This window comes from Perca fluviatilis, chromosome 1, assembly GCF_010015445.1.
Source record: "Perca fluviatilis chromosome 1, GENO_Pfluv_1.0, whole genome shotgun sequence".
NCBI lineage: Eukaryota > Metazoa > Chordata > Actinopteri > Perciformes > Percidae > Perca > Perca fluviatilis.
The window spans coordinates 27,106,695-27,178,783 of record NC_053112.1 but is presented as its reverse complement, the minus strand read 5'-3'; the positions used below and the strand labels follow the sequence as shown (position 1 = coordinate 27,178,783).

The 72,089-nt window shown below is 40.4% G+C and overlaps 3 protein-coding genes across 5 annotated transcripts in view; 1 reads left to right on the top strand and 2 right to left on the bottom strand.

Moving 5' to 3' along the window:
- The window catches only part of cdk2ap2 (cyclin-dependent kinase 2 associated protein 2), a 6,688-nt gene extending 4,911 nt beyond the window's left edge, over positions 1-1,777 (bottom strand). The window contains exons 1-2 of the mRNA XM_039802773.1: positions 1,699-1,777; positions 291-446 (exon numbers count right to left, since the gene is read on the bottom strand). Of these exons, the coding sequence (XP_039658707.1) occupies positions 291-345 (55 nt within the window). The 5' untranslated portion in view covers positions 346-446; positions 1,699-1,777. The remainder of the gene's footprint in view (positions 1-290; positions 447-1,698) is intronic.
- A 27,246-nt stretch (positions 1,778-29,023) lies between these two features.
- gpr83 (G protein-coupled receptor 83) lies at positions 29,024-46,300 on the bottom strand. Its single transcript, XM_039816587.1, has 4 exons — positions 45,851-46,300; positions 40,300-40,425; positions 30,551-30,684; positions 29,024-29,816 (listed from the first exon to the last, which is right to left on the bottom strand). Exons 1-4 carry the CDS (start codon positions 46,298-46,300, stop codon positions 29,114-29,116), a joined length of 1,413 nt encoding a protein of 470 aa, XP_039672521.1. The 3' UTR covers positions 29,024-29,113.
- Positions 46,301-50,597: 4,297 nt separating this feature from the next.
- Positions 50,598-62,744, top strand: ankrd49 (ankyrin repeat domain 49). Of its 3 annotated transcripts, none has more exons than XM_039816608.1 (3): positions 50,598-50,648; positions 54,262-54,486; positions 62,115-62,744. In XM_039816608.1, exons 1-3 carry the CDS (start codon positions 50,613-50,615, stop codon positions 62,589-62,591), a joined length of 738 nt encoding a protein of 245 aa, XP_039672542.1. In that variant the 5' UTR covers positions 50,598-50,612; the 3' UTR covers positions 62,592-62,744. The 3 variants fall into 3 exon arrangements, with proteins under 3 accessions (XP_039672542.1, XP_039672549.1, XP_039672532.1); XM_039816615.1 differs by lacking the exon at positions 50,598-50,648 and adding an exon at positions 53,327-53,333; XM_039816598.1 differs by lacking the exon at positions 50,598-50,648 and adding an exon at positions 53,327-53,380.
- Positions 62,745-72,089: the final 9,345 nt, after the last annotated feature.

The window sequence follows — 72,089 nt, the reverse complement described above, 5'->3', positions numbered from 1 at the left end:
GGTGGGAAATTTGTAGCAGGAAAAGTTAACCCTCTCCTTGATTTCATGTTGTTTATGGAGAAGGAGAACCAGGAAATGAGTAGGGGGAAATGCAACACTACAAAGCCACGGCTGCAACGTGCAGTTACATTTTTCGAGAGGTGCACGTCAGGCTACGGCGTAGGGTACGTGTTGAGCAGAAATACGTCAATTGGCCATGGTGTGAAATGTTTTATATCTGTAATGCAAAAAAAAAAAAAAGGCAACCGGCCAGTTTGCATGTCCAAGATTAAGGCTGTATGGGGTTAGACCTGGAGGTGTGTGGTTGGAGCCAGATGGCGCAGGAGCAATGGGTTTGTAACTCATGGCGATTTCAGCAGGCAGCTCCCCGTACGACGCGCCACTTCCTTCGGTCCCGTCAACCCGGTGCTTATACAGCTTTACTGGTGGTGATGAGCTCCTAAGAGCTGATGCAAAGAAAACAAACACATGCACAGAAACACAAATAAAAGATCAAATGTGTATTCATCCTTTGAATAACAAAAGGCAGCTAAGGTGTGAAGTTATCAAAAGCTGTGACTATTCATTTCATGTCCAATTCAAGCACATCTGCTCAATTTCTTTTCTCAAGATTGTTTACCACTTTGTAGGTTTAACAACAATCTGAAAAAGGTGGCTCAACAGCAAACAGCAATGGCCAACCCCATGGGTGTAACTACAAGTATTTTGCCAAAACCATGGCTTCATCGGTCAACTTTGCCTTGCTTATAGGCATGCATTCATCACAGAACAAGACTGATGAATCATTATTGCATAAAGTTTCAGCCAGTTTAATTATTGGTTTGTCTTTTCCCACCAAAAGAGATATTTATATGGGTCAATGTTTAGGATTAGTAATTTGTGTGGCGGTGTTGTGCCTTTATAACAGACAGCAGAGAGATGACCTCCTCAAACACGGGACGTTGGTGCCTTAACCCTTAGCAAAGAGGCCACCTATACAGTTCAATTTTAACATTTGAACTTAATACTTATGCTTTGAAGTGAGATAAGCTTGCGCCTTGTAGCTGCCCTTCAGACAGAGTCATGCAACACCAGCCGCAAGTAGTTAATTATAATTCATGATAGCAAATACTGTATTTAACATTGTTTATGCATTATGTAAAAGCACTTTGACCTTCCCTAGCCTAAAGAAAACCAGAGGATTCTTTGCTACCTTATATTATTATTGTGAACAGCAGAGTGAGCGATAACCGCTAACGTTACAGTTTAGCTAGCTCTCCTACTTTAAATGAAGACAGTGTTCACTTGTCATTCAAATCTGGGAGATATCATATTTGATAACTAGCTATAGGAGTATTACTTTGTCACTTTCGTCTGGGATTTTCGGGTAAAAAAAAACAACAACAAAAAAAAAAAAACTTTGAAAGCGAGGATCATATGTGATCGGTCAGTACAGACCAGAGCCAGAGGTGCCGAAGAAAAAGCTGACGTTAGCTTAAGGAAGGAGCAAAGCTACCATGAACCTACTACTGGTTATGTTAGCTAGATTAGCTAGCTAGCTGTCGCCGGTTAGCATAACAACATAAGTAGGACGCAGGAAAATAGTCGTGATGACGCGCTGATATTCTACATACAGACACTAAACGATATGAAGGTTTTCTACACTTGCGATTATTGAGACGACTACAAACGATTCAAAAGAGTAATTTTTTCTATTACCTTTATAAGTAGACTTGAAAATCCTCCGTGGGAAGCGAGACCTGCTGGCTCTTCCCGTGTGTGAGTCTGCGCAGTAGAGAAGTGTAGTGTATTGATGTTTTTTGTCTTTATTTATACAACATTCAAAGACAGGCAGCAGAACGGTCAGAAGAACAATACTACACTGTAAGTGTTTAGCTAAATAATCTTAGTGTCACAGTTATATTACATAAAAGAGAACGTTGTAAAGTAGGCTAAATTTACCATGAGTTACCGTTTAAACTATCTGTAACTTTGTGGTAGACCATGTAACGTCATTTGGTTTTAAAACTAGTTCTGCAAATCAAAGTTTACTTATCGACAGTGTCAGCTAAATGCAAAACGTGGATTGTCCATGTCGTTAATTAACGTTATCTTATAGAAACTTTAATGTAGGTTAGACTTTAATAACCATAGAACAATAATCATAGAAATATTAAAGGTCCCATGACATGGTGCTCTGGTTGCTTTTATATAGCGTTAGGCCTTAGTGGTCCCCTAATACTGTATCTGAAGTCTCTTTCCCATAATTCAGCCTTGGTGCAGAATTACCATTGACATATATATAAAGAATTACAGCTGTCGGTACACGATCCGTTCGCGATATTACGAATCCCACTATGGCCACGCCAAGACCCGCCCTTCAATAGCGTTCACACACTACTATTGGCCAGGCGTCCATGCTTACATGTACAGGTCCTATCCCCTGACCAATCCCCTAACCCTAACCTTAACCGCTCGAGGTGAAATGCCTAACCCCAACCAATCGAGCTGCTTCGTAGGGCGGGTCTTGGCATGGCCATATTGGGATTTGTAATTTTGCGATCCGTTGTGCCTGCACGATCCGTTCTGCACATGCGCAAAACGTCCGCGCATGCGCTGTTGTACGAGGATTTACGACACTGCACGATCTGTTCCAAGCTAGCGTGGAACAGATCGTGCAGGTCGTATCCTAGGTAAAACAGTATTATCTTGCGCATGTGCAGAATGGATCGTGCAGGCAGAACGGATCGTGTACCTACAACAGCCACTAGAGCCAGTCCCACAATGAGCTTTCCTTAGTATGTGCAATTTCGGTGTCTGTAGCTATTGAGGAGGAGAGAGAGAAGGGAAGGGGCAGGTGGAGGGTGGGGGTGTGGCCTTGACTAACTGCCACTTTGCTCGTTTGAAAGCTGTCGGTACACGATCCGTTCTGCCTGCATGATCCGTTCTGCACATGCGCAAAATGTTCGCGCATGCGCTGTTGTACTAGGATTTACGACACGTACGATCTGTTCCACGCTTCCGGTCGACAGCCAAGCTAACGTTAGTTTAACTAACAGCTAATTCGGCTAACCGCTAGCTGAGACAGCAATAACTTTAAAAGACCCTCAAAATAAAACTTGAAAATAAACGTTAACATATAACAGCTGTTACGTCAGTTCTACTTTACTTGTGCTCATTTAAAATACAATCACTCAATATTTGTCTTTATTATTATTACTGTAAAGTCTTAATTTAGCTGTAGCCTGCTTTTCCCATTAAGTTTGACTTAACGTTATTTTAGACTGAATCTAGCAGTCAGCTAGTGGTTAGCCGAATTAGCTGTTAGCTAAACTAACGTTAGCTTCCCGGTGGAGGCTAGCCATTTTGCCTTCACATTTCTGTTCAAGAGCCAGCAAATGGAAATTAGCTCTACATTTCACCACAGAATTTATTTCATATTCGCCAATTCTTTGTTTGACGATGGGATTGAGATTTTTAGGCATCGTTCTCAAATGATTGATAACTGTTTTTGTGTTATGTTATTCACCCATAGGCGTACGCATACCTATCCAATTTCGTCATGAGTCATTTTGTACCCACCACTTTTTTTGAAAACTTCGAGCTCAATTTAGTTAAAAGAATTAAAGTTCATAACACATATAGCTAATTCTTGAGCGACAGATGCCAACAAATCCACCAAAATATCCCCACAGGGCAGGCACAGACACCCATTCTGCTGCTGTGCTTGCTACTCGCTTCTCTGTTCACAACACTGCCTGTCGGGACATTCTAAAACGCTTAACGTGAACAAGCTTAACGTGGTTTAATGTACCTAAACAACGATCAATGATCACCAAATTTCTCATGGCCATATCTTGTTATGAACACTTAAGCCTGTCAAAAAAAAAAAAAAAAAAATCCAACGATTATAGAAGTTATCTCACATTAATGTTTTCTTCTTCATTGGCGCCTATGGCGAGGAAAAAGCTTAACGTGGTTTAATGTACCTAAACAATGATCAATGATGATCAAATTTCTCTCTCATATTGGTCCTCATAGCCACTGAAAACTGTTGTTGTTTAGGTACATTAAACCACTGCTGAAAATGTGAAGCAGAAATGCTTAATGTCAAATAACGTCCATAATAATTGGACTTTGGGTTAGATTTTTTGACAGTTTTCAGTGGTGAGTCGGTTCATTCTCCCGGTTCAGTGACACTACTCAACCTCCTCTAACTTAGCTACAGCCAGTCAAAAGATAGCATGGTAACTGTGATGCAGGAGACCCATCAACAGATTGAGCCCCCTCCTCTTTCACTAAAGTCGCCGGTGTGAAAGTATTTTGAATTTGTTTGTGAGTTATGTTGACAACGTTCGCGTTGTTGACAAAAAAGCCACAGTTTGCAAGCTCTGCTATGTGCGTGTACCATATTCTTCCACTGGCAGCACGACTAACATGGCAGTTAAAAGACTAAAGACTGTTTTATTATTTTTTGTTTGTTGTGAACTTGAATGTCATCTTCTGTGAAGAAGACTGCCGTTACAAAAGAGAAACTAGATGGCAGGTTATAGATATGTTATTGTTACATTATGTTGTTAATAAATTGGACAATGTAGTGTGGTACATTGCGAACAAAGGTCAGATATTATATTGCATAAAAGTCTAAAAATGGCATAGCAACCTGTGCTTTAAAAAAAAAAAAGAAAGTAAAAATCGAGAATCGAAACCTTAGAATCGAAAATGTAATCGAATCGAGGATTTGGAGAATCGTGACACCCCTATCGTTTAGGTACATTAAACCACGTTAAGCTTTTTCACGTTAAACGTTTTAGAATGTCCCCATTTTTCTCAGTACAAAGTCCTTCTATATAGTTGCTGTCAGTACCCACAGGCAACAGACTGTACAGAGGCAGCGACAGCAGAGCAAAGATAGTTACTAATAGTAGGTGCATCTCACATCTTTTATTTGTTAGCTTCTTGCTAGGGCTGGGCGATATGGAGAAAATCAAATATCACGGTATTTTTGACCAAATACCTGAATATCGATACCGCAACGATATTGTAGTGCTGACTATTGGTGCTTTCACAAAATATTTACACAATGAGATTTTTGATAAATAATCATCAGTAATGTGGATATAGTGACTAAGTGGGTAAAGGCAATAATAGAACAGTTACAACAGTCTGGTAAGTTCAGAAAATAACATCACTTTACTGTAATGCAGCCTTTAAAACCAGGAAAAGACAACACTTATGCCATATTACGATATCCAAAATCTAAGACGATATCTAGTCTCATATCACGATATCAATATAATATCTATATAATATCGCTCCCCGTTTGAACTGAAGTTTTTCTGGCCCTCTTTTGTGAAGGCCGTCCCAAAGCTCTTTTTCCTGCCCCGAGAAGCGAGCATCGAGGAGGGATCTCAGAGGAGCTATAGGCGATGATACACGAGAGCAGCCTTCCCGGGAAGCTTTGCAGCTGAAAGCTGTTGCTAACTCCGTCCATACAGCTGACGAATTCACCTGCCGTTTTAGAGGAAAGGAGCTCTCATCCGTCTAAAAACACATTTTCTCGTTTCCTCCTCCCTCCCCGTCTCTCGCGTGCTTCCTTGGTGGGAAGGACTAAGACGCGAGAAGGGAAGCAAGTGGACGAGCCAGGTATCCAATTTAAGGGAAATCCGATGCACCTGAGGAGACTCCGGAGATACGGAAAGACATTTTTCGGAAGGGGGCTTAAAGAGACAGGCGCTCCAACAGAGCGTCTCAGAAAGGGTGAATATAGGTACAGCAGCCATGGGCAGTGTGAGAAAAATTAAGTGTTTTTTTTAACATAAAAGCATGTCAACATGTTCTGATAAAAACACAAAATACAAGTATAAACCTGAAAATGGTATATAACAGGTCTCCTTTACTTGCTTTTGTTGGCTGTGTGTGGCTTTCTCTCATAATTGGCGTTCAGAAATATGAACTTAACAATGTGCTCCTACATGCTTCAAATGATGTGTCTTGCAGGAACTCTTGTTTGAGAAAAGCTTTCAGCTGGATTTGACGGCAAAGGTAGATCTGAGGCGATCTGTTGCCAGCAATAGACCGCAGCTCTGCACTTATGCCAGCATGTCATTTATTGAAATTAATTTTTTTTCTTTGTAGAGCAGGACTACGTCTAACATATTTCCCTATGAATACGAACTCAGCTAACCGTTTTTTATGTAATATTCAGTAGTGCTAAATGTATAGGCAGAAACATAATGTGTGAGAGGAGGGGGAAGAAAGTGCTTGAGATTTTTTCTTATGAAGTCTTGTCTCATGCCTTCCAGTTAAAACAATTACCATGATGTTGTGACTCATAGGTTACCATTTTCGTTGGACCTTGCAAAGTCGAGATTACTTTAGTTAATGTGCCGAGGTCTGCTTTGTTCGTCAGTCTACAAAAGAAATATGTTCAGTTTACTTTATACTATTGGTCCTTATCTTGTCATCTGAAGTAAACAAAAATGTGCTAAGATAATAAGATAATTGAACTAAAGTCATGAGAAAAATACTTTATTGTTCCGAGATAAAGAGAAAATTAACCTGTGGTCTCAAAATAATGGAATAATAATAAAAAAACTAATAATAATTTGATTTGAGTTTAACTATCGTTGTGGCATGTACAATAAGCTTGAAGACATCCAATGCTGACAACGTACGGGCTGAATGTATGTGGGATGGAATCAATGGCCTTACAGGTTAATGGTTAGCAATGAAAAAACAAACATACAGTACATGTACATGGGCAGGTAGGGAAGAAACTGTATAAGGTCGTCTGAAGAAGAGGGAATCTTGTAGGCAGATGGGGAAAGACTGAATCTGGAAAATGACAGAAAAGATGCCCAATGTTGGCTGAGTTGAGTTAGAATTGATCATTTAAATCAAATAATCTGTCTATTATACTAGTGTTATAGTATGTTGTCAGAATTTTGGATTTGATTTATCTGCATTTAGGAGAGAAATCCTTTCGGTACAAACCTTGCTTGATTCCTCGCAGATTCTATGTGGTCGTGATGTGGAGGCTTCTTGTTTTTGATTTCTTACCTTTGAAGAGAGAAGACTCTTCTGTGGCGTCGGGCTATAGGGAAAGGAACAAGGGAGAATGAAGACAAGTTCAAAAGAAAAGTCGGAGAATGAAAAACATGTAATTGTTTTTACATTAGACAAGAATTGAGATACATGGCCAGAGGGAGACCAAATTTGTGTTGCGTTTAAGGTAGATGTTTTTAAATCTATCAGCTTACTTTGTCGTTTTCTTGGGACAGGACTTCAGGTAAGATTCTCTGAAATGGATTGCTTGAATGAGAAACTACAAAAGGCAAAGAAATTGTTCAAGGTAGCAGTAAAAAAAAATATTGAAAAAAATTTATTTTGAGGAAGATAAATTGGAGGGTATCAAGAAAAGATAATTGACAGACCTTTTACAGATCTCAATTTAGATATCGATGTCGCCATGGAAAATGATGATTTCTATTATTATACTGTCCGTTGAAGGTTTCATTTTGATGTTTGATGTTCTACAATGGAGCAGGTGTTATATGTGCAGTACAGGAGACTAAACTAGGAAGAGTTTAAACCCATTTACACTGTCATTTTAGGATGTAGGAAGCATAGTGTAGATCCATCAGGATGTGATGAGTTAAATTGGTGGTATAAACATGAGACTAATTAGTGTGAGTTGTTAAAACAGCAGAGGAACTTGCAGTTTGTCTTAATTGTAGCGGCCCCCTTGGACAAAAGTGGTAGTGTTTTTTACCACACCTGCTGTCCAGTGGCGGCGCCAGAGATGTTCTTTTGCCGGTGCTTTGGAGTTGCTGGACGTTTCGGTGAGGGTGCTCTGAAATTTTGAGTTTCCCTTGACACAAATAGGCTAACGTTACACACACTTGCGCAGATGCCCACCCACCTCCGCCGGCGTTTAGGCCTACTAAGCGAGCGAACGAGAGAGATTGATTTAAAGTTGCCGATACAACAGCGCCATAGAACTCTGATTAGCCCACCAAACATATTTCAAATACCAGCCAACAAGCCGGGTTCAAACAATCATTAGGCTACTGCAGCTCTCATACAGTGGCTCAGAAGAGTAATGCAGCAGGCCAAATACACCACACATAGCCAAGCACACACATAAAAACACACGCGCATGTATCCTCACACAGTTTTCACACTTGCACGTATGGTCAAAATACTGTAGTCATATCTGTAGTGACTTAATAGATCTAAATAAGCCACTGAGGGCGAACACGTTTTCTGGGCTAAAAATAAACCGATTATATACCGATAACTTTAGATTCGATGATCCATTTATTCACATTTCTGTAAAATACATGTTTACTGTATGCTCTTCTACGAGACAGAGATAAGAGTAAAGTTCTTGCATGGACCCCCTATCAGCTGACTCACCCACTGTGGCCTGGCTGTGTCCCCTGGTCTAATGTCATGTATAGCAGGGTGACGTTAAAGTGCCCATATTATGAAAAAATCACTTTTTCTGGGATTTGGGGTGTTCTTTTGTGTCTCTGGTGCTTCCACACACATACAAACTTTGAAAAAAATCCATCCATGCTGTTTTGAGTGTGATACAGTTTCTGAATGTGTCCTGCCTTCAGTCTCCTAGTGAGCTGTTCAAAATCGGCTCGGACTGTGATGTCACAATCCGAAATGAGCTGGCTAACCACAACCGTTAGCTCGTTAGCATGCTAACCGTTAGCATTAGCATGCTAACGCAAGCATGCTACGTCGTTCTCAATAGCAAAGCACTGCTACAACACACACAAGTTCCCCATAATCTACAAAAGAACTACTTACATGTGTGCCCTCATTTAGAAGTCTCCCAGCTAATCCTGCCTTGTAACTGACCAAAGTTGGAGAAACAGCCTTTCTTTTACTGTCTCTGGAGTTAGCTAGCTGACATGCTCTACATCTGAACTACTGAGCATGTGCGAGTGCAGTCAAAGATAGTATAGAAGAAGAAGATGAAAAGAGGTCTCACTCTGTAGCTAAAACAGAAACCAGGTGAAAAGAGGATCTACAGCAGTGAGAGAGAGCTGTGCAGTACAACAAAAAATATGGTGTTTTTTGAAAATTAAACCATGTAAACCTATTCTGGTACAACCTTAAAATACAGTTATGAACCTGAAAATGAGCATAATATGGGCGCTTTAAGCATCCTCAGCAGCAATCACGGCAGCGGTCAGCTCATCTTCCTCCGCCTGCTTTTCTTCGTCCCGCTTGGTGACAAGTTCACCATATCTCTCAGTCTCATTTACAGATTTTGATAAAGTCTCCACACCTTGACGTTGAGGGAGTAAAAAACTATCCATTGCTAGCGACTAACTTCTCTAATCCTAACGGCTCCAAATATTGAGCTCTTCTTCTTCTGTGTGAATACGTTACTGCGGAAGTAAGGTCAAAAGTTCAATGTGTGCTGCACCCGCACCCTTTTGCCGAATTCGATCACCTGTGTTTTTTAGCCTAAAAATAATCGTTTGTTTTATTAATGTATTTTTTCATTTTTCAAATATAAATTATACTATTTACATATTAACGATTTTTTATTAATTTATAAATCAACCACAGCAAATTCTTGGGGGTGCTAAGGGGGTGCTATGGCAAACCTAGGGGTAGCTACAGCACACCCTAGCCCCTCTCTGGCGCCGCTGCTGCTGCTGTTGTAAAGGTCTTTTCACGAGCCAAAACATTAGCAAGAGTATGTTGTAGCAACCAACGTAGAACCGCAAGCATGTTATGAACGGGGTCCAAGCCGACGGATCGCGGAGACGATGCAAGTCGTTTCTATAGAGCCTTTCATGAAGCCCAAGGACAATTTACACAAGTGCAGGGGGACAAACAGAAAATAGTAGGCTAACACAAACACGGACTGAAACGAAATAAAAAACAGGACGCTAAATGCAAAGGGGAACATAATTTAACGTAGGCTACTGACGTACAACTATGCCTTGCACTGTAAAGTTATTACATGAATAAATAAGACATATTAGGCCTACATGCCTGTCTAGGAGGAAGAGGTGTCTCAAGCTGTTGAAAACCCGGCCGAAAAATTTCTTTTTTTCTGTGATGGCCCTGCCCCAGTTTCAGCCATAACTACAACAGATAACTTCTAAAATAGAAAGTAAATTTAAAATACAAGAAATGTCCTGCTATCCTTTACCTGGCTCAGTAACACAGCTTTTCTGCTGTTACAGTAGAAATCTGTCACCCATCAGAATGTGTTACTGTAGAGCCGTTCTACCTGCCATTATCATTTTGTGACTTTGCGGGAAAAATTGGACCCGGAGATGGAAAATTAAACAGTTCCAGATACATTGAAAAGTTTCTTGTAGCTTCTTTAAGGGAAGATTATCACTGTCCAGAGGTTTTTATTGGGATTTTAACACACATAATTTTAGCTGAGGAAGTTGGTCTATTGAAAGATTTGTTATAGTCAACTAATGCTGGTATAATTTATCTTTTTAACTATCAACTCACACTACGCATTGGCTATGTAGAATATTCAAAAAGATTAATTGTTGGCTTTTGTCTCTTTAGGGAATTTGTTGAAAATAAATAAATAATAAAAATAACGCCAGCCTTATCCTTTAATTGTCTTCATCTAAAGCTAGTGCAGAGTGGGACCTTTATAGGTACATGATTGAAAGTGTATTTACTATTTTTTGTTTGCACACAAATAAGGACATAAAAGGTAAAAATTAACAGAAAAATAGCAAAAAAATATTCATTTAGTTCATGAGTTCATCATACTGTCATACAAAAGCTTAATTTTTCTAAAACTACAGAATTGGTTATCTTTGCAATAAGTATCCATTGTTTGTTTTTGCTTGAAGGGCAATAGATTATTTTTCCTGTAGGAAGGTTTTAATGTTTGATTTTGATGGTTCAGAAAAGAAAGACCCTATATACAAAGATGTGGGCACAGAGAGGTAGAGTGAAATAAACTATATTAAATAAGATCTATAGTGGACCAAATTCTTAAGTTAGTTTACTCACCCTCCATGTGTGCTAGGCACAGCATATTACAATGTAAGGTTCTTTTCAGAGTGCACTACACAAACGCTCGGCTGGAGAAGATTTACTCAGGCACCAGTGACAGTTGTAATAGGCGTAAGCAGTCACCTGCTAATCTCACACACATGTTCTGGTCCTGCCCGAACCTCTTTGGCTTCTGGCGCCAAATTTTTTGACACACTTGTATAGATCTTAGTCCTGAGCCCTACACGGCCCTGTTCGGTTCCCCCCCTCTTACAATACCCAATCTTCCTATGACAAAGCGTCGGGTATTGGCCTTTACGACTCTACTGGCCAGTAGACTGGCCACGCCTTATCTTGTTTAAGTGGAAACATGTTCTCCCCCCTTCATACAATAGCCGGCTTAGGGAGGTCCTAACTCATATCAATCTTGAGAAGGTTAGATTCTCACTTGCGGGTTCTGGTTCATAGAATACTTAGACAGAACTACTATTCACCCAGAAAGTGACTAGACTTGACTAACTTTGTCTTTTGTTCACTCTCTCAGCCACATCAGGCTGCACTGAAAAATCCCTGTACACTACCTGCTCAACACCAAAGAGCAGACAGACACAGTTAGCGACTAGCTGTAAAACACAGTGGAGCATTAAGCAGCCAAAGAGCCGGATATTTCCCTCTGAAGAACTAAGATTGCACTTACATTCGCCAGGTGGACAGAAAAACGACTCCAAGTGAATAATAATGTTGCTCCGTAACTGCTGTAAGGCAACTGTTTGATAAAAAGTTTACCATAAACCTAAAAGGTTTCTTTTTCTGAAGACCCCAAGTGGCCAAAACATCAGTTATTGCCGGTTTAAAGGTTTAATTATCTCCCTTTTAACTGGCTCTGTGCCCAGTAAAACATGTAAACATGCTCTTGTCCCACCTTGTCTGAAGAAAACAAATTTAAACCCCACCCTCCCAATGAATTACAGGTATATATTTAAGTGTCCATACTGTTGGAAAAAGTTGTTGCAAAGTAGCTAAAGGTTTTAGAAATTCATAGCCTGTATGACGCCTTAAAATTAGGTAATCGTAAACTTCATTCTACGGAATCGGCTCTGCTTAGAGTCACTAATGACATTACAATAACTGCAGATGATGGATGGGAAATGCTCTTTATTGGTGTCACAGGAACTCAGCTTTGCTTTTGGTACCATGGATCACAAGCGTCTTTTCAACGGGCTAAACCAGTTGGTGGGTATTTCCGTATGTGCCGTGGATTGGTTTCATCCTATCTTGCCGACAGAAGTTCCTTGGTATGGGGTCAGTTTATGTCTGACAAAACACCGTTGTCTTGTGGTGTCCCACAGGATTCAGTTTACCATATGCTGCCTTTTGGACAGATGATTAGCCATTATAGTGGCATATCTTTAGCCTAGAAATCTAGACACACCCTAGTTTGCAGCCAGGGTCAGTCTAGCAACTCTCCGATGGCTTGCGAGCTGGAAAAAAACGAATTCTGGTCAGGCCAATCACATCGTGTATAGAGTTGGTGGACGGGCTTAACGTAAGGACTGCAGAGTTGCGAGTTGTGAATTCCCTGCTACTTAAAAACAAAGAAGATGGGTGCTGCTGCTGGCGAACAGTGGTCTTTCAAATCGGCTTTGGCCGTGACTCTGGAAAACTTGGAGTTAAGCACTGAAGTCATTCTTAAAAAAGGAAGATGTGTTCACAGTTTTGCCGACCAGATACGGCAAAAGTTTAATCTATCAACTAGCGTTGCTCTGGTTGGCTATGAGTGCAGAGGGAATTTGAAAGACAACCGTTTATCCCGTCCCTCGGATTGAGCCCTGCCAATGGTGAGTTCCCAGACCCAACATCTTGATGTGGGTCTGGCTTGTTAGGCTAGCATATTTTATCATTATGCCAATGACATTTTTTTTTTCTCTTTTAAACCCCCTTTAAAAAGTGTCTGTTTTACATTATAATCCTATGGAGTAAACGCCCTATGTCAAACGCTTTTTGACAGCTGACCAATGACAAGCGCAGTAGCCAAACCTGTGATTTTTATAGCAACATGAAAAAAATGGAGTCGGAGCACAGCGAGTTATATGATATGACCGCTGCCAGGGTGCTGCCTGTTCAGGGAACTCGCTTTGTTTTATGTAACGTTAGTAGCACCACTCTCTCTCTCTCTCTCTCTCTCTCTCTCTCTCTCTCTCTCTCTCTCTCTGTTCTTACTCTAGCTCGCTCCACCGATTTGTTTTATCTAATGTTAGCACCGCTCCACATAGCGCTCTAGGGTACTACATAGACAGTTAAAGAAATGGACCAACAGATCCCGTTGCTCTGGACGGAGACCAGTGAAGGATATTAGAAGCACTTTTCCAGTGATAGCTGAGCATTACTGCACAGCCTCCAACTGAGCTTGAAGACGTAGATGTGACTTCACCAACCTGTCTGAAAGTTGGAAGTCTTCTGGTAGCTGTGCCAAGAGAAATCTCAATCATTCCCAATCTTGCAGACACGGAGAGCGTAGGTTTATGTAAGGAGATAACATAGGCACAGGCTAATTATTGCTAACTAAAACGCTAGTTAACATTAGTAATTAAACTTAAACAGCTAATGTAAGTTGAAACTGCCTGCAAGCTTCTCCTGTACTAATAATTCCTCTACTATGCGACAGTAAGTCGCGTGGTTATGACACAATCGTTAGCCTATTGGAATGGAAATTTCTAAGTTACCCCAAACTTTTGACCGGTAGTGTATGTGCTACAGTATGTTGTGCTATTTTGTTCTGTACAGCAGGAATGTGAACTCAAATGTGGTTACAGAAGGCAAAACAGAAAGTTACAGGATATCCTACTCAGAAATGTAGGCAGGCATAAAGTTGCCAGCAGGTTGTCAGTACCATAGACTTTATTACTACACTGCCTGTCTCAATTAATTACCCACATTATATTGGAGTTTTGTACTATATTGACAGTTATGTTTAAACTTTGACCTGATAAGTACCTTCTTCTCTACTTTTTTCTCTACAGTCAATACTTCAACAACCTTGAACAGAAAAGTAATTATTATTCTCATTCTTATTCTTGACAAAGCATCTGCTTTAGTGGTCTTGATGGTTTGTGTGTGCTGAAAGAGAGGCATTAACAGGGAATCTGTATATTTTTAGGCCGCTTCCACACATCTTTGTAGCTTTCAATTTGCTTCTTGTAATTGCCTCAGCAACACGTCTCTTGCATATTTATGAAACCACATAATGTTCCTCTAACTACTACCACTACACATGGTCACAACCCTAAAACAATTACTCAATGCTCTGAAATTAATATTCTGTGACTGAAATGTTTCCACTCCTGGGACAAAGCATGATTGAGATTAAGATGCATACAAAGAGTATCCTTAATTTCAATTTAAAACTAAATTTAAATCAAACTTACAACTGCATTTTATGTCTCTGTCAACCAGTCAAGTTGCAGCTTACCGGTACATCCATGTATTTCCAGAGTCATATAATATATGTAGTGAAGAAAGAAAGAAAAAGGTAGTAATTGATTAAGTCATAATAAGCGTATGAATTCTTGAGTTACGGCCAAAAACGTGTTATGTGACTTCTCAGTGAAATTATAATCACTTCATCCTTGAGTTAAAGTGGACGATTCTGCCAAATTTGAAGAAATTCCCTAAAGGCATTCTGGAGGGATGGACAAACAACCCGAAAACATAATGCCTATGGTTACAGCTGTTGCAGAGGCATAAAAAAAAAAAAAAGTCTTCCTGCTGATCTCTGGAAGCAGAAGAGGTAAAGCAAGAAAAATGTAGATTTAAATGTAGGTTTAAATGCAATAACATTTCGCCAATTTGCAATGGCTTGGATGAAAAAAAGTTATGTTTGAGCAGGTTCAGGAGGAAAGGTTGTCCATCGCCCACATTAAGCTTGTTTTATGTAACTGTGACTTCAGTTAAAAACAGTGGGTGAGCCACACTGCTCACATAACCAGCGTGCAGGTAGAATGTATAATGAAAATGTCGGTCTACTTTGTAACAAAATGAACGAAAGTTAAAATGAGAAATACTTAAGAGAGAAGGGCCAGACAAGAGGAGAAAATATAGAAAAAACTGTTTGAGTTTGTGAGCTGCAAGCTACTAGAAGGCCGCAAAGCAATGACAGTTTGATTTGACTAACACAGAAAATGGTCGGCAATTTGCCAGTCACCCTGATAAGCATTCGACAAGATTATTTAAAAATCAAAATAAAACCGGAAAACAGGAACACAGACAGAAAACATGACATCAACTAAACACAGACACTTGACAAACCACTAGGCAACACAAGGAATAACAGAGAAGACAGGAATGACCGAAACACAATACACAGACCAGAATACATCAACACAACAGGGAACAGAAATGTACAGCAAATGCAGACACAGAAAACATACAGAAACCAATAAGGCAACAGAAATGAACAAACAGGCAACAGAAACGGAACAAAATGCAAAGCAAAACACTGAAACCATAACAGAAACAGAACCAACGCCTATTTTTCACGCGACGAATTGGAAAAATACATGTGTCTAGACAAGGCTAGCAGCAGCAGCACCACGTCAGACACGTTTCTGGTGTGTAAAGACATAGAAAAATCCACGCAGCTGACATACAACAGAAACGCCACGCTCACGCCACGCAGGCAGTGTGTAACTGGCCTAAAGCATAAAATAAAGGTAGAAATCCATCTTACTCCAGCCCCTAAACTGAGAAAGGATTACTATATTTCATAATAAAAAGGCAACTGAATGACACTTCACTGGAGGTGAATTAGTTTCCAACAAGTGCTCGCCCAGTCTGTTGCAATACAGAGGTACTGTAGCATAACTAAACTTTGAACATATCCTATACAAAAAGAAGACAGTAGCCTCAGTGTTTACTGAAATCATGCAGAATTACAACCTGCTATCACTCTCAGACTGAGTGACTGGTCTTACAGTTCTTCTCGATTGCTAAGACACGCTTAATGAAACTGGGATCCACTTGAACATCATCACCTTCACAGCACGGCAGAGGTCTTCTCTTGCAGAAACACTTTGTCATTGGTTTCACACATCTTTTACACCCTTTTTCAAAACAGTTTACACAGATTTCATAGAAAGAGCCAAAATTCTATTGGATTAACTGTGTTAAACCAAAGGAAAACGTTAACATCAACATCAACAAATTTTCAATCAGCCATCAGTCATCTGATGCATTTCAATAAATAAAAAAAAAATCAGACTTTGGGTAAAATTATTTGTTGGTTCTTTTGTGAAAAAAGAATGCAAAAGCAGTACCATAATGCATGTTTGAATTTGTCTAGTCTGGGTGCTTACTGTAGGTGTTATAACAGATTGCTGTAGTGTAGTTAATCACAACCCAACATAATAGAGAAAACATTTGGTCTTCTGAAGCGCCACAATGACATAATGTAAAAAGCAATGGCATTCACAATTTTAATCAAATGATCATTGAATATTTGGCAACAAACTCAAAGTTTGATGTCAGTTGGAGACAATACCAAGCCCCGCTGACTGGGTCAAAAAGGTTCATATTAGAATCCGGAAATTATAATTTTGTCATAATTATTTCAAAATTAGAGGTTAAAAGCACTTGTCCGCCACCACAGAAGCCCAAACAATCCCTGACAGCTGTGTTTGGTTGGATGCAGTTGGCAGTGTTCACAAATTGGAAGTCAGTTAAATTAGTGTCTTCCAGTCATTTTTCAACATTTTTTGTACATCATTACAAAGATATGAAACTTAGTTATGACATTTTCATAATGGCCAAATGTACCACAGGTCAGTGTTTGCACAATCAAATGAAGTCTGACTCATGCTGAGAGCGCAGTGTGCTTCTGTCCCAACATCCCACCTTTAATATGCAACTCCTGGTACAATGGTGTTCTGTAAATGGCATTGTGTTGACAATGCTGGTCAGGATGACCCTTATTGGCTCATAAGCTCTTAGACCACTTATTTTCTATTATGCACATTTCCACTTCTACTCGGGGTCCTCCATCAGTGACACCTTGGTACAATAGTTTAAAGCAGATTGACAGGATGTGTGAGTCCCACTTTCTCACCTGCAGCTCGAATGTAAGAGCAGTTCAGTGAAGTTCTCTGTTTTGTGGAAGTGGGAACATCTCTGTACATAATTGCACATACACATTACACTGTGAACGTTTTCACATTCCTGCACAAAACTGTTCAGTTCTTCATTTTTAAAACAGATATATTGTACATATTCTTTATGAAAATAGTTATATATTTTTTTATTGTTAATTAGATTTATTTTATTTATGCTTCTTGACGGTTTGTGGTACTTATTTTATCTTTTATTTTCTCAACTAAAAAACTACTAAAAAAGATACCTGTTCTTAAATAGCTATCCTCCCTTTCTATCACGATTACTTAATTTGATTACTACACATCCATATAAGTGTTGTCCCATTAGAAATATATTTCTTTCACTGATGTGGAGAAGAAAAGTGGCAGCTTCATTCAGCACAGTCAATTACTAGGACCTGAAAACCTTTTTTTTTAAAGCCACCAATCACAGGACAAAGAAAGACTTGTAACAGAGTAGTTTTACACTGTGGTATATTGCATGCTAATATTCTGAGCAGGTATAATGTTTACTATGTTTGCTACTATGCTGTCATGTTTGTTTAGAATGTTACTAATATTAAGTACAGCTTTGTTGATATGGTCATACAATCAAAGTATTGGACATGTTAAAGGACAATTCCGGCGCAAAACGAACCTAGGGGTTATTAACTGATGTGTACCTACTCTGTCGCTCTCTGGGACATGTTTTCATGCTAATTGAATGAGTTTGGAGCTTTGACGAGGCTACCGTGGACCGCTGGAAGCGGTTTACCAAATGCTAGTATTTGAGGCATGGGGACACCATTTCATCGTTGAATATCATTCACACCTTAACGTTAGCATAATGAGGGTCCCTAAATGTGAACTGAAGCATTGACAACATTGTAAGTGTACAGATAGTTTATTAAAAAAATAGATTATAAAGACAGAACGCTGTGCAACGTGGATCACCATAGACAGTATGGGAATCTCAGACTCATTTGCACGGTGCTCGTTTTTCGACTAGTCATGACTGGTTTCCAAGATGGCTCCCGCAAGTAAACATGAACGCGAACGTCTTTATAATCTATCTTTTTAATAAACTATCTGTACACTTACAATGTTGTCAATGCTTCGGTTCACATTTAGGGACCCTCGTTATGCTAATGTTAAGGTCTGGTGATATTTCGAGCCTTTTTAGTGGTATTAAATAACGATTTAATTTGAGTGTCCCCATGCCCCAAATATTAGCATTGTAAGCTAAACAGCGGTCCGCAGAAGCCTCGTCAAAGCTCCAAACTCATTCGATTAGCATGAAAACATGTCCCAGAGAGCGACAGAGTAGTTACACATCAGTTAATAACCCCTAGGTTCATTTTGCGCCGGAATTGTCCTTTAAGTTGGCTTTCTCATTGTTGTCTTTGGATGTGTGTTTGGACTCACAGACGTGTTGAACTATTGCAAATTGTTTACAAAAGTGGGGAGAGTTTTCAGAGTTGGGTTCTGTGTATATGAGATTAGTATTTAATCCTGACTAAACATGCTGCCGGGATGCTGGAGAATTGCTTTCATTGTGGAATGGTGCTCCTGGAAAAGATTAGGCCAAGCCCCTAGTCTGTTCTAGATATTCCTCCCCTCTTGCTATCTCCACTAATATAACCCCAAAATGTAAAAGCTGATGGCATTGCTAAATGTATGGGTCTGAAAAGATGACAATAATTGAGCCTTCCTCTCTGTTTTATATAGGCCTATGTATCTATACAGCTCTGATGTTGTTATGGTCCGGGGATTAAAGGACCCAAATGCAGGGAGAGGTAGTTAGGCAGGAGAAGGGTTGAACACGAAGATTTATTTTATCAAAATACAAAAACAAGTCCTGCAGCAGGAAAAAAAAAACAATACAAGAAAAAAACCAAGCAGGAAGAAACAGGAAGCATGGAAACTGACAGGAGCTGACACAGACACATACAAACGAACCGGACCAGGGGCCTGTTTCACAAAACCAAAATAAGGGATTAAGCTGGGATTTCCCAGTTATCCTGGATGAATTTAGCTTTGACTCGGTTTCACGAAAGTGGAGGCACATAAATCACCATGGAGATTTATTCTGTACAGCTAGCCTGCTCCCGACCAGGCTAACAGTCAGGATTTATTTAATCCTGGAGCCTTTTCTGATCACCCAGCAGTGGTTTTACCCTATTGTTATTATCAGCCTGGATTAAAATACAACAGGTGTATATTGTTGTTCATTTAAGTACTGATATTATTTAAAGTTGTGACCATTATTTTTTTAATAATTATTCATGTGACAGTCATTGTTACTGTTATATTGCTGTATGAAGACTGCTGTTCACATATTGTTGTTAGAAGTTTGATGAATATGTTAAGACAGTTGTTGAGATAATTAGAAAAGGCTGATAACATTTCAAATGTGTTTTAAATTAAGTCTGTTACTAAGGGCAATACATACAATGCTGTACATTTCTATAGTTGACCAATGCCCTTGAATTATTTTAGTTGATTAATATTTTTTTTATTCTTTAACAATAAGGATAATGTTTGTTCCTCTTCCATGTACATTGTGTTTGGCATTCTTAGCACACAATTTATGTTGTCCAGTAAACTGGGACTATAATTTGGGAGGATTGTACAATTTTAAGAACATATCCTAATTGTACAATCCTCCCAAATTATAGTCTTAGTTCACTGGACCAGTAACTATCTAGTGATGTAGGCTACTGTACATTCATGTAACAACAGGGAGAGGACACCTCAATGGTTTTTGACCTTATATATTGCTGGGGGGAAATAACTGATGAATATCACTCTGTTCCATTCATGTTTACAGTGTGCATGGAATTTATCACTTAATTATCTTTATAGTTTCTAGATTTTAGAGTCCAATTTCTTCAGTGTCTTTATTTTCTATGTCCATACATATGGGGGAGTAAGGCATATAATATGTAGAGAAGGAAACTCTATGTAGAGAAGGACAGACTGAATGATAGTCTAAAAATATACATTTATGAACTACTGCTCTTAACTGAAAGCATTCAATGAGTCACTGTCATTTGCAAAAACGAACAGTTGTACACTTTGCATTAAAAGCGAGCAATGGAAGTTAATATGACTTAGGAAATTTATATTGTAGCCCGTGAGAGAGAGGGAGAGGAACAGAGTGAAAGAGATATTTACGCATCATATTCTAGCGTTATAGAAAATTGATCTTCATGGTAAATTTCCTGAGTAACATTATCTTCTGCTCACTTTTAAGGCAAAGAGTACAACTGTTAATTTGTGCAAATGATTAGTAGCCTAATCCTTGAATGGAATGATTACGACGGCTTCAATTCAGAGCCGTGGTCAGTTAATATATTTAGGCTACAATTACGCATTCAGTCGGTCCGTGATTGTCTGCCTCGCTTTCTCTCGCTGTTTCATTACAGCGGCCGTGTTTCTTTTCTTTTTATACAAATACTGTGTTTCACATCGTCATACTTCCACAAGAAGCTGCTGCTCAATCAATTAATTTTCCATTTTGGCATCAGTAAATCTGTGATCGACCTCGCGGTCTTTTGAGGAAAGCCGTGGACGCACATCTATCTGAATTACTTCAGCCTGGCTCGACCTAGTCGCTCCTCCTCAGCCTGGCTTGGCCTTCGTGAAACGCACCAAGCCAGGATGCACAGATTAGACTAGGCCAAGTCTCGCTTTATCAATTATCCAGGATTTATATATTCTGCTTTTGTGAAACAGGCCCCAGGACACAAACGGACACAAACTAACGGGGAAAGGACACAAAACAATCTGACAAGACACAAGGGAAACACAAGGACTAAATACACAGAGTAACGAGGTAACGAGGGGCAGGTGACACAGCATGTGAAACACATTAGGAGTGGCAGGGTAATCAACAAAGGCGGGAAAACACAGGAAGCAAAACTAAAGACAAGACAGAAAACCACACTATCAAAATAACACAGGAAACAGAAATACACACAACAGGGAACAGAAATATGGAAACGAAATATACACAGGCCACAGAAACAATATACAAAACAGGAAACATACAAAATTATAATAACAGGCAACAGAAATGTCCATAACCACAACAGATGTGTAGCTATATTTTTGTATGCCCGTCAGTATACAGTGTAGATTTACCAATAGAGTTCAAGTGGTTTTTTAATGGATGGAAACAGGCTAATAATAATGTATGTTATATACGGCATTGTTGCCTTGGTTATACAATACAATGAAAATGATGAAAGGGATGCGCTCTTTGCTCACCTGAATACACAAGGCCAAATCATCTTTTTCAGAAACTCAAAATAGTAATAAAAGTGCCTCGCTATTGAGTTATACTACCAGCATGTCTACATTTTTAGTATAACCTCAGACCAAAATCATTTAACAATCATTGAAAGACCCAGCATGCTCACTACATGGAGGCTGATGTATTCTTTCTGTATTTATGGTTTCTGGGACTCTTAACAGTCAAGGTAGCCAATGCACATTTCGAGCTCACTGACAGATTATTATTGAAACTGTATTATTGCAAAACTAAAGCGTAATTTAGTGGTACCTTGGGTGACATATTTTGCCACGACTTTATCATGTAGAGCAGGGGTTCTCAACCTTTTGCAAGCTGGGCCCCCCCAAAACTGGTTCATTGCAGTTGAGCCCCCCCCCCCCTCCAATTTCTTGGCGAAATGTCTGATAAACATAGCCTCAAATCATCCTCGATTTGTGCACGATTGCGGTATTTCGTTTTGAGTGCAGTCATTTCTGAGAATCCTGCCTCACAAAAATATGCCGACGCGAAAGGGAGGAGAATCTGCAAGGTGACATCACAGAGATGAGGGTATTCCTGCATCAATGCTGCCCAGAATGACAAAAGAGAGGAGGTCAGTGGTGTAACTAGCCAACACCGGGCCCCTATGCAGGATTATCAAGGCGGCCCCCCTACTACAGCACGTGATGACAGCGCAATGTCCACGAGTAGGGAACCATAAATAGGACAGGAGAGGATCATAGAGACACAGCATATAAGAGATGGGATGACAAAATCAGGAGTAAGTATGCGCACCACAACAACAACAAAAAACACTGGTGAATGAGCATCATAACACATGATAAAACACACAAGGGCAGTCCCTCCAGGATTTCACGCGCCTTTTTTGAGATTGTTGCGCCCCAAAATGCCTGATTTCACGGGAGCTTTTGTTAAAAATTGCGGATAAAAGTTGTGGTGTCTTTTGTATGTGTGTTGCAATGAAGTTGCAGAAGACAGTGAAAGTTGTTTTATAGTTCTTTAAAAATAAAAAGGAAACTTGTTTTGGGGAGAATAATAATTATTACTATTAATTAATTACTCTGGGCTGAGATTTCCTAGGAACCTTACCAAAAAGGCTCTGGATGCTGCAACTGTTGGTATAATATGAAAATGGCTGGTGGATTTAAGACAAAAAATAATAATTTATTGAATGAATCAAATATGTCAGTGGCTTGTTGATCTTTACATTGTTAGTTAATTTCCTATCCTGGACACACACACATTCATACGGTTTGATAAAAGGCCGTATTGGACTTTAACTTATCATTGCGCGTAACAATAACGAGGCATAGCTGTCCTCCATTTAGGTCATTGTGTCGTCTCATCTGCGTTTTTTCCTGCATTCACCGTGTGTGATTGTGTGTGTGTGTGTGTGTGTGTGTGTTGTGTGTGTGTGTGCGTGCGCGCGTGTCAGTCGCGGGGGAAATAGAGCAGCAGCCCCGCCCGCTGCAGAGAGCAGACAGTAGGGCCTATGAAAACAGCAGCCGCTTCAGTGACTATATAATGAAAAAACGTTACAGCGTACATTGATGTTAAAATGTATACACGTTGGCAGTAGGCTACAGTCTGAAATGTTTTGCGCGGTCTTTCGCTGTACGTTTTGTTGGTAGGCCTAAATGTGAGATGTTCGAGTCACACACACGATCGTCTTCATAACAGAAACAAGGAAATTAATTTGACCCGTTCTCACTCCCGCCTGGTCAATGGCTGCTCTCTCATTGCTGACAGGTGCTCAGACGCTGATTGAAATAGAGAAGAGAAGTCGTGTGACGTGCCTGCATCAGTTATAAAGTCTGCAGGGCTGGGGAACATGCCGCAGTTCCCTCGACTCTGATGCGGCCATGCCAGAGGTCAAGTTTTTGTGTGAAGGCGTCCACTCTGTCTGCAAGGAGCAAAATCTGAGTTTCTATGAGGAGTGGTGTGTGTCTCCTCTCTGCTCTGACTGCAGGCTGGGACTGCTGCGCGAGGCTACTGAGAGACTGACCGCCTCGGAGTGCTTTTGGACGGGGGAGGGGCTCACGGCAGCACCCGCTGCTCGTTGATCACAGTAACTGCAGAGTGATACGTGCTTTCCAGTCTCCAAACACCACAAAAGTCTCCAATAACACCAGTAAAAGTCGCTAGATTAGTTTTTGACAAAAAAGTCGCCAGGAGGATGATTTGTTTGTGTGTTATAGTCCAACCACTTGCATTTCAACATGGGGGAAATTGTTTTTCTGAATATTTTTATTCATTTTTTTCTCCCATCCTGTAGCCTACTCGCGCCCCCCGGAGAGTGTCCGCGCCCCCCCAGGGGGGCGGGCCCCACCGGTTGAGAACCACTGATGTAGAGTATCACCTGCATCGTCTACTTCAAATAATTTAATGCAACTGTTTTCAAACAAGAGAGAAGGTCTGTGATCATTGTAGCAGCTCTAGATTATTCAAGTGATGATACTGTTAATACGCTCTGTCCTCACCAAAACAAAACAAGCATTGATTGTCTGTTCACATGCTTTAAACTGCTAAAGCTATATTTACATATATTTACACTTTTCAGAAATTTGTACACTTTTTTTCTGATTTTTTTACTATATTTTTGCGTTCATTGGACAGTGACATTGTTAGAGACAGACAGGAACCATATTGGAGGGGTTATAATGCATGTGTATAATCTACATATGCATAGATTGCTAACCAGGTTCAGAGATTGCAATTTTTGTCTTGTCTTGTCTATTAAGGTTAGGTTTAGTGTTAAATTAAGTCTTATATTTACTCTCTTATCAGTTCCGTTTTGGTCGCCTCCAGCCCTCTGAGGGAAGAATCTATTTACCTGATGCATGCTCACCAGCTGCTAACTCTGGTTAGGTTTAGCACAAAAACGACTTGATTATGACCTAAGACCTTGATTTTGACCTAACCCAAACCACAAAATTTCCCGAAATCCTCCCTTTGCAGACTTTGTCGATCTACAACAACGTCACCTCACTTCCTTCTTTTGCTCCCATCATAATTACTGTCCTACACTAGCTTTGTCAGTTTAAAGTGAATATATTATACATTTTGAGGCACTTGTTGAAACAACGCTGATGCTGCTTTTCTTCATGGGAAGTCTCTATTTTCACCAGCTAGTCGTTAAATGTGTCTGTCTGCCATTTGACACTGGGCAGATTGTTTACAGTGGGTTTATCAGAGCCTTTTCACTGAAAGTAGCTGTGATGAGGGCAGTGAGAGTAAACCTAAACAGTAAAGTTGCGGCCGAAATACCGAAACAAAAAGCTGGAAACATATTGTGTAACTTTCCGAACTAACCCTTTAAAACACCAAAGTCACACACTAATACAACCAAATCCCGGGGGGGGGGGGGGGGGTGTTTTTTTTTTTTGGGGGGAATTTTTTATTTTTTTTGGAGGGGGGGGGGGGGTTTTGAAAAAAAGAGAAAAGAGCGGTTTTTTTTTTTTTTTAAAGGGGGTGCCCCACCCCTTCCGCTTTCTTTTGTGTCGGCATTCTAAACTCTACGAATGGGTTATGAGGACTATGGTTAAAGTGATGGTTAGGGAGTAATTTCACCCTAGGGTCCTTTGCACCATGACCTCGAGCCAAACACCCCCCCAAGCTTTTTCACCTGGGTCTAACATTGGGAGAGTTAGGTAGAAGTAGCGTTAGCCGCTGAATAGCTTAAGCGCAGAGGCTAATGGATCCGAAGTGTCTCTAAACATTACCCCACTAATAATGCCCGAAATGATACCAAAGGTCTACACTAGTATATATAGGTTGTGACTCACATAAACGATGGATTGTAAAGTTTGTAAGTACACCAGAAGGTTATGTAAATAACACTTGCCTGCTGGCTTCTGCTCTCTGCTGTTGTTGTTGCTGCTGTGAGACGAGTGCTTAGGGACATCTACAAATTACAACACCGAAAGAGATGCAACAAAAATATTTTTATAATAAAACTTATTTTTTAAAGTAAGTGCTGTAGTATAACTAGCAGGAGACAAGTAATAATTTGAGGTAAGTTTAACATTACCTTATTTAATCATTAAATTAATAAATATTTTTGTTGCATCTCTTTCCGGTTGTTGTAATTTGTAGATGCTCCTAACCTCACTTTACCGCCCGTAGTAACAGCAGCAGCAGCAGCAGAGAGCAGAAGCCAGCAGGCAAGTGTTATTTACATAAACTTCTGGTGTACTAAAATTTACAATCCATCGTTTTATACTACTGTAACGTTTACGGTATCATTTCGAGAATAGTAATGAGAGATATCGACTTTCCCTCTATTCAGCAATTCGCCTCTAATAATGTTGTTTGACTTCGAATCATGTTCTAGGAACAAGTCCTATAATCTCTGCAGGGTAAATCCAGACAGCTAACTAGACTAATCTGTCCAATCTGAGTTTTCTGTTGCATGACTAAAACAACTTTTGAACGTACACGTTACACCTAAACAAGTTCCTTCCTGAGGCTATTTTGCAGAGGCGCCGTCATCGTGTCAGTCGCTTAGCACCGCACATGGTAATTGTGATTGGTTTAAAGAAATGCCAATATACCAGTGCACATTTTTCTCCCATCCTGGAATGCTGTGCGGACTCGCCAGACCCTCCTTCGCAGCGCTGTGGAGGAAGGTCTGGCAATGCGAGACTACCATAACCTTAGCAATGCCATGGCAACAGATTTAAAAAAAGATTTATTGAAGTTGTTAAATGGAAAAATGCATGAGTTATTTTGGAAGGTACGGAAAAACAAACCTATTAATGGGGTTCTGTGTTCATAATGGTCTCTCTGGTGCATAACACATTGTACTGCTTCGATCCATCGGATTAGAGTGCTCTCTCCCATCAGCCAATACCACCTCAAGAGAAAAGTATGCCATGTGTCATGACTGTACGGAAACATTTCTTAACAGCAGCTCTCCCGGAACTACTATTCGGTATACACTGTGTACTGTGTTTCTGCTTTTCTTATCATTAGATAAGTATGTCCCATGAAATGTGTATTATATGTACGCCAATTCTCTGAATTCTCTCGAAGGTATTTTGTGGTTGAAATGCTCTTTTTCCCCAGCATTGTTTAGAATTAAAGCGATTATTATTGTTCAATCAGTGCCTTTTGATATTTCCAGAAAAAAAAGTTATAAAAGTCTGAACGTTCAAAGACAATGTTTAGAATCAAGTTTAGTTGCTTTTATTTAATATATCTTAGGGTGTTGTGGTGTCAAACATTCACAAAAACATATTTAAAGACAAAGACACACAGAAAACCACATTATGTTACTAACATTCCTGAACCACTAATTTTGGAAAACTACATTAAGAAGAGACATAAAGTTGCAAAGATTTTACATATTGATCATTACCTCTGTGGCCAATAATCCAACCAACAACAAAAAAGGCAACTGATTCATTAATCACAGAGAGAAAAATCAAGCAATTTTCAGCAGTTTTTCTTTTACATAACTGTGCACATGTACAAATCAAAATGCGCATGCACACACATTTTACTGTTCTCACTTTCTTAGATATAGAACATATTTTGTGTACAACAAACACTGAACACTCACAACAATATATTCTCAACATATTTTCACTGCCATTCATGCTTTTCAAATAAATGTTATGTTAAGTAATGTGAGGGAAAGACAAAAGTCTCCTATTCCATTTTATTTTTTACATTACTGGAACACAAAAATGGCAGACCCTTTAAAGCTGAAAATGTATAACACGTATTTTGAAACCACATAATTGATTTTCAACTGTATAACACAACGACATACTGTAGAAGAAAATACACACTTTTCTATTCCTAATGTCTATTTCTAAAGACGCAGCAACACAAGTTTCTTATTTTTTTAGATAATTTTTTGGGCTTTTCCGCCTTTTATTTGACAGGACAGTTAGATGAGAAAGGGGAAAGAGAGGGGGAAGACATGCAGGAAATCGTCACAGGTCAGATTCAAACCCTGTACTTCTGCATCGAGGCATAAACTCTCAGTATATGTGCGCCTGCTCTACCCACTGACCAACCCGGCCACGCAACACACGTTTTAATAAACAGCTGATGTGATTTTTGGTCAAAAATATGCATTCTTTTCTTAGCTAAATGCTTTTGTTCTATTTTATTCCAGATGTTCTGAAGACAGCTGCAGTCTGGTTTGAATACCATCAAAATTGGGCTTCACTGGGCTTCGTGTTTCTCAGAGCCATAATGTGATGTGATGGAATATGACCTTCCAAAAGGAAAGTGTGCTGTTCCCAGTTACATTTCTTCATGTAAAAATGAGACATGTTAAATATCAGAAAAAGAAATACATTCAAAGATAACCAGCTGGGATAAGCACATCCACATTGCTTCCTTTCATTGGCAGAATAAATTGACCACTTGCACACTATACAGAAGGTGCAAACATGAATCAGGCCTGTGAAGACATGAAAAAGGTGAAAAGGGCAATATGTAATGGTGGGAAAACTGACAAAGTAGAGGCAATTATTCTGTTTGCTTAGCCGCTTGTCTTTGAGTGGAAGCTTCAGAGATTGTTGCTAGCTATGTACCCCTACCTATAATTACCTTTACACAGTGATGAAGAGACTGTAGACCCTGTTGACCTGAGGTATATTTAATAGTTAGAGTAAAGCATACGTTACATATTGATGATTATGTGGATATATGGGCAGCATGAAATAAAGGAAGTGAACAAAAAAAAACTCCACTTAACCAATGACAAATAAACTGGGAGCACCTGCAAGCTAGTGGACAGTGTGGACCTAAATAAAACTGGTCATATTTATCATCGGGTGGTTTGTAGACAGGAGGACTGATGACCAAAAATGTTATGCTTTTCTCACGATTGTCAATTTTCATCTCAGACGGCCCAAAATCACACAGTGTAAAGGGGATTTTAAAGCAATTAAGAGACTAAACAGTCAATTGTTCAGAGTAATACTGTGAGAATATGAAGAGGAAGATAAGTTACATAGACTGCTGTAATAATTTGTTGGTTGTTTGTTGTTTTCTTTCCATGTGAATACGGTCCATGTGTGAACGGAATTTTATTCTCAACACTTTCATATATGCACTGAGATTCTGTCCTTGTAGGCAGAATGGTAAAAAAGTGTAAAGGCAAATACTTGAGCAGTTCTTGTCACAACTGAATGATACATTTTTTTCTCAGTTCCAGAGAGATTGCGGGGATGAATAAATGAATGGTTTGCTGCTATCGATTCAGTCATGCAGACCTGTGAAGGCTGCTGAATGAAAAGACACAGACAAACCTGACAGTAACATCAGAACATCAACATCGTAGTATTACGACTACAAAGTTATTTTTTTTCTTTCATAAGAATATATAGAACAATATTCTGATAAAGAAGTTTTACGTGACATGAAGTTTGCATCACATTGCACCCCTTGCATGTACAGCATGTATTTTATAGTGTCAATGCTGCAACAGTATTAAGACAATTTAAAAAAATTGGACTTGATCTCCAGAACACCTACTGAACCTTGTGGTGAGATTGTTACCAAGCTCAAAACTGAACTTGTAATCTCAACTGTCAAGCAGATATGGAGCAGGAGTCATTAAAGTGCACAGAAAAAATGGAAATTTGAACATGGACAACTGGGCATACTCTTGAACACCCGCTAATTTTTTACGTGCTGAGGAATCTTTAACACCATAATCCCATCACATTGTGGCAGTTATTTCCAGTCAGTTTACAGCCACGATGGGCTCCACTGAGAGGATGTCAGTTCTTCCTGTGAGGACCTGCCTGGCGATGAAGAGCACGTGTGTATCTTTGAGGTTGTGAGACTGACTGGACAAAGCCTGACTCTGCTGTGAGGAGGCATGGCCCATAGCATGCCTTGGCCTCGAGGACTCGTCGTTGTCAGGCCAAGCAGTTCTGTGACAAGGAGCAGCTACAGGGCGGAGCTCTGGCTCCATCCCGACCACCGCCCTCCGTTTCCTCCTGCACATGTCGAAGAGAAGCCTCAGCTCCTGACGGAAGGTGGGGTTCAGACAACAGTAGATGAAAGGGTTGTAGCAGGTGGAGCTCATAGCCAGCCAGTGAAAGCAGAAGTACAGGGCGTTAGAGGAGTGGATAGCCTGGCTGGACAGCAGCACCACGTAGCAGTTAAGTGGGAACCAGCAGACAGCAAACACCCCGACCACCAGGAGCAACATGGCCAACGTTCGCCGCCGCTTTCTTCTGTGGGCGGCATGCTGAGCTGTTGTGGTGTCACCGATGGCATTTTGGCGCCACAGTCGGCAGGCCACTGTGGTGTAGGAGGCGGAGATGATGAGGAGTGGCAGCATGTAAAGTAATATGAAGGTCAGGAGGTCAATATACTGCCAGTAGACATCTGATGGCTCTGGGAAGTCTGGGACACACAGGCTGCGCTCGTTTTCCTTACTGGTGAGGAGAGTCACAGTACAGAGGAAGCAACAACGACAGATTAGTGAACAAGGTGAGCGTTAAGTCACAGGCGAGTGTAGGACTGCAACTAACTATTATTGATTATACTTTTGATGATTTTCTTGACTCATTTTCTTGTCTATAAAATGGCAGAAAATTGTGGCATTTCTCATTATAACTCCCTAGAGCCCAATGAGACACATTCACATAGTTTATTTTGGTCCAATAACCCCAAAATTGCTAATTAATTTCCTGATGATTAAATAATGTTATTATGTGTCTCTAATCTGACATGCTTTGCATATTCAGCAAACCTGCCAACAAAATAACAATCCTAACAGTAATCTATCACGTTTGCCTTCATTTTGGGTGAATTTCTGCTATTTCTCACAACTCTGTCAAAGTCCTTACATTCACAATTCTGATGTCTCCATATTAGTCTACATTAGGCCCCCTGGCAGCCGGAGTAATTATGAATCTTATCCATCGTTGGAGAGTCACAAAGTCTGCAGAGGGAGGAGGTCGGTGTTGATGGGTGGGGTCAACAATACGTTGGACTGACACTGGAGTCAACTGACATTCAACCTCGATGGGTTTTTACTCCATGAAGATGCTTCACATTGATGGAGTCTAATCACCAAAGTGTTCCTCTATTGCCAACCTCATAAAATAATATTACACACTTCCTCTGGATCTATCCTTATTAAAATGTATGAGTGTGTATAATTTACCTGTACGTAAAAGTCAGGAGTTTTTGGTAGATTGCATGAGGCAGGGAGAAGCAGCTGGCCATTATCCAGATAACAGCGACCCAGAAACCGCCTTGTGTCGGGGACATGCGAGGTCTCAAAGGGTGCAAAATCACCTGAAACAAAATTTACCTCCCACAGATCAAAGTCAGTGCAAATACACTCATACCGAATATATGCAACTCCAAGACCCCAGTATGCAGATATATTGAAATACACAATTTTTAGAATAGGTGAGAATAACACACAAAAAATGAAAGAACATGTAAAACGGCATGGATTAGCATAAAGTGGGCATGTCTGAAAAGGGGAGAGTTGTGAGTATCCATAAAGGCCATTTTGATTCAGATATCTTGAGGTTTGAGGTCAAGGGACCCCTTTGAAAATGGCCATGTCAGTTTTTCCTTCGGCAAAATGTAGTCTTAGTTTGGAGCATTATTTAGCCTGTAGCCCTTTATGGCAAGCTAGCCACATTGGTTGGTACCAATGGATTACTTTGATTGTCTAGTTTTATATGATACTGATGATCACCGGCTGCCCTGCGGGTCTCTTCCTAGCAATACAGTATCCTACAGTTCCTGATGTGGTTTTATAATTTAAAATAAATAGACTTACCAAACATGACACAACTGCGCCATACAAATGTAATATAAAGCTTCCATATGTTATTCTTTAAGTTCTTTATTACAAAATTCAAAAAAATAAGCCAAAGGTCCCAACTCTGACCAGGCGGATAGCCAATCAAAAAATTAGGGTAATGGGGTGGCACTTCAGATTTTTGGGGTGGCCCATGCTAACCCAGGCGCCTCCATGGACACGTCCCTTTGTGTCTGTGCATTGACCGTAAATTCTGAAATAGTGGACGGGGCCTCTCTTTTTTACCTCAACTGAAGAAGGTACTAGGCTAGGTATTGTTCGTGGTACTGGTATGGTAAAAATGTTTTGATGTGCTGGTACACCATGGACTGGAAATGCGCTTTACATGAAAGGTAATCAAACGTAATTAAGCCTTAGAGGAAAACATCACAGCAGTGGCAGGCGCTGCAACTTGTCAAGGCCATAAAGTTGAATGCATGTCATTTCATTGCTATTGAAATATATAAAACCCACATCAGGAGGAGGTAGAGAAGGAATGCAAACCAGTGTTGGAGAGGGGCAACCTGTACTTTATCGTGGTCAGCACCTCTCCAACACTGGTTTGCGTTCCTTCTCTACCTCCTCCTGATGTGGGTTTTAGCTTTGAAAAGCTCCACGCTGTTGATGCTGTTTGTGGCAACAACCACCGAGAATATTTCAATAGCAATGGAATGACATTCATTCAACTTTATGGCCTCGACAAGATGCAGCGCCTGCCACTGCTGTGATGTTTTCCTCTAAGGCTTAGTGACATTTCATGTCCATTGCTGCTCTTTGCCCTATAGATCCAGCAGATGTCCCTCCTCTGCTTTTCTTTAGTCTGTACATACCCCCAAGATATCCCTTAATTGTAGTTTTGAGTACTGGAATGGCTCCCCATTTATAATGTGCATTGCCTCATTTCCATCCGTAAACCATGCTTCATATTGTGGACACAGTCATTAACTGTCATATGCAGCTTAGACAGCAAAGTAGAGGTGATGATTATGCAAAGGAGAGCATTTAAAAAGATTTCCTGTCCATGGTGTACCAGCACATCAAACGAAATTCCATGTACCCGCTGTACCAGTACCACGAACAATACCTAGGCTAGTACCCTCTTCAGTTGAGGTAAAAAAAAGGCCCTGTCCACTATTTAAAAATGACAGTCAATGCACAGACACACAGGGGCGTGTCCAGGGAGGTGCCTGAGTTAGCATGGGCCACCCCAAAAATCTGAATGGCCATTAAGATCAATTTCCAAAAGATGATTTTTTTATTCCTCTTTTTAGTCAACTTAAGCATGGGATTATTCACTTATGCTGAGCACTGTATTTATTTCATCATTTTTGCATCGTGGTTACAAGTGTGGCTATCTTTCCTCACAGTTAAACTCAAACACATCTACATTTGACTCACAAACTTAAGTCACAAATATAAGCCAGGATGCTTTAAGCTTGACATTAACAGCTACACATACATTTCTGATATCAAGAGATACCTGATAGCCTATATTTACTTGAAATCATTATTCTCCATCTCAACGCTATCTCCCTTAAAATTCAGCACCATGGACAGCGTGTCCCAAATCCATTCTACGTCTAAGCAGGTTTTGAACATAATGGGCCCTATCTTGCACTCAGCGCCATTGACTTTGTACACCGACGCATGTATCATTGGTGAAAAAGAAAAGATTTATAAAAACGTGTTGTTGGTTGAATTCGAGGGCAGATGTCATTTTTCCCACTCTCAATAAACAGTGAAGTGCAACCTTAAGATGACAACTGAGCAAAGTCAATCTGCCAATGAAGATTGTGAGATATGATTAAAAGCTCCAGAACAGCTGCTAAATGGACTTTGAGGTGAGAGTGTCTTATCATCAGCTGTTGACAAAGTCAAAAATGTAGTGTTCATAGCACGTTCACTACTTGCTTCAGAAAAATCCCACAATACAATGCATGAGCTGACAGTCATAAATCATAGTCATGAAACATTACACCTGCTATATTACACCTGTTTGGTGGATATAGATTGTTTGCATTGGGAGCTTTCACTGTGCGAAGTCTGCATTGTTGATTCATGTAGGGAAAAGGCAATGGACGAGGGAGAAATTTCAAACACTGCTGTAAAACAAGATTATAGCTTATAATGTGCAGTGTCCTCAGGTATCTCCACCAGTGCTGTAGTTGGTTTTCTAACCACAACTAGAGTAGTGGATGAAGAAAGTCTGTCCGGCTCATTATTTCATTATTTCCTTCAGATTCAACAAGAGAACTCAATTCCAGCTGAAAAAGTACTCTTACGCCTCTATTAAAAAAGGACACTACAATAAAGCATTTTTTGAAATGTCCATTTCCCAAACTTGTCTGGACGTCTTCACTTGCATTGGTTAGCCATCGAGGTTTTCAAACTGTGAGGAGAGTTGAACAACTAACAAAACAACAGGAAGTCATTATTTATAGTTTGGCCCAGCCTGCTTATCGACACAGTCTGAAGCTGCAGCAGCTGCTGTGACACGCGGCTTATAAAGGTGATTAGGGTACTTCAAAACCCTTAGCATCTAATTGCTGTAATTTGCGTGAAAATTTTTACTTTTGAGAAATGTGAACCCACATAAGCTAAATTCTAAAATTTCCCTTGGGATGAATACAGTCTATCTATCTATCTATCTATCTATCTATCTATCTATCTATCTATCTATCTATCTATCTATCTATCTATCTATACACATAATACACATACGTTTAGATTCACACGTGTCTCTTGTGTGTGTGTGTGTGTGTGTGTGTCTTGTTTTCTCCCTCTGTCTGTCTTATATTATATTATACTATATATTAGTTTACCCTTTTTAGGTAGTTTAGGGGGAGACGCGGGGAGCGACGGCCCATTGCGAACCACACTTCTTTGAAGTGTAGTTTGACACTGGATGATGGTTACTTTGATACTTTGTGTTGTTTGCTGTGTCTTCTCATTGCCTACTTTTGTGTGCTTTGTTGTTAATTCATGCACATGTGGATGCCATTGATTTTGGTGCTGCTGCTCCTTGAGTTTTTGTGTGCTGTGCCAATTTTCGATTGGTATATTTTTCCAGCCCGTTATACCGTCTCTGACTCGGCAAGGGAGGTTCTTTTTATAGTGATCGGTTAGTCGGGGTTGTGCTGTTCACTCTTGACCATGGAGTTTAATGTTGATGACTTTCTAGTGCAACCGAGCCTGGATATATTGCATCCTTACACGAAAGAGCATTTGGTTGTTATTGCCAATCATTTTGGTATCACTGTGCCTAAACAGGCGAAAAAGAATGTGCTAAAATCCGAGTTGGGGGCTGCTTTAACTGTTAAAGGGTGTTGCCTTCTGACACCGGTGTTGCCACCATGAGTTCTCTTTCTCCTTCAAGAAGAGAAAACGCGGGGGTACAGCTCCGTCTGAAGGAGTTGGAACTTGAAATGCGTCGCTTGGCGGTAAAAGAGAAGGAACTTGACTATGAATTGCAATCTCGCAAAATTGAAGTTGACAGACCGCTTCGTTTGAAGGAGCTTGAAATGAAGGAGAGGTATTCTCCCTCCTCACCCATGGTGTCTCAGTCACATGAATTTGATATTAACAAGTGTATTCGTTTGGTTCCTCCCTCTGGTGAGAGGGATGAGGATAAATATTTCACTTTGAGCGTGTCGCGAACACGTTAAAGTGGCCTACGCATGTTTGGCCACTGCTTTTGCAGTGTGTGTATGGCAAGGCTCAAGAAGCCTATGCATCCTTGTCACCGGAGTTGAGTCTAGATTATGACAAAGTCAAAGCAGCTGTGCTGAGGGCATATGAACTGGTGCCCGAGGCATGTCGCCAAAAGTTTCGGCGGGTCAAGAAAACTGACAACCAGACGTATGTTGAGTTTGGCCGTGACAAGGAAGTTATGTTCAATCGTTGGTGCCAGTCTAAGAACGTCATTGATTTTGGTGGTTTGCGTAATCTGTTATTGCTGGAAGAATTTAAGAAACAAAATTGCCACTTACATTAATGAACAGAAGGTATCTAAGGTCTCTGATGCCGCTGAGCTGCCTGATGAGTACATCCTCACACACAGAGACACCTTTGAAAAATCTCACCTGTCTTTTGATCGTGGTGTTTCTGTAGCCAAATCTTTTACTTTCCCTGTAAACTCATACTCTCAGGGCAAGATTAAGACTAACAGTAAGAAAGTTGTGGACACCAAAGACAGACCAGTCTGTTTTTACTGTAAAAAGCGTGGCCACACCATAAATCACTGTTTTTTCCTTGAATAAACGAAATAGGTCTCCAAAGGCAGTAAATGAAAACCGAATCTTTGTCAGATCGGTCTTTGCCTAAACAGTCCACTTCAGTTAAATCTGATCTTGATGTGTATGCTCCATTTATCATGAAAGGTTTTGTGTCCCTGTCAGAGGAGGACCCCATAGTCCCTGTTACCATCCTGAGGGATAGTGCAGCCTCATAGTCAGTCATTCTGGAAGGTGTGCTGACATTTTCAGATAACTCCTCTATCAATTCTGAAGCTTTAGTTCGAGGCTTTGGTATGCAGTTTCTGGGCGTGCCGTTGCATGCTATTCACCTTAACTCTGAGTTGGTGAATGGGCATGTGGTGGTAGGAGTACATCCTCTATTTCCCATAGAGGGGGTGTCTTTCATTTTGGGTAATGATTTGGCTGGGGGGGCAAAGTGCTATTAAATCCTGAAGTAACTGCTGTTCCCCTTTCTGAGTACCCAGATGACCTGGAGCAGCAGTTCCCAGAGGTGTTTTCAGTTTGCGCTGTCACTCGTGCAATGTCTGAGACAGAAGCACAGTTTGCCTGGTGATGGGAGCCAGGTGGAATTGGCTGACAGTTTCATGGCTGATTCTGACTTTCTGGCTTCCTCGCCAGCAGTCTCTTCTCCCGCTCAGTCTCTATCTGTAGTCACTCCTGTAGCGTTGGCTGTTTCCTCTCCTGTTAAGGAACCTAGCTCCAAAGAGTGCATGTCACGGGAGCAGCTGATTATTGAACAAAAACATGATTGGTCATTAGCTTCTTGTTTTGATACGGTCGTTCCAGCGGATGAAGTTGAGGAAATGTCCACCGGTTACTTTTTGAAGGACGGTGTGCTTGTGCATGAATGGATACCGCTGCACGTATCCGCACAGGATGATTGGGGGGTGGGGACTCAAATTGTAGTACTGACAACTCACCGGCATGAAATTCTCAAACTCGCTCATGATAATCCGTTTGCGGGCCATTTAGGAGTGAGTAAAACATATGATCGCGTTTTGCTGTGTTTTTTTCTGGCCAGGATTGAAAACGTGATGTGCGACAGTACTGTAAAACATGTCCTTTCTGTCAGATCTTGGGTAAACCAAATCAAACCAAATCAAACCATTCCCGTTTTATCCGATTCACGTCGTGACGGAACCATTGAGTCCAGTAAGGACTGGGATGAGGGTGTCCACCTCCTTTTTGCTACCCGTGAGGTGGTTCAGGAGACCATGACTACATAGTTGCCACTCCGGAGTGTCGACTGAGAAGTAGGTTGTGTCACATAAATATGTTGAAGTCATATCTGGACAGGGAAGCTAACCCTCAGTCCTCTGTCAGTGCGGTCAAAGCGGTTGTGGCGCTGTCCAGTGCTGAAATGATTGATGAGGCCCAGGTGACAGTGGCCTTGTCCGGTGCCAATTCCACTGTGGACCTGACAGCTTTGACGATGTCTGATGTTGAGGATGTTGTTGGTCTGTCTAGTTTTCCGCATTTGACTCAGATTCAGCATGAGGACGTGGTCAGTCTAATAAGTTCTCATATCTCTCGGTTTTCAAATGTGCCGACTAAAACCCATGTGCTGCAGCATGAAATTGATGTGGGCAAACCTAGCAAGCACCTCCGTTTGCAAAAGCAGGTTGATTATATGTTGGAGTGTGGCATTGCGGAGCCTAGCTCTAGTCCGTGGAGGTCGCCGTGTCTCCTAGCTGCTAAGTCTGATGGCTGTAACAGATTTTCGAAAGGTGAATGGGGTCACGAAGCCAGATTGTTATCCTCTTAGCGACCTGTTGAGTCAGAAAAAAACTTTTCCATTGGTCTGAGAGTTGCCAGCAGGTGTTTGATTGTGTAAAGGCTTTGCTGACTCATGCCCGAGTCCTGGCTGCGCCTGCATTCAACCGTCAGTTTAAAATGTCTGTTGATGCGAGTGATGCAGGGGCAGGTGCGGTCCTTCTCCAAGATGGAGATGATGGCGTGGAGCACCCAGTTTCGTATTTCTCCAAGAAATTTAACCGGCATCAACTTGTGTACTCCACTATTGAAAAGGAGGCTCTAATGCGAATCAGAGGCTAATGTGTTGGGCACTATTCCTACAGTCTTTTAATATCATGATCCGGCACATTAAAGGTCAAGATAATGTCTTGGCTGATACCTTGTCGCGCTGCTATTAATTGGCCTTTATGCGTGAATGATGTCCACGGTGCTCCCCCATTTTGTGTGTGTGTGTGTGTGTGTGTGTGTCAGTCACACCTGAGTGTAATTAGTGCTCAGGTAGATAAGATAAGAGTGGGGGAGGTGATAAGAAGGCAGAGAGTTTCATCTTTTTTTTTTCTCCACAACAAGCAGGGTTTCCCAACCTCCATGCACATTTAGGTGCTCTCCAGTCCCTTTTTGTTTTTCCTTGTTTGTTACTTTTGGGAATATTCATTATTTAATAAAGCTTGTTGGTTAATTGTTAACATTGTGTCTCTCATCCTTTTTTTATATACAGTACAGGCCAAAGGTTTGGACACACCTCATTCAATGCGTTTTCTTTATTTTCATGACTATTTACATTGTAGATTCTCACTGGAATTATGTACTTAACAAAAAAGTGTGAAATAACTGAAAACATGTCTTATATTTTAGAATCCTCAAAGTAGCCACCCTTTCCTTTTTTGATAGTGCTGCAAGCCCTTGGTGTTCTCTCAATGAGCTTCATGAGGTAGTCACCTGAAATGGTTTTCACTTCACAGGTGTGCCTTGTCAGGGTTAATTAGTGAAATTTTTTCCCTTATTAATGGGGTTGGGACCATCAGTTGTGGTGTGCACAAGTTAGGTTGATACACAGCCGACAGCCCTATTGGACAACTGTTAGAATTCATATTATGGCAAGAACCAATCAGCTAAGTAAAGAGAAACGAGTGGCCATCATTACTTTAACAAATGAAGGTAAGTCAGTCCGGAAAATTGCGAAAACTTTGAATGTGTCCCCAAGTGACACATCTCTAGAATAACTGTTAAGAGGAGACTGCGCAAATCAGGCCTTCATGGTCAAGTAGCTGCTAGGAAACCACTGCTAAGGAGAGGAAACAAGCAGAAGAGATTTGTTTGGGCCAAGAAACACAAGTAATGGACATTAGACGAGTGGAAATCTGTGCTTTGGTCTGATGAGTCCAAATTTGAGATCTTTGGTTCCAACCGGCGTGTCTTTGTGCGACGCAGAAAAGGTGAACGGATGGATTCTACATGCCTGGTTCCCACCGTGAAGCATGGAGGAGGAGGTGTGATGGTGTGGGGGTGCTTTGCTGGTGACACTGTTGGGGATTTATTCAAAATTGAAGGCATACTGAACCAGCATGGCTACCACAGCATCCTGCAGCGACATGCCATCCCATCCGGTTTGCGTTTAGTTGGACCATCATTTATTTTTCAACAGGACAATGACCCCAAACACACCTCCAGGCTGTGTAAGGGCTATTTGACCAAGAAGGAGAGTGATGGAGTACTGCGCCAGATGACCTGGCCTCCACAGTCACCGGACTTGAACCCAATCGAGATGGTTTGGGGTGAGCTGGACCGCAGAGTGAAGGCAAAAGGACCAACAAGTGCTAAGCATCTCTGGGAACTCCTTCAAGACTGTTGGAAAACCATTTCAGGTGACTACCTCTTGAAGCTCATCAAGAGAATGTTAAGAGTGTGCAAAGCAGTAATCAGAGCAAAGGGTGGCTACTTTGAAGAAACTAGAATATTAGACATGTTTTCAGTTATTTCACACTTTTTTGTTAAGTACATAATTCCACATGTGTTCATTCATAGTTTTGATGCCTTCAGTGCAAATCTACAATGTAAATAGTCATGAAAATAAAAACGCATTGAATGAGAAGGTGTGTCCAAACTTTTGGCCTGTACTGTATATGTTGCATCCTCCAATCCCTTTTGAGCCTTGTTTTGTTCCTTTTAAATGGAGGGTGTAATAATATACTTTTTCTTGCTTCTCAGAAAAATGACCCCTATGGCTTTGACATTATTAAAACATTATTAGATTGTTACTGATGCATCAATACGTAAGCAGCCGTTTACGGTTGTAGCTAATTTAGGTGGAGCTACTTTACAATATATGGCTACAGTCATAATTTAGTTCAGTGGCTCCCAACATAGGAGTCGGATCCATCCAAAGGATCATAAGATGAAGTTGAGGGGTCGTGGGATGATAAATGGGAGAGGAAAGACTCCGTAACAAAGTGCTGATACACAAATCCTTTTTTGTTTTTTACTTTTCTCTAATCTTTGCTATTTGTCAAATATTGGATATTATATTAAGATAATGTCCTTTCATAACTCATCATTGTACACTATATGAAACGCTTAGCCCTGTCCCATCATAAGACAGCTACATTGACTGCAGTTCATTTTTAAATGTATAGAATTCCATTACCCTTACTATTTAACATGTTTATGGTACCTTTTTCCTCTAATTATAGTAATTTGGTATGTTTTTTTATCAGTTTCCTGCTATATCTAAATCACTAACTAAGAAAGCCTATGTTTAGATTGGAATAGATTGTTTAGATTGGAATAATCTACCGGTAAATATATGATCCATATCATCCTTATTATAAAATCTGTTTTACATGTCCATAATAACACCTATTTTCATGTTTTATGTTAGGAATAATGTGAGTGAGACGGTCATTATTGCGAATTAGAACCCGGACAGGGTGATGCAGGACCCTGACGCGAAGCAGAGGATATCCAACAACATTCACCTCCACGTCATATCTTCACAGCATAGTGTTCTGTACTTCACACAGTAATGGTATCAAGCAATAATGCTCTCAAAGGACAGAAGAGCATCACTGCTTCATGTAGACCAACCTGCCGACGGTCCAGTGCGATTGCGGTGAGTGTGAGAGTGGAGACGTGCAGAGAGCAGTACTGTACAAAGCGACTGATGTGACACATTGTCCTCCCAAACACCCAAGTGCTGTTCACGAACCGGACCTGGGGAAACACAGACACACACACACACAAACACACACACACACACACACACACACACACACACACTAGATCATGTACACCTATCAATTTACCAACCTCACCCATCCATCAAAAAGTACGGTGGCCCTGAGAGGCCACAGCACGCAACAATAAGACAACACGTGCAAATAAACCACAGCACGCACTAATAAGACAACACGTGCAAATAAGACAACACATGCAAATAAACCACAGCACGCAACAATATGACAACACGTGCAAATAAGACAACACATGCAAATAAACCACAGCATGCAACAATAAGACAACACATGCAAATAAACCACAGCACGCAACAATAAGACAACACGTGCAAATAAACCACAGCACGCACTAATAAGACAACACGTGCAAATAAGACAACACGTGCAAATAAGACAACACGTGCAAATAAACCACAGCATGCAACAATAAGACAACACGTGCAAATAAACCACAGCATGCAACAATAAGACAACACGTGCAAATAAACCACAGCATGCAACAATAAAGACAACACGTGCAAATAAGACAACACGCACTAATAAGACAACACGTGCAAATAAGACAACACGTGCAAATAAGACAACACGCACTAATAAGACAACACGTGCAAATAAGACAACATGTGCAAATAAGACAACACGTGCAAATAAGACAACACGCACTAATAAGACAACACGTGCAAATAAGACAATACGCGCTAATAAGACAACACGTGCAAATAAACCACAGCACACACTAATAAGACAACACGTGCAAATAAACCACAGCACACACTAATAAGACAACACATGCAAATAGCCCACACCACAACGGAAGTGTTTGGGGGGGGGAAAAATTTAAAAAAGAAAAGGGACACCAAAAAAGTTTTTGGGGGAAAAAAAAAAAAAAAAAAAAAGAACATTTTTTTAAAAATTTGCCATTTTATTCATCACTAAATTCACTTCTGAATACGTTTTAGGCGAGAAATGAACTCTTTAGATTTCGAATATAGGCAGTCTTGCGAAAATCTGCCGATTGTCAATTTGTTTCTAAGTTTTCGGAATTGAGTAGCTCCATAAAGTGACACGACAGCCAGCTAGCGCCTGCCGGGGCCGCTAGGTCGTCGCTCAGACAGTCCTGCTCAGAGACCCCGCTCTAAGATGGAGGTCTCTCAGACCGGTCTCGTAAATAAGAGGCTTTTATTTCGCCGTTGATGGATTATTTGTTTAAGTATCACAACACATGTCCATTTTAAGAGTAACCTGTGGTTAGCTGCATTTTCAGAGTTAAACTCCACAAGCGCTTGGAGGCTTAACAACCTCGCTGGCCGGCCGTCACACACACACACACATATACACACATATACACACACACACACACACACACACACACACACACACACACACACACACACACTCGCCGATACATAATAATAAAATACTGAGCACTCTACATGTGCCAGACTGCCAGTAGGCTACATTCATTTAAAATTAAACATAGCAGTTGGTGCTGAGTGGAGCGTCTGTCATGGTGTGATTGGTTATGTTGGTGGAATTGATTCTTAATTTGCCACGAAGCTGATCGCGGTTACGTGCCAGTTTAACTACTCATCTCCACTCCTCTCTGTATTTGTGAGAAGTGGCGCTGTCCTGAGTTGAAAGCCTACTTTACGGCTTTGTTATCGAGTTAACAGGTGTGTGTGTTCGCGTCAGCCGCTGTCCATTTCCTAACGTTCTGAAATGCAACCAATTTTTGACTCCTTTTTTTTTTTTTGAAGGGCGTGCGCCCGTGAGCACCCACTTTGGAAAACATAAATCCGCGCCTATGCAGACACACACACACACACACACACACACACACACACACGGCCAGAGCGCAGCAGGCAGATGCGGGAGACTTGTTTAAATTATGACATAGGCTATATACATTAGATTTGGTATTTAGCTCATACTTTTTTGTTGGTGTATTTGTTTTCTGATTTATTAGAAGTTGAGTTTCAGTCTGTATGATAAATGAACAGTTGTACATAAAGTGGTAACATGCTATGACATGTTATGTAGACTAAAGGGGAGACACCAACCTTTATAATTTGAATTGCTAATTTTCATCTGTTGTCCCTAGGCATTTACAGTGCACTACAATAATATATAAATGATAATTCCACATAACACTAATAGGGACACCTAGGACACGCCAGTGCATAGGCCTACTTCTTTTTATAATTTAAACTGACATAAACTAATACACTAGTCGGATCGTGTTCCACTCTTTTGAATAAGTTAGGGGTGTTAGAGCTAAACCATAAACAATAAAATTAAAGCTAATAATAATTTAATTAATAATAAATAATTTAAACAATTCTCCTGAAGAGAAACGGGTATTTCTCTCCCCCCCGCCTCTGCCTGCTGCGCTATGGCTGTGTGTGTGTGTGTGTGTGTGTGTAGGCGCCAATTTATGTTTTCCCCTGTGGGTGCTCACGTGTGCACGCCCTTCAAAAAAAAAAAGGATTTCAGAATTTTAGGAAATGGACAACCCGATAACAAAGCCGTAAAATAAGCTTTCAACTCAGGACAGCGCCACTTCTCACAAATACAGATAGGATTGGAGATGAGAAGTTTAACTGACACGTAACCGATCAGCTTCGTGGGAAATTAAGAATCAATGCCACCAATGCTCCACTCAGCGCCAACTGCAAAGTTTAATTTTAAATGAATGTAGCCTACTGGCAGTCTGGCACATGTAGAGTGCTCAGTATTTTATTATTATGTATCTGTGTGTGTGTGTGTGTGTGTGTGTGTGTGTGTGTGTGTGTGTGTGTGTGTGTGTGTGTGTGTGTGTGTGTGTGTGTGTGTGTGTGTGCGTGCCGCGCCAGCGAGGTTGTTAAGTCTGCAAGCGCTTGTGGAGTTTAACTCCGAAAATGCAGCTAACCACAGGTTACTCTTAAAATGGACATGTGTTGTGATACTTAAACAAATAATCCATCGCAACGAAATAAAAGCCTCTTATTTACGAGGCGGTCTGAGAGACCTCCACCTTAGAGCGGGGTCTCTGAGCAGGACTGTCTGAGCGACACGACCTGCGCCCGCCCGGCGCGTCAGCTGGCTGTCGCTCACTTTCATGGAGCTACTCAATTCAAAAACTTAGAAACAAATTGTCAATTCGTAGTGCCGCCAAGACTGCCTATATTCGAAATCTAAAGAGTTCATTTCTCGCCTAAAACGTATTCAGAAGTGAATTTAGTGATGAATAAAATGGCGAAAATTGTTAAAATTGTCCTGTTGTTGGTCTGTCTATGTACCGGAAAGCCAATGGTTGAGGCACGTGTGCATCACTTAAAAGTGTCCCCTGGAAACCCTTCCGTTGTGGTGTGGGCTATTTGCATGTGTTGTCTTATTGTTGCGTGCTGTGGTTTATTTGCACGTGTTGTCTTATTTGCACGTGTTGTCTTATTAGTGCGTGCTGTGGTTTATTTGCACGTGTTGTCTTATTTGCACGTGTTGTCTTATTTGCATGTGTTGTCTTATTTGCACGTGTTGTCTTATTAGTGCGTGCTGTGGTTTATTTGCACGTGTTGTCTTATTGGTGCGTGCTGTGGCCTCTCAGGGCCACCGTAAAAAAGACATTAGTTGACACTGTTAGGTTCAGTTCCTGTGATGATTGATAGTTTTATGACCACTATAGCCACTCATTGCGTTGCGTTTCTTCTGATTAATATTTAATTGGCAATGGGCTTTTAAAATCATAAACCCAGGGAACAGATAGGACCTGGATTTATTTGATTGACTTGTGTGTGTCTCTCTCTCTCTTTCTCTCTCTCTCTCTCTCTCTATCTCTTTCTCAGCACACAAAATATAACTCAACTAATAAATTATGATTTATTATTATTAGAGGTTAAAGCTATAGTGTGTAGTTTCTGCTGCCCCCATGAGGAATTCTAAGTAATGACAACAAAACTGTCGGCACGTCCACATGATACAAGCCTTCCATGACCGCGCACCGCACACCCCCTCCCTCCGCGTAGTTGCTAGTAGCCATGGTAGCCAAGGAGGACACTGAGGATAAAAAAACATGATGGACTCTTCAGAAGCGGTAATTATCTTTACTCGAGTTTCTGTGCGGGAAAGTCACCACAATCTTCTAAACACAGCCATACTGAGAAATACAGAGAGAGTTGTGTGGAGCTGATAGTCTTAATTAGCTTTGTAGCACCTCATTTGGCAATGGCTTGAATGTAACAGACGTTCATTAATATCCAGAAGTTACTACTAAAGCTTTAAGATACCCAGCACTGTATGAAACACATTAAAATTAGCCCCATTTACCAGCTGCAATATTAAAGTGATGTGCACATTAATGTATGACTAATTCAATGATATATTATTCTGGCAGAGTTCAATGATTTGAAGTCCTGCTTCCACTGATTTAATTTCCTTGTCTTATCCTTTGCCTGCCTCTCTCTCTGTCTCTGATGATCTCTCTCTGTCTTTCTCGCCTTTGTCATTGTGATCTGAAATACATTTTATTAAAGTCAACACTATATTCATGGAACAAAATGGAAGGGCCTTATTGAGTTGCTATTTCTACTATTTTCTTTAAGACTCTCTACTCCCTTCACACACACACACACACACACACACACACACACACACACACACACACACACACACACACACACACACACACACACACACACACACACACACACACACTAAAGCTTTAAGATACCCAGCACTGTATGAAACACAAAATTAAGCCCCAAAATTAGCCCCATTTACCAGCTGCAATATTAAAGTGATGTGCACATTAATGTATGACTAATTCATTGATATATTATTCTGAAAGGAGCCATTCTGCATAATTAATACTTTTACTTTCCATAATTTAAGTATTTTTTTATGTCATACTTTCTGTTATTGACATTAGTGTTGGGGTTTGTGCTGGCTGGGTTTGGTTTGGTATGCTGTAGACTAGTCACTGGCTGGGGGCTAGCAATGGCTGTTTTCATGGTGATGTCCCCTCTCATCCAGACTGAAGTCTCTTAGCGCTGGGGAGTGAGGCAGACGGACCGGAGTGCGCTACCCAAACAGCTAACTTAACGTGGCAAATTGAATCATTGGTTAGCCCAATCATAATAAAAATAACTTTGAGGTGTTGTAGCTGTTGTAATGCAATTAATGAAAAAATAATGTAGGCTATTACTGTTACAGAGTATAATTCTTTGACATTGTATGATTAACAATTGTTGAACATTTCATCTGCCAGAAGTTAGAGAAAAACTTGAGGGGTCAAAGGTTATATGACGCCATTGACAGGCGAGACACGCTCCGTTTCATTGATTAAAATTACAGATTTCTCTGTTTTTTAACACAACTACAAAACATAGACATTTTAATGCAATATTACACAGTATAGGTGGTCCTACCAGGGTGAAAGGCGTATTGAGGACAGTGATGAAGATATCAGCCACAGCGAGGTTCATAATAAACAAGCTGGTGGCGGACAGGGTGCGTTTGTTTTTAACCACCACATGGCAAACCAGAGTGTTCCCGAACAGGGAGATCACAATGATCAGAGAGTAGGCGGCCACCAGCAGCGCCTTGACTCTGCCGTCCTGCGACTCCCCGCCGCCGCGCTTCTTACTGGCCAAAGACCGCCAGTCCTCCAGCATCCCCTCGTCAAAGTCCAGGAGGAAAAATCCAGAAGTCCGGTTATCCAACTGCCCCGAAACGTTAAGGAAATGCTCCGTGTAAGAAAATATTCTCTGTCCCAGAAGTGAGTCGTTGAGTGTGTGTCCCGCTGCAGCTGCCGCTGCCGCCGTGTCGGGGCTGCCCATCCCGATCACCACACATAACCAAACACACACAGTTCTCATTTTGCCAATATTTTCTTATTATTATAATACTTTTTCATTTGTATTATTATTATTATTATTATTATTAGCCTATTATTATTTTCTAAAAGCTGCACACCTGCTGCGCTCCTTGTGTCACTGTGGAGATGCTGAAGCACGAGCAACAAGTTGCGTGATGCGACTCAGCAGCACAACTGCTCTTTTTAAGAAGGAGAGAGAGAGAGAGAGAGAGAGAGAGAGAGAGAGAGAGAGACCGTCTCCAGTATAAAATTGAAACCAGGCAGATAATCACTTCTCTCTTGAGCTCTGCACCGGTGTTGCCAAATCAATCACGTTGTTGACTTTTTTTTAAGATAATTTTTTTGGGCTTTTCCGTTTTTAATGGACAGGACAGTTAGGTGAAAAAGGGGAGAAAGAGGGGGAAGACATGCAGGAAATCGTCACAGGTCGGATTCGAATCCTGGACCTCTTGAGGTGCACTTGCTCGACCCACTGAACCAACCTGGCCACGTTGTTGACTTATTTGATCACTATTTGTACTAAAGGAACCATGCATTATTTTCACTGTTAGGGGTGGATTGCCCAAATGTGGGACATTTTTTGCTTTTCGGACTTCTGTAGTATATTACGATGTGAAGGCAACACATTAAATCCACACCCAATACCATTTTGAAACCCTCAGGGGGTGTCCTAATCAAATCAAAAGAGAAAATGCAGATAACACATTAATAAAAGAAATGATACAGATATCAGTGCTCTTAGTGCTAAACTGTCCAAGAAAATGTGCAGCTTCCTAATGTGGGACAGTAATTTGCCTAATGTGGGACACTGTAAAACCATGGTGCACCTTCATTTATGAATGTTAGTAAAACTTCCTCAATAAGTAATTCTGTAGGTTAATTTTATGTTCAGTCATTTTGCCATTTGCAATGTTGTTCCTGTTACAAAACCAAGGTTTATGATGAAACATGGAAAATTGAGCATCATCAAGCAAATAAAACAATATGATGGTTTTGATGCATTTATTATAAACGCGTTTATGCGCGCGCCAGATAGAGAACACGTAAAAAGTAGCATGATTATTTTGATAATAATTTATTTATACTCTTAACACCAATTTGGTCAAAACTGTATGTATGTGTATGTCACTGACCTTCTGGTAGCTTTCACAGCAGGTACTTCCTGTTTGATGATTGCCCCGCCCTAATTTATGACTGGACAGTTCAAAGGTTATTTCACATTCTTTATTTAAATTTATTTATTTAAAGTGGCTATATGTAACTTTCAGTTTGTGTTGATTCCAGCGGCCCTTTGGACAAAAGCGGTAGCGTTTTACCACAACTGCTGTAGTAAAGGTCTGTTCTTTATGGTGCTGTATTACCCACTGTAGATTACTGAGTTTTATTGTGATGAATGTTTTGCTCAGACAAAAAATCATTAACAGTAAGAGAATAAGTTACGGTAGTGTAGCCTACTTTGGATGTATCGTGAGCTAAACCTGGTATCACTGTCACTGTGTCACGAGTCAAAGCATTAAGAGATTGTTGTAGCAACCAACGTAATAATAACTCAAGAGAAAATAAAATAGTAGGCCAACACAAACATGGACTAAAAGGAATAAAACATATGCGCTAAATGGAAGGGGACGAGATTTAATGTTGGCTACTGATGAAAAAGACAATTCGCGACCGAAGTTGACTCATGTTTTTGCCCATCCTCTTTCACTTTTAATTTTAGCTTTTAGTTGTCCTTCGTTTAATTTCCTTCTTTTCTGTGATGGCCCTGCCCCAGTATCAGCCATTAACTTAGCAGATAACTTTTAAAATAACATTAAAATACAATTAGGCCTATATAAAGAAATCTCCTGCTACCTTCCTGGCTGGATACACTAACACAGGCTTATCCTGCGTTCAGCCGAAATCTGTAACCTGTCAGAATGTGTTAGCACTGTCTACCTGCCGTAAATTATTTTGTGACTTTGCGGGAAAAATCGGACCCGAGCAACGACACTAATAAAAACTACATAAAAATAGCGTTCTATTTACTGTTACAGGTCATTTTGATCATTATATGAAAAATGAAAAAGTTACATTTAGTCACTTTAATTAATTTTGATTATAAAAAAGAAAAAGACCAAATACAAACAACGCAAATACACGATACAAGGACAGTATGCCAGAGGTTACAGACAAAAAGATGTAAACATAAATATACTTGCTTATGAGATCATTGCATCACCAAACTTTCTGGGCCAAACTTCTTGGTTCTGCTTAAAAGGTAACAGTCAAAACAATCAATTCACTTCTTAAACAAAATGTCTCTTATTTATATCATCATTTGTAAGTGTTTCAATGATCAATCAAACCAGCAGACCTTTGCTATGATCTGCTGGTTTGGCAATTTGAGTGTAATCAACAAAAACAGACTGGGTAAAACTGTAAACATATGTAGTAAAATAATTGGCACTGACCTCAACAGCATTGGGCATGTGTATGAGGCCAGAGCCACACAGAGGACAATGGCAATTTTGGCTAACATCACTCACCCACTACACTCTGAGTTTTGCCTCCTACCATCAGGAAGGAGGTATACCTCCCGAAAACGTGCCAGGTCTAACAGATACCTGAGACCATTTGTACCATCAGCTGTTGGGTTTCTCAACAAACTATAGGTCATATAGAGCACATATTTTTTTTATGTATAGTGTACATGTTTATTTATGTTCTTACCTATTTATTATTTCATGTTTTTATGTGTTTTTGTGCAAATGTGAACCAAATTGCCCCTTGGGGACATTTAAGACATTTCAATTCAATTAATTCAATTCACTCTGAGCCATTTTCTCTGCAAAGCCCCTGCAGGGCTGAGGCTGCATGTTCCATCGTTATCAGTACTATAAAGTCCTTTAGCATCAAACAATATGATTTCCTTACTTTCCAATTCATAAGAAGGATTCTTTTCCTTGGTATTCCTTTTTAGAAAGGAATACCAATATTATCAGGGGATGTATTACTGCAGTTTTCAGTCCATCCACCTCCCAACAGACACTTCTGGACGTAGTGATACATGAACATTTAATAATATTAAACAACATATTTTTGACTCCTTCCCAAAATTGGTTTATTGTGTTATTTCATTTTATTTACATGTAAATGATTGTGTTATTCAACGCATTGTCACAAACCGGTTCGTGTGATATCGTAAGAAAACGCATGCCCAACAATTCATATGATATCCTACGAAATTAGGCAACCACTGGCTGGTCACGTGACGACTGGTCACGTGACAGTAAAGTTTAGCAGTATTTATAGTAAAATTTAGCCGAAAAAAGGTGACTTTGAGTCGGGTACAGGGCACAGGGACGGTCCTTTCAGGGGCGGTGTCATGAGGCACCAAAACGACTAGTTAAAGGTCCCATGGCATGAAAATTTCACTTTATGAGGTTTTTTAACATTAATATGAGTTCCCCCAGCCTGCCTATGGTCCCCCAGTGGCTACAAATGGCGATAGGTGTAAACCGAGCCCTGGGTATCCTGCTCTGCCTTTGAGAAAATGAAAGCTTGGTTACCTCCCCTTTCTCTGCTTTGCCCGCCCAGAGAATTTGGCCCACCTATGAGAGAGAGACATCATGGCTTTCAAACAAGCAAAGTGTCAGTTGGTCAAAGTTCCTCTCTCTCCACAGCCAACATAAGTCTGACATATTAGGATTAATTCGATAGTTAGTTAGATAGATGGATGGCGAGGTAGAGCAAAAAATAGGTTAGAACTGACAGGTATAATAACAGAATGTAAATTGTTCTGATATTTTGCTTAAACATTGTTTCGCTTTTACAAAATGATATCAATCTGATTTTGTAGTCTATGCGCACCCATGGCAACCCTGAAACCACGAGCCGCATATAACGAATCCCAATTTAACCCTTGTTATTACATTTTAGTACTTCATATATTCCCCCAAAGATATTATTTCATAATACAGTTTTGTTACAAGGAGATGGTCATTTGTGCTCCGACGATCCATCAAGCTGGGAACGACATAAGACACTGCCTTAACAGGCATTAGCAGTATTGTCACGGCTGCATCAACACAACTTCTGTATTGCTCCATAGATGTTGTTTCCAACGGAGACAGTAGATGTGGCTCATGCAGTGATGTCTTTTCTGACTGGAGATGACAATCGATTAAATGCAGTATAATCAAGTTATCCATCTTTTCCCTGCATGTTTTCAAAAGCTTTCTCTCTCACTGTGATTTGTATGTGTTTCTGTTGTGCCTCTGAATCTACTCAGGTTCAAGGGAGTTCAGCAGCTGAACAGTAACCACCCAGCACTGATGATGAATGATTCAGGGACAAAATGTATCTTAAAGGTAGGCCTACACTGTGTAGGAATTTCTCCCATCTAGCGGTGAAATTGTATTTTCCATTCAAACGAATAGTGCTCTCTAGCACCTCGCTTTTTCAAATGTGTGTTGCAACTACGGTAGCCGTTATGTACCAAGAGGCTATGACAACATGTCTTCCAATTTTCGCTTTTTTGGCAACGAGGATTCTTTCTCCTGTGGCTTGGCATAAGTATGATCCATTATCCATTATGAACTAAAGTGCAGTGCAGGCTTTCAAATTGTCTAGGGCAGTGACAAGCGCCTCTCACTGATCTCCTCCGTTTCAGCTGGTGTCAGTCATGTGACGCTTGCTCTGAACGAAAACGCGTTGTGGATTAGCTAGACAGGTAGGCTAGTGCTTTATGTCCCTCTCAGCGATTATAGTTTTTCCAAATGGCGGAACGACATGGAAGCCTCCTTGGACTTGCATGTCCAATGTATATACAGATAAGAAATTCTTCGCTTAGGAGGATAAGTCAGATCACAACACTACACAGTGTACCTTTAAGGGTTATAGTGAATGCTGCTACAGTTAAACAACATTTTTTGGGGGGGGCTTTTTTATGCATTTTTATTAGACAGTACAGATAGGCTGGAAAGAGGGGAAAGAGAGAGGGGATTATACTAAGGGGTTAAGCCTCTCTCCACAACGCGTACCTCCGGCGCCAACTTTGATGCTACCAAGCCATCACCTCCAGTTAGCATTCCATTGACTGACATTCATTTTGACGTCACTTTGACAGCGAATAACTTTACATCAGAAGCATTTAAAGACTCTATTTGTCCATTGTTTATTTCTAAAGAAACACGACAATGTATAAAGGGCTCCATTACCTTGTATCTCACGTTATGGCTCCGGAGCAGACGTTTTGTAACAATAGGCTAATGATTGTGTCATAACCACGCGATTAATGGTGCGTTCTTTTTGTCCACCGAAGTCGATCTACGATTCGTTTTTTCGGAGTTACGAACCGGAAGTTGCAAAAAGAACGCCCCCGAGGTCGTATATACGACTCGTCAAGTCGTCTGAACTCAGAGGACCCCGAGTTTGTTTCTCATTTTTCAACACGGATGTGACGTCACACTCGAGCTACTAGTCGCGATTACAAGACAAAAAGAATGCACCATTACTGTCGCATAGTAGAGGAATTACCGTACAGTACAGGAGAAGCTTGCAGGCAGTTTCGACTTACATTAGCTGTTTAATGTTAACTAGCATTTTAGTTAGCAATAATTAGCCTGTGCCTATGTTATCTATACCTACGCTCTCCGTCTCTGCAAGATAGGGAATGATTGAGATTTCTCTTGGCACAGCTACCAGAAGACTTACAACTTTCAGACACATCAGACTTTGATTTGCTGACATCACCTTTTTACGTGAGCCGATCCCCGCCCTGGCGATGCGACGCGCGGTTGGGGAACACTGAGGACAGTCCGCCCCGGTTAACAGCCGCACTAAAAGCAGGGGGCCCCGCCCCTCCCCGCGGGGAGAGTGGCCGCAGCAAGGGTTTTTGAGGTAAAAGTCACATCAAATCCGCCTTGGCTGTTCACACTGCGGTCGCATTGAAAAAAATCAGATCTGGGTCAGATTCAGATTCCTGAATCTGATCTGAAAAAAATCTGATCTGGGCTAGATTTTATGAAGGTAAATATGGTGCAAAACGTGAGCGTTCTCACATTGTATTCTACAAGCTCTCACGTTTTGCACCATATTTACCTTCATAAGATTTGAGTGTTCACACTACTTATGAAGAAGCCTGACCTGGTCACTTGACCCCCAAAAAAATCGGATTTGGGCCACTTTGGCCTGCAGTCTGAACGTAGCCTAATATCCTTCACTGGTGTCGTCCAGAGCAACGGGATCTGTTGGTCCATTTATTGTACTGTCTATGTAGCCTGGATGCTAGCCGAATTTAGCCCCGCCCACAAAATTCGAGGTCGGGAAGTTCATATTCTGACTAGAATCTGAGTATGACCACGTCAGGCTACTGTCTATGTAGTAGCTACACGCAGCAAAGAGCCGTGGGTCGGATGGAACCAAGCTAAGGACATAGTCTAAAGGACGCACAAGGTCAAGAGGTCACAACATAGGTTTTATTTTGTATTTGTTTACGTTTTATTCATTCATTTACAAATAAAGTCCAAAAACTAAATACATTACACAGGCCTACAGCACAGTTGAAAAGAAGGGACGCCACGTCCCTGTCTATACAAAATCTGTGTAAAGACAGAACATTGTTATATAGGGAGAAAGAGAAGATATACAGCTGTTAAAGCTAGACTATATTAAAAGACTGTGACACTGTGGGCTAGCGTGGAACCTGCAAACAAACTCATGGAATGCAACTAGGATACATGAAAGAAATAGCAAGGCTGCTGCATTATTACACCTGGGCACAGTGACAATAAACAGCCTGCTTAATCCCAACGAATTCAAGTCAAAAACGCAGTCCAAGAACTGCCACGAATATGCGAACTGCAATATATTCCCGAGCTGTGAGAGGCAGCAATGTGCCGCAAGACATCCAGTGTGCCGAAATTTCAAAAGAAGAAGAAGAAGAAAACCCTTGTGGTTTGTTTTTTGAATTGATTGTTATATGATGCGGAATGTTTTTCCAATTAAATAAATGTTACTCAAATTAAGTCAAACATAAAAAAAAACCGTTGCAGGTAAGCTAATGTCAACGTACAAGGGAACGTTGGCTTCACCAGTCTTGGTAACTTCGAGCATAACAGCAACTATATCAACAGTTAGCCTAGCTACATGTATGTGTGTTTAACGTTCACGTAGCTAAATGCCACATTCATTGAATGCAACGTTACCCTGATCGTTTGTTGTATGTTGATCTTCTCGTCTTGCTTCACTATGGCTAACGTTACAACACGTTATAACGTGTTAAACCCACGTTATAACACGTTATAACACAGTTGTCAATTCATTAGCTAGCTAGCTAGCTAGGTAACGTTACGTTATGGTCACATAACGTTACCTTACTACTAACGTTACAAGTAACCTCAGCTTGAGGGTTAATGTGTTTGTTTTTGTTGAAACTGTTTTAAGGAGGTGTTTATTCAACTTTACATCATTTAGCTAGTCACTTCCAATTTCTGATGTTGTATTTGATTTTTTTTGTGGTCCTAAGTTAAATGCAAACATAATGCTTAGTTGGATAGAATTTGTTGTTATTATTTATGGCACCTGACACAGTCAATAATAGTCTAGCTTTGCCAGACCTTCCTGTCTATGATAACCTGCTTGGGGCCACAGGTGAGAAAATTTGCTACTGGTCACCTTGATTGATTACATATATACATTTGAAAATTGCCATATAAAACAACTAAACTGTAATAATGAAATGTAGCACTATATTTTCAAAGGTTACTAGTCTGGTTCTATTCAGAAACAAGACACTAGACAGAAAATATCAATTAACACATGGGTATTAGTGCCAAATTAAATCCAAAAGGTAAAAGTAAACGTTAATATTGTTTAGTTTTCTACATTATCCTATCATCACTGATTTTACAAAGTAGTTAGTTAGGTCAGTTCATCTATCTCATTTCTCTATGTGTTTGTGTCTTGTATTCTCAAAAACAGCAAGTGATGGAGTTTCCTGAAGATTTCAACCAGCTTGAGCTTCTGAATACACATGGCCACCTGATCCCCCGAGGGGCCAGCAGCCTGTGGACCGGAAGCAGGGATGAGGAGGAAGAGGTGGAAGAGGAGGAGGGGGACCACAGTGACGAGTGGTATATTGAAAAAGAAAAAACTCTCAAAGACAAACCAAAGGTGCTCATTCTGTGGGCAGCGGAAAACAATCGCGTAAGTGATATTTTGTCAGAACTCAGACTTTACCTGTGTTGCCCCACTAGTGTCGTTCTCATAAAGATTTAAAAAAAAATGTTGGCCTTTTCATCAGTTTTACAGTCTATGGTTGAAACAGAATCAACTTCTGGAGAAACGCGACCCACAGTGTGACATGCTAATTTGATTTAAAGAACTTACATGTTCTGGGCGATAAAACTCACAAATTCTCAGAGTCCAATGTGACACGTTCAAATGTCATCCAAAACCTAGATAGATAGAATAATATAAAACAGCTGGAAGCAGAGACTGGTTTGAGTTTTTAATTGAAAAGTGATTGTAGGAAAAGTAAGACCCAGGTTTGTTAAGATTAGGACAAAACGGACCCAAATGCAGAGCTCAACGACAGTTGGTTTATTAGGGAAAAGTGGGGGATAAACGGGGAAGTGGGAAGGTGGATGCCAGGGGAGAAGGCGTAGGCGCAGAGACTGGAACGGGGAACCGAAGGGGGGAGCTGACGTTCTGATGTCACCGAGGAGACAAGAGCAACGATCAAGCGAAGATGGTGAATCAATCCGGGGTTTAAATACTGGGCTTGATTGTAGTTGATGACCGGCAGGTGTGTACAGCGGGAGGAGTGGTAGTGAGGAGGCGAGCAGGTGTGTGCATTCAGCTGGCTGGCACGAGCAGGAGGGGAGGGGGGAACACAGAGAGAGACAGAGAGGCAGAGCAAACACAAACTGACAGCAAAGCATAAGAGAAAAAAACAGAAACTCACGGTCAGACGGACTCCAACCATCACAAGGTTGTAAGTTTCCTGAAGTGAACTGGATTGTCCGTGGGGTTTTGATTTGCCTGGTTTTCCTTCAGATGTTGTAAGACATTTATGAACACAATAATGTGGTTGATTTAATGTTAGACGTACTCTTTTGTGTTCTTTCAGCTGGTTTTCAGATATCCTTTTTTGAAGGATCAACAGTATTCAAGAAAATAACAGTAAAATCTGATATAGCCAAAAGCAATCAAACATTTCTTTCTACCAAAAATAGGGAAATCATGAATACAGTATGTTGTAAATGTGTATTGCTCTGTAATAACATGGTCAAAAAACCTACGGTTTGCTTTTTATTAGTTGTTTATTCATTTTGAGAATTTCAGTTTGTAACATAAGCTGCAATTATGCCGCAGTCCTGTATTACATCTCTTTCCACAATAGGAATATTGTGCCAATTTTGTAAAACATCTAAGAAAAAACTTCCAAAGAAGGTTATGTAGTGCCATCAAATATGAATTAAGTTGAAACCTTTTTAGAGAAGAACTAGCCAGAAATAAAACACTATTTTATACAGAGTATAGAGCTGTCCCTTGCAGCAAAATCAACATTCAGTTGTAAATGAATGCTGAAATTAAGCTGAAGAATGGAAAAGCTGTCTGACTTTGAAAACCACGAGGCAATACATGGCGGAGAGGGAACAGTTGACAAAGAGCGAACAAATTTAATGAAGGCCATTAACACCCTGTGGATAATAAACACTGATTCGCTTGGGGATCTGCCCACCCCAATTTATTCACAATTCATTATTAAAACAATAACCATGTTACCATGTAACTGTTTTCAACACACAGAACATGATTTAAACAAATTAATTGCACAGGAATCAAATAAACAAGTTATTTATCTCTTTGCCACATTTTCTGTGAAGTTTTTAGTCTGTGATGAGTACTAGAGATGTCTTGTGTGTCTGACGTCTGTTTTGTTCTGTGTTTTGTGATCATTTCTGGTGCTTGGACTTTGCATTTAGATTCATTTAAGACCCACTTGTGTCTTCAAATCACTAGTTGGGTCCAGTATTGTTGTCATCTTTCTCAAGGAGGTGCTGTTATTGTAGTTTTTACTGATCATGACTGTTAGAGGATGGATACCCGACCTGACCCTGGCGGTACCCGACGGGCCGGGCCGGGTTCAGACAGATATTTAGAAATGATGTTCGGGTTCAGGTCGCGCTCGGTCACATCAGCGCGATAAGGCATTGAACATTTTAAATTTAAAACCGCTTATTCCTTGCCTGCGGCATCCTCACTATTCCAGCCAGCAGCAGTAGCCTAGCAGTGAGCGCAACTTCAGCGCTGTTGGCAGGACCATCGAGCAGAGGAGGACAGCCTTGAAGCCATCCACTGTTGATGCAATCCTTTTTCTGCATAAGAACATGGATTAGCCTAAACTTTGATGGATGGATTATGAAAATAGATCCCATGTTGCAGTTTAGTACCCTATATAGTTTTCGAGGAAAATAGTAAGAGTGATTTTCATTTCAATAAGCTGCATTTGTGTTACGTTAATGTTACTTCGCTGGGGACATTTGTGTTGATTTGAATTTCATTAAGAGACCCAGGTCCACAGAACCTCTTGTGTGAATTTTTTTGATTTTGTTCTGTTAGCTTGGGCCATTTTTGGTCGGCCTATATTCATTTAATTTCAATTAGCTATATGATTGGGCCTCTTGTGCAAGCCTGTGTTAACGTGTGCTTGTTGCCCCGTGTGCGCTGATGCACTCATCTGTTGACATTTCCAAATGCCTTCCCCCAGTTGCATAATAAAAGCGGGCTTTCCACACAAGCAAATGTACACATGTCATTAGTATGAGAAAAAAAATCAGATTTTAACTGTGTCTGGCTCGGACATAAATATCTTAATGCCTGTCAGGCTCGGGTCGGGCTCGGTTACTGCTCTGTCGGACGTGGACCGGGCTCGGACAGAAAAATTGTAGTAATGGTAATTGTAGTTTTTACTCATGTCTGGTGAGGCATTTTGACAAGGTAAGGTAGTGTCTCCTCCGCCGTGTACCTCTAATATAATTCAAATTTACCCTTAGAAATGTAACGTCTCTCTAAAATTGTGAGGATTAAATGGAGTGCAGGCGATGTGAGACGGCAAGTCTGACACTGAATCTATCAGCCTACAATCAAACAGTCGCAGCTGGTGGAGATGTTGTTTTTTGGTCTTTTAATTGCCTCTTTCCCCAGCTTTTAAATTGGCACTCCGCTGAGTTTACGCATGAAGATGAGTTTAATCATGACTTGTACCACTCAGCATGTGAAAGCAGTTGGATAGTTCAGGGATAAACCCATTCGTCGGCGGAACATCGGTATCGCTCGCTATTCGCCTTCTTCATATCCGGTCTCAAGTATGATGACATTCACCAATGGCAGTGGCCTACGTTTATCTGTTGTGTCGCGTCAATTTGCGCTGGCTAAATGTTGATTAACTGCGGTCAGACTCGGACAAAAACAGTAGGTAGCATATGCTGCTACAGCAGTTGCTGCTGCTGATTAGCAGCTGCTGGCTGGACACGACTCTAGCATGACATCGTGTATGGTTTGTTTACAAATTAAAGTGAAAGAAAATGTTGGCTGTGTGGGAGTATTAAACTGTCTCGGAGAAAGATCAGCGACAAGAATGTTGTATTCTGTATAAAGAAAAACAAGAGTTGATGAACAGCCCTATTCATGTTTCTAATCGCATTTACATTTAATTAATGTTTTACAAAAAGAATGTTTTTGTTGGGCTAAGTACTAAAAACTGATTCTCATTGAGTAGGTAGTTGTTTAGCAGGCATAGGTAGCAGGCTATAAAGGATTATAATCTTCATTTGAAAGAAGGTTATTTCCTAAATGTGTATGTAATGTAATGAAATGCTGAATGACTTTAAGACAGTTTTTGCAAACTTTTGCTGGTGGTTGAGCGAGGAGCTCCGGGTGCTGGCAGCATGGAGGAGTGCCGTATGCCGTAAAATCATAAAAGTTTAAATGCATTAAAGTTTCCCTTTAATCAGAGCACTCGCATAAGAATGTAGCGGTGTCTAAATCTTTTTGAAACTTAGGAACCACGAAAAGCAAGCAGGCAAGAAACCAAACTAAGTGAGATGTTCTGTCTGTGTTGATGCATAATAAATAATGTTGGCTTACTATTAATTATTGCTTGGGTGATTATGGGGGCAATGGGTAACTAGAATGGCAGTCAGAGAGTGCAGACCTCTGCCAAGACATGCCCTATCTCACAATGTTGTTTTTTTTATAATTAGTATTTTATTTAGTTTTTGAACACCACTGTTACATTGTAGTCAACATTACAATTGACATCTTAACATATATCCCATAGTGATGATACATTTTTTAATCAAAAAAATAAAAGGATTAAGCCAAAAGAGGTAATAGAAATCAGATAGAAATAAATAAATAAAAACATACATGGATCAAATGTACAGTTTAACAATAAGCACCACGCTCTCATGTGGTAGCAATATATTGTACGTATTTTCCCCATTTCGCCACATATTTTTCCGCCCTGTCATTGATGTTGAAAGAGATTTTTTCTTATGATGCCACTTTTGCCAACTCCGTGCTCCACTCCTGGAAAGAGGGCTTACCTGGGTTCTTCCAGTTTCCAGTTCCAACCATTATACTGGTCTGAATAAAGTCCGCTGCTCCACAGTTCGATCATTTGTGGATCATTTAAAGGTCATGGCATGAAAATTTCACAGGTTTTTTAACATATATATCAGTTCCGCCAGCCTGCCTATGGTCCCCAATTGGCATGAAATGGTGATAGGTGTAAACCGAGCCCTGGGTTTCCTGCTCTGCCTTTGAGAAAATGAAAGCTCAGATGGGCCGATCTGGAATCTTGCTTGTTATGAGGTCATAACAAGCGAGGTTACCTCCCCTTTCTCTGCTTTGCCCACCCAGAGAATTTGGCCCACCCATGAGAGAGAGACATCATGGCTTTCAAACGAGAAAAGTGGCAGTTGGTCAAGGCCACACCCCCACCCTCCACCTTGCCCCCCCTCTCTCCTCCTCAATAGCTACAGACACAGAAATGGCACATCCTAAGGAAAGCTCATTGTGAGACTGGCTCTAGTGGCTGTAATTCTGCACCAAGGCTGAATTTCGGGAAAGAGACTTCAGATACAGTATTAGGGGACCACTAAGGCCTATATAAAAGAGACTTCAGATACAGTATTAGGGGACCACTAAGGTCTATATAAAAGCATCCAAAGAGCACCATGTCATCGGACCAACATACAGCCTCGGGCAGAACTCCAAGCTAGTTCGGATAATGTTTTCAATGCAATCATGAATCTTTAGCCAATAGTTCTGAATCATGGGACATTCCCAGAGCAGATGAAGAAGAGTCCCTTCCGAGCTGCAGCACTTCCAGCAGTCTGCATTATCCCTCAGCTTCAGCCTAAACAGCTGAGTCCAAAAAAAGCGATTAAGAATCTTAAACTGGATTAATCTAATTTTAATATCTCTTGAAACCCTCTTAGTGTTTTCACAAATACGATCCCACTATTTATGTGTGACATCATTTTTCAAATCTGCAAAGTTAAAGGAATATTTTACCGCTGGAAAGCTGAATATATCTTTAAATTGGGTCACTTATGTAGTAGAAATGTGAAGAAAAAAAATTAAATTGGTGCCTTCTAGGCCGAGAAAAGCCAGAAAATGTGTTTTGGTCTTATATGGATGAAAAACACCAAATCCCAGAATGCACCTGCTTCGTTGTTTTGAGTCCACTCCCAAGCCACGCCTACCGCTTCACAGACAGACCGAGGCATTCAACTCAACTCAAGCGTGTTTTATTTCAACCATATACATGAAACAACGTTTCATCGTGACTCAACGACATTATATAAAAACGACATACGAAACAGGCTACATTTAGTACACACACTTTATAGGCTCCGTAAAGTGCAGCTAACACATACTAGCATTAGCGCTTGGTGGGCTGTAAACACAGCCGTGAATTAGCGTGCAATGTAGAATGGTCGGCATTTAACAGTCACAAACTCCACCAGCAGTTAGCAGTTAAATGGATACAAATCACCACATTTCTGCGCCACTCAGTGTTAACACAGCCCACCTCTTTTACCTGGCGACAGAGCATCTCTAGCTCGGAGGGCTAGCAGGCCTGGTAGCTGGACAGTCCAGTACACTATTCAGGCATGTTTCCACAACAACAAAAACACAGCAGTCTCTCAACTCACGTTGGGAGTTTCGTTGAAGTTGGATGTAGTCCAGTTTGTGGTCTAAATGAGCCGGACACTCCACCAGCAGTTAGTAGTAGCTAATTGGATTTTATTTCTACACCAGTCCGTTTAACACAGCCCACCTCCCGGGACGGGAGAGCAGCCTGGTAGCTGGATAGTCCCGGTTCCGGTACACTGTTGTTCAGGCATGTTTCCACAACAACAAAAACACAGCAGTCACTGAAATCACGTTGGGAGTTTCGTTGAAGGAGGATGTAGTCCAGCTTGTTGTTTAATGAGCAGACACTTGCAAGCAGGATGGATGGGACAGGTGGACAGCTAGCGTTAGCTTTCCACCTAGCCAATGAGGATGTCCCCTAGCCGGCCTAGCGGCATTGAGCGACACCGCTGGTCTCCGTGCAGGCGAAGCTCACGTATTGCCCAAGATTGGGTTTGTTAATAAGTTTTCCTGCATATCCTCCGATCGTTACCGATGTATCCCGGTGGTACACACGTCCGGTAGTTTGAATGCAGATAATTGTTGTAAATGTTTTCTGCTGAAAACCGAGAGCCTGTTTAGCGAAGATTCAAGATGGCTGACAGTCGTTTTCATTCGGAATACCGGCCGAATTCGGCAGTCCAACCCTGTGGGCGTGTTGAAAACATAGCAAGTAGATCCTACTACTGGCTGTAGTCCTTGCCTCTGGCCCAAAAATCTTCCGATGACGCAAAAATCGTCATTTTACGTCATCGGAAGATTTTTTCCAGGCCCCAAATGCAGAGATCTCTCGTCTCAGGGGGACATGAGGGAGGGAGGCACGGTCATTCAGAAATACTATCGGGTTTCTACTGATACAAAGCTGAATGCTAAATCGGTGAAGTATCCCTTTAACATTGTTGCATAAGATATGGTCCTATCTCACAATGATAATGCAGGGTGAATTTTCCCAGTTGGGAACTCATTTTTCAGACTATTCCGACACTCCATTAATGCAGCACAAACGCCCTAACTCGCAAAGTAAATGAAAGCGACAGATCATTTATGTCCCTGCCCTGTGATTCAAATCAGCTCCAAAATGTAATGGGCTCTACCTTGGCATGACCTTGTTTTTATTACTTGAACAAGGGTTCAGGCATCACTCTTTGCTGGGATGGTCAGGCCTCAGCAGTGTTTTCACTGCAGTCTTCATACAGATGTAAGTAAAGTATGCTCTAAGAGTACTGATGTATGTATTTACACAGGATAAAAGTGTGACCAGAATAGAAGATAATTCAGTTGGATTTTTTTTATACAGAGACGTAAAAGTTACCAACATGAAAGGCTGGAAGAGGATTAAAGGTCCCATGACATGGTGCTCTTTGGATGCTTTTATATATTTCCTGAAATTCAGCCTTGGTGCAAAATTACAGCCACTAGAGAGAGGGGGGCCTTGACCAACTGCCACTTTGCTCGTTTGAAAGCCATGATGTCTCTCTCTCTCATGAGTGTGTCAAATAATATAATTTAAAATATAGTAGGTACTCATTCCAATTACAGGACTGCCTCAAGTAAAACATATCTCCTGAGACTATTAGTTTGTAGTTTCCTGACCCTCGGCCTTTCTGCATTTTTTCCTTCAGCTTTCAACAGTCCACAGGTTGTTAGCTGCTGATCCGTTGCTGGTGCACTGCTGTGATGAGGACGGATACACTCCACTACATCGTGCAGCCTACAGCGGCCATGTTGCTGTGGTTTCTGCTTTAATCGCCGCCGGGTCTAAGGTTAACCCTCGCACCATCGACGGATGGACGCCCCTTCACAGCGCCTGCCGCTGGAGCCGCGTCACAGTGGCGAGTTTCCTCCTACAACACGGAGCCGAACTGAACGCCCAGACCAACGGTGGGCTCACGCCACTACACCTGGCTGCCTCCAACACCACCCCCTTCAGCACAGACTCTCCTAGCACTTTAGAGCTCCTCCTCTCTCAGCGACACCTGAATCCAGGGCTCCGCAGCGGCAGTGGGGAGACGGCCAGTGAGGTGGCCCGCCGTACTGGCCCACATCATGTCCTGTTTGAGATGGTACAAGACTGTGTCAATGTGGTACCTTTCTCATGAATTAAAAACACGGGTGCAGATGTTTTTACCCTCTTCTTGCCTTGTTGTAAGTACAATATACAGCAGGTACATAGAAGTTCATTTCGCAGGTGGGTTGGCGGACTTGTTTTCTGTTGAAGCATCATAATAAATAAATGTATCTTTGGAATAATATTCTCTTTGCATCATTGATCTTGAAAGTAAATGCAAACTTATTTCTCTCTTCATATTCACAAAAGTGAGTTCAAAGTCTCACTGTGAGCTGGTATTGCAGGTTGTTTAGGTAACTGACAAGCAGCCACTGTGTGGTACATGCTCTAATGCTGATAGGGCTGAAACGATTCCTCGAATAACTCGAATAATTCGATTACAAAAAATCCTCGATGCAAAATGACTTGCCTCGAAGCTTCGTTAAATCAATGTTATCAATGTATCTTTGACGGACGGTGTTTCCGCACGGAGCATTATTACTGTCGCACAGACGCGGCTCAGTCTGCTGCTGGCGACACATGCCAGAGCGTAAATAGCGAGGGGCTAAGAGAAGAGACAGGCTGGAGAAAACTACAGAAAGTGTCCAAAGTTTGGAATCAGTTCAAACGTAATTAAAACGAAAACTCTGTACCGTGTGTCTACTGCAAAATCAAACTAGCTTACCACAATAATAGCCCGACGACAGTGCTTTAGCATCTCAACAGAAAACATGGAGTCTAACTTAATGAAAATAGGTTGAGTATAACTAATATTTACATATAGGCCTATATACAGATCAGTCTCAGGTTGAAACTTGTAGTTCTGAAAGTTAAGTTGCACAACTTAATTTAATGTTTATGTATGTGTAATGTATGCCTTAGTTTGAGGTTGATATCATTTGAAATTTTTTTTATTTAAAAACAATGTAATATGGCATTTAAATGCACTCTGTTTTTTAAAGAAATAAAAGCCAAATGCTTGATAATTTTACAGCCACATCATTTTCGTTATGCATTATTTGTTTTGGTTGTTTAAAAACGCAAAAAAAAAAATATCCGATTAATCGATCGATAAAGTGCTAGATTAATCGATTACAAAAATAATCGATAGCTGCAGCCCTAAATGCTGAGTGTAAATTGTCTGAACTTCTTTTAATAAAGTATCTTTTTCAATGGAGAAATCCAAAGAGCTAAAGGGAGAAGTATTTTATTTGTCTCAGTTGGTTTATATAGTTCAGTCTTTTCATATCCACCTACCTACTGATTTGGGACCTCTTAATTTAGACTTGCTCAAGGTTTCTTTTCACAGACACCACATCAGACAAAAGAACAGAATTGAATGCTCAGTGTTGAATGGCACAAGGTTTTAAATCCACATTTTCTAAAGTTGTTTATGTTGCAGAAGTGCTTGAGGTTGAGCTGAGGATGTCACGAAAACAAGATTTTAAAGTGTTTGTGTGTGTGTGTGTGTGTGTGTGTGTGTGTGTGTGTGTGTGTGTGTGTGTGTGTGTGTGTGTGTGTGTGTGTGTGCGCATTAAAAGGTAAAGCTCATTTGCGACAGTGAATGTTCTACTTTATGTGCCTTATATTTAAAATGTATTTTCTCCACTAATCAATTGATCAGGTTTGTTGCGAAGTAGGTTTTAACATACAAGGAATTTGCCTTGGTATTTTGGTGCATAGAAATAAGAGAAAATAAAAGATAAAAGCAAGCAAGTATATGTCAAGAAACATAAATAAAATAGACACATTGACAGTAAAAATATGTACATTATATCTGTTTTAAAAATGAAGAGCTCCTTAGTCTGTGCTTACAGAGATGAACAAGCACACCTGCACATCCTTCCCTCCCCTACGGCGCTTCACTGGATGGACAAAGGTGACAGCACCTTTATAGGATGTCCAACAATTCCACGGATGCTGCGAGAAAAGTGGGAAATAAATCCACTGGAGTTGGTCCTCTGATGTTCATGAGCTCATCTGTGATGAAAGAGCTCCGGGTACGAAAGGCAAAGATAGAAACCTGTATTTGAAATGTTTTTAAGTAACTCTTTCTAAAAGGCGACAACTTTTTTTGTGGATCCTGTAAAATTAAAATGTATCTTCAAGCAAATCCCAAGCCTGAATGATTGAGGAATTAATACCAGCCAGCAGTGTCAACCAGCAACTAATACTAATAGAAGTGCAGTAAGAATAATAATAAAAAAGGCTTCTTTAGTAAATTGAAAAAACAGGTGCGTTTCAAAGATCTATCCTCATAAAGGTGATGGTAAAACAGAATAAAGACATCCTTACATGCACAGGGAGATCTTGCACCTCTTTTCTCTCCGAGTTAAAGACAAATTAGTAGGAAGCGCCTGTTGTGCAGGCTTCTTTTATTTAAAATAATTGTATTGTATTTAACAAGTGAAGTTGCATCAGAACATAAAACAACACAGTTTTATTGCCAAATAAAAGGGCAACTCACTCCTTTTGGAGGGAAAATGCGGCATAAGTGTTTATTATTCTAACCATGATGATGAAGGTCCCTTATTCTTAATGACAGAGTTTTTTTTCACATGCAGGTCCAGGCACTTTTAGGACACTACGTCACACAGACTTGCTCAGATATTTGCATTTAAACACAGTGAAGCAAATTCCTTTTTTATTTCGCCACTCCGCCACACATAATCATTCAAGCTTTTGTCACTCTTCAGCTTATTCTTTGCACATACAACCATAATCCAAGTAAGACAACGATTTATTTTATAACATAGCTTTCTTCGTGGCCTGCAATTTTCTCAAGTCAATAGCTGCAGACAGGTGACACCATAAATGTCCTCATTCTTCACAGCAGAAGAATAGTAAAATCAAAACAGTAATCACAAGTGTAGAGACAACCTATGCGTCTTTACATAAAGGACAGTGTGTCTATATTGTATTACAGTCCTCACTAAAAGTTTGTTATTTATTTTTTCTAAACCCAGATGATAAAGGCATGAAAGTAAGGTAACAACTATGTGTTCTAGAACCATTCTGTTTACAGAAAAGTCAGAGCAAATTGCTGTTATAGGTGCATCTGATAATTGCTCTCATTAGAGAGCTGTTGTGAAATCCTAATACATTTGTACATGTTCTGAAGGTTCAAAGTATGCCTTATTTAGTATTCAATACATGAGCTAGTTCCCATAGGTGATCTGACCTATAGTGCTGGGTTTATATCAGAGTGGCACATCTTTTCCACCAAATGTCCTGTTAATTACTTCCACCTGGAAATCACCACATGATGGAAGTTGCTGAGGATTTATTTTCCCTTTTTTTATGTGGCTGGATTTGTACATTGCGTCCCTGTCTAGATAAACATCTCAAGCCAACTTTATACAATTTGGCAAACAACAAATGTTTTTGTTTACAAGATAAGGAAAATAGTATTCACCTTTTTGCATCTCTGATATATAGCTCCGTGCACAAAAGTTTATACCGTAAATTACAATGCTGAGTAGATCTGTGACCTCAGTAGAGCCTTTAGACTCAGCAACACCCCTATAAGTAAATCAAATATATGTATGGAGATTAAAAAGTGATTGTTTTCTGTTGTGCATTCACAGACCGTTGTTTCTCATGCAGATTAGCACGTCCATTTTCTACCCAATTTACTGTAATCTCTGACAACAAATTATTCCACCTCATGGTGTAACAGCTTGTAAACCGACAAAATAAACCTCTGTGAACTGTTAAGACTTCTAAACCTCAACGCCAGATGCCACACAGGTCTTTTAAGTAGTAAAGGTATTCAACATTAAAATGTCAATAAATTATGTTATATATTTCGTTGAATTGTGTCTTTACATAATCCCAAATGTTTCCAACAATCATCAAACCCAGAGATAATTTTATTTGTGTAACGGTCCGTTACCATTACATTTGGTTGCCTGTTAATGGCATCGTATCCCCTTCGCGCATGCATCAGTGTTGTGGTTGTCGGCCAGAAGCTGTGATAAGTTTACATGATTACCATACGCTTTTTTAGTTGAAGCTACTTAGCAGAGTTCCAGGAGCAGGGCCACACCTCAAACACGCCTCTTCCGACATTCCTATAAATACCACCTAACCTCCTCTCATACGCTCTTGCTTTCTGCACCCCTCCCTTCCACCCTCTTTCTGTTCTTCTCCTTTCCCCTCTTATTTAGGTCCTAAGGGGGTCCATCGTGCCCGAGTGCTACAGCGGATTCTCTACCGAAGCTTCCCCACAACGCAGTCAACGTTAAGTCAACCGATGACTACAAGAAAATTCCCATCTCGTATATCGGCAACTTCATGCCTCGCATTCCAATCATCTTTCTTATTGAATCGTTCAAACGTATCTGGTTGATGGTGTGGTCCTTGCTAGTGAAACCACATATTTTAACCAGATGAAGAATTTTTGTCATCGGACGTCTGAATCTTAAAAGTGCTCTAAGTGATGTGACGCGTTTTTTAAGCTACAACATTTGGTTACACTTTACTTTAAGTTTTCTACATAAGAGTGACATGACACTGTCATGAACGTGTCATAAAACATTATAAACAAGTCATAAACGTTTATGACATAACTCTTTTTTTAGTAAGTGTCATTCGGTTTTGTCATGACACGTTATGGTTAGGGTTAGGGTTAGGGTTCATGTGTCATGACTGTGTCATGACAGTGTCATGTGAGTGTCATGTATACATGACAGTGTCATGTCACTCTTATGTAGAAAACTTCAAGTAAAGTGTTACCAAACAGTCTCTGAAGACAGCTCAGGCTCCACAAATGGCAACAAAAACAAACTGCGCCAACCTGCACCACGAACCATAACAAACAGTGTTCCAGCCAATAACCGACAAGAAGGAGTTGGTAGAGTCATGAACGCGCATTGTGGAAGTAGCCTACGTGCTAACACTGCTGTAGTGATGGCTCAGTGACTGCCTGTTCTTTCGGTCAGAAAAGGTTGGTTTGAATTTAAAAATATAAAGATTTTATAACGACAAAACGTCAATTTATTTCAGCTGTAATTTAATGAGGTTATTCTAGCACTTACACATTTTTGTAAAAGGAAAGGGCAAGCAGGAATAATAATTATTGCATTGGTAGCTTCAAGGCATTTTCTCCAATCAACAAATGAACCGGGGAATAGATTGCAATCAAAGATTTAAGGTCAAACAAGCACAGGTGGTGGCCGGGTTATCTCAGTTGGTAGAGCCGGCGCATGTATCTAGAGGTTTATTCCTCGACGCAGCGGCTGCAGGTTCGAATCTGACCTGCGGCCCTTTGCTGTATGTCATCCCCCCTCTCTCTCTCCCCTTTCATGTCTTCATCTGCCCTGTGGAAATAAAGGCCCAAAATGCCCCAAAAAATATTTTTTAACAAAAAACAAGCACAGGTGTATTGAAAGGAACATTAGACTAAAGTGTGAGAAATTTGTGATGATGACAGAGGGACACCTTTCACCATGAAAAGAACTGAAATACAATGTTTCAGAGCTAAGCTTACGATTTATCAGCTGGATAGCTCTGAGTACTTTTCACAACATCAGCTAGGAATATATTTCATTTAGCAATTCAATTTATACCGCAGGCAACATAATTGGCTGTTAGTTGATTAAGCAAGAGGTAGAATGAAGTTTGTGTTGAGAATGCAAATTTCACAGTAAGACGAAGACAAAGGGGCCTGAGGGGATAAGAGAGCAATGGCTGCATCATGGGTTTATTTGGCTGTCCCCGTAAATGCTAATAGAAAGGACAGTCGTTAGAGTCTTTGGATTTAAGGCTTTGTTGTTCTTCCATTGGGCTCTTTTTCTTAGTCGAAGCTTTCTGAGGTAAAAATTGCAAATGTGAGATGCCTCACCTCCTGGACTAGGAGTCAGACCAGAATAACAAAAGAAAATAAATGCAGGAAGTCAAGTACGCACTGTCATGTCTAACTTCTGCTCTTAAGGTCATGTTTTTATTCGTCGTCTTTTTCAGTTATATTTTGTCACTTCCTGTTTTATTTTGTTTACCGTCTTGTCTCGTTCTAGGTCCCTTTATTACGGACTTTGTCCGCTTTCTCATCATGTGTGATTACCTGTCCCCGCCCCAAAGTGTTCCACATGTGTCTGACTTTCTCCCCTGCCTCTGTGTATATATATTCACCATTTGCCCTCTCTCAGTTGCCAGCGTTCCAGCCTTATTTCCCAGTGTTAGTTTGGACCTTTTGCTATACCCCTGACTTAGAGCTCTGCCAAGTGATATTGATAACTTAATTATATAATAAATAAACTCCTTGAACTTTTACATTAAATGTCATTTAGCTGACGCTTTTATCCAAAGGGACTTACAATTGCTATATACGTCAGAGGTCACACGCCTCTGGAGCAACTATGGGTTAAGTGTCTTGCTCAGGGACACATTGGTTGATGTATCGCAGTGGGAATTGAACCCAGATCTCCCACTCCAAAGGCACGTGTCATATCCACTGTGTCATCACCACCCACCCTTTTTCTGCCTGTGAGTTGTACTTTTGGAGTCCATTTCCTCGGTGTGTGGAAACCTGACATGCACTAATTGTGCATTTCTATTCATTTCTGGAGTCATTAGCAGTCCCCACATTTGGAGGAGGTGCTGCCCTCCATACAAAATAACATCTATTTGTAAAGAGGACTTTCTACAACCTAAAATCATGAAAGACCACTAAAACATATAGAGTAGTGCTCTCAGTGCTTCTTCCACCACTGCTGAGATCCTGCTGTCTTTGAACATGTAGGTTCTATGTTGTGTTGATGCTTGTTCATTATGTAGAAGTTAAATGTCGACTGGTGTTTATAAGTACAAAATGCATTTAAAAGGAGTATAAGAATCATATAACTTATTTATATCAATGTGTTTGCACAATGATGCTAAATCAAAATTAATGTAATGCTGTGTGCCCTTTCTAAATAGGGAAATTAATATCCTCAAGTGTGGGAGAGTTAATTTAATGTATATAAAAAATATATAAGACACAACGCTACACTGAAAGCATCACTCCTCCAGAAAGTGAGTCACAGAGTCGTGACTCTGTCATGTCATATGAAGACTTCCAACAGTTTCAGTTTGACATGGCATCGGAAGCTTAGGATGTGAATTTTTAGGTACTTAGAATCCTTTATAATCTAAAACTTTGATAACAGTTTATTGCTTGGATAGATAGAATGTGAACACGTATGTGACATGATCAAGTGTTGATTGAGGATTGAGTAACACATGGAACATTTCCGTCACCTTGGAGAAGTCATGTCTGTACGCAGCTAAAGTAGGAAAGCAGTGCCAGCATGAGATGGCCTAAAAAACACTGTTCTCTGTAGTTTCCACTGCATTCTGAGACGTTGTACAACAGAGTATTAGTGTTTTTACTTCATCAATTTTAATTTTAATTAATAAAGTCCTTGGTGTGACTTTGCATTTCTCACAGCAGCCAAACACCCCCTGAAATCTATCGTCTGGGAATTCATGCCAGGATTTACAAAATGTAATTTTCTCAATTTGCTCTTGTACATGTTGCTGTAACTAATCTGCATATTATGTCAATTTAATTTGACCACAGTCTCTCTCCAGGGAAGGATGGTCACAGGACGCTGGCACTACTGAAGAAATAACAGTAAACAGAACAGGCTAATTAACACACCATCAGGTCCAAAAGCTCAGCGGTTGCTCTGAACTATGACTTTTTCCGACATACTATACTGTGACTTTTTTTAATCACTTTTTTCAGTTCAATTCCATTCAATTTTATTTATAGTATCAAATTATAACAAGAGTTATCTCAAGCCACTTTAGAGCTAGAGTAGGTCTAGACCACACTCTATAATTTACAAAGACCCAACAATTCCATGTCATTTTTTCGACATACTATATACCTTGACTTTTTCTGACATACCATACTATGAACTTTTAATGGCTTTTTTTGACATGCTATACTAAGACTTTTTTCTATCACTTTTTGAAACATGCTATACTGTGATTTTTTTATAACTTTTTTCAACATGCTATACTATGACTTTTTATCACTTTTTTCGACATACAAAACTATGACTTTTTTCGACATACTACACTTTGACTTTTTAATGACTTTTTCCGACATGCTATACTGATTTTTTTATTTTTTCAAAATAATATGACTGTTTTATCACTTTTTGACATACTATACTATGACTTTTTTAACACTTTTTGGGACATACTATTCTATGACCTTTTTATGACTATTTTTTAATGACTTTTTTCAACAAACTATACCATGATTTATCACTTTTTTCAATATACTATGCCCTTTATATGACTTTGTTTGACATACTACTGTATACTATGACTTTTTTCGACACACTATACTATGATTTTTTTTAATCCTTTTTTTCGATAAACTTTAGTATTACTTTTTCATCAGCTTTTTTGACATGCTATAATGACTCTATCACTTTTTTGACATACCTATACTATGACTTTTCAACATGCTGTACTATGACTTTTCTTCTTTTTTTAAACCTAAAAATATTTTTTTGTTTAGTACATTACTGGTATTATTCACCAATTCAATGAAATTCGTACTAATTAAAACCATTCATTTCCAACTATTCTCACTACTTCACCTTCTTCTTACACAATTATGCCAGCAATCTAGTTTAGCTTCAGGAATTTAGATTTTCAGCAGTTTCCCAAGCATTTTCTGCAGGAAATGCATTTTCTAGTTGTTTTTGTTACTGTTGGGTGAGTTTCAACAGATGTAAAAGCTCATTGTTATAACAAAACTACACGATAAGCAGTAAAGAGAGTAAGCATTTTGCCTGCCATGTAGCACATCCACTGCAGGTTTGTTCAGCAGTGGCGGAAGACTATATTAGACAAGAATATATTCAGAGCCTGCAATGAGTCAGTGGAGCAAAGCTGCTCTTAAGGCTGGAGACAAACCTTACTGAAGGGCAGCACTGGTGGTTCAGGAAATCAAAAATATAAAAATTCCATGTAAGGAAAGTTACAAAAAAAAATTGTCCAAGTCTCTTAAGCATGCACGGCACAGCTTGTGGGGCTGAGCAATCATAAAATTAATTTATACTCTGCTGAGCTTATAATAAACTATTGCATCTATTCAATCAAAATTCTATAATAGTTTTAATATAATAAAAAGGCACATTTTATAATATCGATTTTGTAATTACACAGTTGACAATTATTGTTTTGTTTTCCATTATGAGGTAAAATCACATACGGTAAAGTGTGTCTGATCATCCTGGGGGAACTAGCCAGCGATGAAGGATAAACAGTAATTAGGTGAGAAGAGAAAGGATAAAAAAATTCTCGTTAATTAACTACCAAGCTTCCAATGACAAGATGAGAGAGTAAACACATTTTCTTCAAGAGGTTAATCTATACTCAATGAGGCCCAAGAGGCCAGGTTGCAGGTACAGTAATTCCAGGCAACATCAAAAGAAAAGTTATTGCTTTCTTGCCAAGAATTAGATCAATGCCACCCCTGTGTCTGTACAGTAAATAATGAAGCTGCAGCTTAGTTTAGCACTTAGCATTAAGACTTAAAGCAGGG

Coding starts and splice junctions, on each gene's coding strand:
- gpr83 (XM_039816587.1), bottom strand. CDS start 46,300: ATGAGAACTGTGTGTGTTTGGTTATGTGTGGTGATCGGGATGGGCAGC. Junction 30,685..40,299: donor TCGCACTGGACCGTCGGCAG/GTTGGTCTACAT, acceptor ATTTTGTTTCAG/GTGATTTTGCACCCTTTGAG. Junction 29,817..30,550: donor CTCCTGACTTTTACGTACAG/GTAAATTATACA, acceptor TCTCCTCACCAG/TAAGGAAAACGAGCGCAGCC.
- ankrd49 (XM_039816598.1), top strand. CDS start 53,342: ATGTCAACGTACAAGGGAACGTTGGCTTCACCAGTCTTG. Junction 53,381..54,261: donor CGTTGGCTTCACCAGTCTTG/GTAACTTCGAGC, acceptor TCTCAAAAACAG/CAAGTGATGGAGTTTCCTGA. Junction 54,487..62,114: donor GGGCAGCGGAAAACAATCGC/GTAAGTGATATT, acceptor TTTTTCCTTCAG/CTTTCAACAGTCCACAGGTT.